The following is a 72,089-nucleotide window of genomic DNA, read 5'->3' as shown; positions in this document are numbered from 1 at the left end:
TCAAACAAGATTTTCATTTTGAGTGAAAACAAAACAATTATTAAACAACTCTTAATTTCATGCGTTTCAAAAATTGGACTTTCAATTTTCATATTTTAAAAACTAAAAATAGTTCAAATGTCCATGTCTTCAATTCTAAATGTATCCATATTATAATACGTAAAATCATGCGTCGTGGTTGACGCAACGAACTCACCAAATAAATTTGGAGGGCAGATTGTCTACCCTCTTGTTTGGGATGCCCTTCTCATCCCCTCCTATTTGTAGGGTCACGATTAAGTTACGTTAATATTTTATATTTTTATTGCTTTTTATCTTATTATCGCTATAAAAAACTAATATAAAATATAAACGTGACTTATTATACAAAATAAAAAGGGATGAAAAGGACATCCAAACAGAAAGAAAAACATCTGCCTCCAATAAATTCTCCAAAGTTCGGTCTAGGAAATTTCATGAAAGATAGACGAGACGCCATTTTGTCCTCAACTCGACACGTGTCTTTTCAGAGCACAATTTATTCAGATGTATACACGTAGATACATATAGTGATTGGAGTGCATCCGAGTACAAGAATCCTGAAGTTGGCCGGCTTTACAGCTTGGAACAAACGAAGCTCTGGACTCTGCGCCCCAACTGAAAGGCTCAAAAAGTCAAATCCGGTGCTAATACCTCTTATCCGCGTTGAGGAATATCGTTATTCTCGATGGGGAAAGGCGGGGGCTGCTTCCCAAGCAAGAAGAAAGTCCCCTCCGGCGCCAGAAATCCCGACGCCGCCAGCCATGCCTCCGCGGCGCCGATTTCCACTGATGGCAATCCGAATTCCGCTCCCAAGCCAAATGACGACGTTATCGTCGCCCAGTCGCAACGGAATCCCGACCGGGTTCCGAAATTGAGGATATTCATAGTGTTCTACTCGATGTACGGGCACGTGGAGGGGCTGGCGCGGCGGATGAAGAAGGGGGTTGACGGCGTGGAGGGGGCGGAGGGGGTTCTGTACCGGGTGCCCGAGACCCTGCCGGCTGAGGTTTTGGAGGCTATGAAGGCGCCGCCGAAGGACCCTGAAATTCCAGAGATTTCTGCGGCGGAGTTGGTGGCTGCGGACGGGGTTTTGTTTGGGTTTCCGACGAGGTTTGGGAGCATGGCGGCGCAGATGAAGGCGTTTTTCGACTCGACGGGGCAGCTGTGGAAGGAGCAGAGCCTGGCTGGGAAGCCTGGTGGGTTTTTTGTCAGTACCGGGACTCAAGGCGGCGGCCAAGAAACCACTCTGTAAGCTTTTGCAGCATTTCTCAATTCTAACTTGGTTCTTTTTAATTCAAGAAGTTATGAATTTGAATTGGGAACTGAATTGTTTGGTTGGTTTTCTTATATGGTTTGCAAAATTGGGTTTTTATGCTTCTTAATTGATAATTTGTGAAGATCAATGGAGATTATTGTTGGCCAAATGAAGGTTCATCGGGTTTTTGCTGCGAAATTGACATGAAATTTTCAAGTATTATGGATGGTAGTTTTTGAGTTTGTGAGATTATTGTTTAATTCGAAATCGGATTAGTAAAGCTTTGGTTTTTAAGGTAGCAATCTTTCCAATATGCATTTGAAGAAATGGCATGTCCTTGTATTTCAGGATTAACGTGCGTAAATTTATCAGGTTGAACTGGCAAATATGTTTTAGAGGAAATTGACACACTCTAGGTTTGCACAAAGATTGTGTATGATTATCTTCGTTTCGGGTATTCTGTCTCAAACAATCTGAAGCAGAAGCACCTTGTAACTTCTTACCCTTGGTATATTAGTATCGCATCCATCATTCGGATAAAGTTACTGCTATGGTTTTGGATGAAAGCCTCGAAAGGTTGATGTAAATTGTTGAGAAAATTTAGAGAGACTTGTGTTCTTTTATTTATTGCAGATGGACGGCAATCACCCAGTTAGCACACCATGGAATGCTGTTTGTTCCTGTTGGGTATACTTTTGGAGCTGGCATGTTTAAGATGGACTCTGTACGAGGGGGTTCTCCATATGGTGCCGGTGTCTTTGCTGGTGACGGCACAAGAGGGCCAAGTGAAACTGAGTTGGCCCTTGCGGAGCATCAGGGGAAGTATATGGCATCAGTAGTCAAGAAGCTTGCATAAACGATTTCCAGACCTAGTATCTTTCTCAGCCGTCATTTTCGTTTCTGTTTGTCCATCTGAATGTATTCCTTCTGCGATTGTTCTTTATTTTCTCTCATTTCTGAGTTCTTTTCTGTTCAGAAAACACTGTAAAGGTTTTAGATTTGTTCTGCCTGATTCTGTCAAATAATTTGTGAATGTGTTGGGTGTGTCATTTTTTATACTTTCATTTCGAAAACATGTAATTCAGTTAGAACTTGATATATCAATAAAGTTCGTTTTCTTTACTATCCGTGATGATGAATCGTTGAATACTGTTCGACTAGAAGTAATATTGCAGTGAAAAAGCAGTCAACTTTTCTTGCGTAACGTCTGCAATCTGCAACCTATAGCAATCATCAATGTGGGATGTTCTTGGTGTTAGAGAAAATCTAACGATGACTGCGTCGGATAAGTGCAAGTCGTTATTCGATTTTCGGACAAAGATGGCATAGACATCTGCAGTTGATGACAGCAGATGCAGATATGATACTCTATCAACTGCCAGCGCATTTCCATGTCCCATGTCTCGGGCAATCGACCAACAAAAGTCTATGTAGGCCACTCCTGATCGAGCAAAGCACACCGTGTCATCTCTTTGATAAAGAGCGAACGTCCTCTCAAGAAAGTATAATATAAAAAATAGTACAATGCGACTTCTATCTTGGTATTCGGTAGGGCACCAAACACAATACAAGCTCGACCTTTGGCACAATACCAAAACCTTAGCAACGATATAATCTAACCTAGTTCAATACACTACTACAATATATGCTATCACCGGCGGAGGACAAACCGACGAGAAATCAAATTTCTGTCAAAAATTTGGCACAAATCCGACATTACATAATGTAATGTCGCTTTTCAATAGCGACACTATTGCTAGGGTCGCAAAAGGGCTTCAGCGTCGCTTTTTGAGCTTAATCCGCCACTACACAGTGTCGCTTTAAAGCGACACTAACCTTAACGTCGGTTTAAAGCGACGCATACTTACACGTGCATCAACTATTTAATAATAAAGTATGCAGTATACTGTCGCTTTAAAGCGACATTATATTAAAATGAAATAAATAAAATATTCCTTAAACCGACGTTAGATAACAATTAAATAAATAAAATATAAAATCTAGTAACGGTCTTAACCGACACAATATTTGTTAATAATAATAAAAGTAGATGGACAACTGCATGCAATTTCAATTAATTCCAACCAAAATAAATTATATAATCAAAATTATAAATTTTAAGATCAAAATAAACATTAATGAAAATAAATAACAAAAACAATAGTGCCAAACTGTACATCTAACATTTCACATAAAATCCAAAAAGTCGTCCGTCGTAACAAACATTAAATCCGACATTACAAACATAACATAAAAAAACAAAAAGATAGACCAATTATACTGTCGTATTTAACCGACAAGAAAAAGAACCAATTAAACTACCCAACCGAATCTGCGCCTGAACGTCGTCCAGATCCTTCTGCTTGAGAATCTTCTCCTTGAGATCCTCCTCCTTGAGATCCTCCTTCTTGAGATCCTCCATCTGATCCAAAAATCCTCGACAAGTCCACATCAAATCCAACACCTGCAAGCATTCCAGAAAACCCCCCAACTGGAACTTCAGGAAAAGATCCACTAGGAGCAGCCATCTCAGGTCGATATACTGGCACTTGATAAGGTGGCTGCTGCATGTATGGCATGGGCGGCTGCTGCATGTATGGCATGGGCTGTGCAGGCATCGGATACACAGGATATAGAGGTTGCTGATTATGGCCAGCATACGGATATGCAGGGGAAGGCTGACTTTGGCCCGACTGTTGAGGAGGTTGACTGTGGCCTGATTGTTGGGTTCCCGGGCTATATAGTGGTTGTGGCTGAAATCTTTGAAAAAACCATGCAAACAACTGATTTTGCTTGTTCTCTAGGTCCGAAATCCGTTTATTATTATTTTCGTCTCTCATTTTCAACTCATTATTTTGAGTCATTAGCAACGCCATTGAACTCTTAGATGATCTCCTAGAGGAAATTGATGTAGAAGATGAAGAAGATGCATAAGACACCATATCAGGAGTCACACCATGACCGTATCCTCTGACTCTATTATACCTCTCAGGACCCATAGTATCAACATAAACTTGGGTCCTAAGATCTTCATTATCGTCTTGGCCCGACTCAATCAATGATTGCAGGTTGCTCTCCATTGTTGACTTGCATTACAATTTTTAAAAACAAAAATTCAATCGTAAAACAGAAAAATAAGCTATAGATAATAAATACTAATAAAATCAAATACTAACACGAAAAAATCAATTACCCCTGTACGCTCCGATGTTTCATCAATCCATGTTTTATCTTTTCGTGTATGACATTCACGAAAAAAGGTTACAGGATCTGCTTCTTTCCCATACTTCTTCCGCTTTATCAAAAATAAAATTTCATACAAACAAATTAAGCAAACCTCATACTAAAAATGAATATAATTATTTAAAATTAATCATCTCTTGAAAATGTACAATCCATACATATTCTTCCCGCACTCTTGCAAAGGATTTTGTACCAGTAGTATGGTTCATTGATTTCAATCCCCGATTAATCTTATTTTTTTCAGCAACCTCCTGAAAAAAAACGAACGAAAAAAGAAAAGATTATATTAGGCAACTTTAAAGTTATAACGAAATAAATCATGTAAGGTTTACCTTTGTTTTGTCTCTATTCCAATATGCCAACAAATCATTCCACTGGGTAGGAATCACATTAGGAGGAGGCTCGCTGCGCACCTGTTCTGCTCTTTTAGTATAATACTTTTTTTTTAACTTATTTCTAAACTCTTTGTGCGCATGCTCCGCAATCTTAAGCGTCATATGACGGATCAAAGACATTTTTACTATATCTGCATCTTCAAAAAAGATACTTCCCTACATACATAAAAACAAAAAACAAAAAAAATCACGCTAGTCAAATATTATTACAATCATTGACCTATTCTTCTATTTTCAACTAAAAATAAAAACATCTATATATACCTTTATTCTATTCCAGAAAGCTTCCTTATCTTCTTCCGTAACCTTACGCCAATCTTTCTCCAACGGCAGATTTCTATAGTCCCTAACCTCCGCTGCTACATGTTTTGAAAAAGCACTAGCATTATCACTAATGCATTTTCCGGACGAATCAAACGAACAAAGCTGTTTCGTCCATTTAGGAATTGAGGGTCCACGCCTCCGTTGAGATGTACCTTGTTAATACAAACACACAATTAAAAACTAGGAAACAAAGCTGTTTCGTTAGGCATTCCCGCTAAACACTTGATCTGATACAATCTTACAACTGCTTCCAATTTCTTAAACTCCTTACAACCTGGGCACAAATCTTGATCTGCCTCTTCAAGCAACTTAAAAAAAGTCTGCACCTCTTCTGGACGTCCTTCCCCAATAGGGGGTTCAGTAGATGGCCCAACACCTTCTTCTGTTAATGGTTGGACAAATACATCATTAAGAAAATCATGCATGCCAATCACCTCATCTCCTGTTTCTTCTTCTCCAATTCCCACATTTTGCTCTCCAATGTTTTGCTCGCCATGATGTCGCCAACAAGCGTTTTTATAATCTTTATCCATATCATACAATATGAGATGTTCAACAATGGTGTTCCTAACAAAAGAATATCGATTACAACATCTTTTGCAAGGACATCTAAACTTATCAGGACCAACACCATTTGCAACTGCTTGATCCAAAAACAAATTAATTTCAGTTGTATACGCTTCAAAATTTCGGGGTATTGTCAACCAACTCTTGTCCATATTTTACCACTTTACGAAGGTAAAATATTACGTTGACACTAAGATGCCTACAATCTTTCAATCCCTATCATGTAGGCATAACTATCAAAATTTTCAATTTCTATCTTTCACCCCTCGAACTCTATCACGATTGCAATCTTTTAATTTTCAACACCTATTATAGTAAAAACAAATTAAAATAACAACAAAAAGTTGTCAAAATTATGCTCATCTAATCCATTCTAATAAATAACAACCAAAAGTTATCAAACTTATCAAAATAACAACAAATTCAAATAACAATTAGAGTGCAAAAAAAATTAATTAATATATTCTTATATTCCTAAATATTATAAGTTTAGGTTATATTCTTATATGAAAGGTTATATTCTTATATGAAAGGATATTCTTATATTATAAGTTTAGGTTATATTCTTATGAAAGGTTATATTCTTATATTCTTATATTCCTAAATATTATAAGTTTAGGTTATATTCTTATTAGAGTGCAAAAAAAAAAAAAAAACATAATATATTATAATATTACTCAATATTATAAGTTTATGTTATATTTAATATTGTTAATTTAACATAAATGCTTATAAATATTATTCATTCCAGCTTCTCATAACAATTCAAATTATGTTCATCTAATCCATTCTAGTAAATAACAACAAAAAATTATCAAAATAACAACAAAATAAAATAACAATTAGAGTGCAAAAAAAAAAAAAAAATTAACATAATATATTCTTATATTACTCAATATTATAAGTTTATGTTATATTTAATATTGTTAATTTAACATAAATGCTTATAAATATTATTCATTCCATCTTCTCATAACAATTCAAATTATGTTCATCTAATCCATTCTAGTAAATAACAACAAAAAATTATCAAAATAACAACAAATTAAAATAACAATTAGAGTGCAAAAAAAAAAAAAAAACATAATATATTCTTATATTACTCAATATTATAAGTTTATGTTATATTTAATATTGTTAATTTAACATAAATGCTTATAAATATTATTCATTCCATTTTCTCATAACAATTCAAATTATGTTCATCTAATCCATTCTAGTAAATAACAACAAAATATTATCAAAATAACAACAAATTAAAATAACACTTAGAGTGCAAAAAAAAAAAACATAATATATTCTTATATTACTCAATATTATAAGTTTATGTTATATTTAATATTGTTAATTTAACATAAATGCTTATAAATATTATTCATTCCATTTTCTCATAACAATTCAAATTATGTTCATCTAATTCATTCTAGTAAATAACAACAAAAAATTATCTAAATAACAACAAATTAAAATAACAATTAGAGTGACAAAATTAATTAATTCGACTAAATTTTTATTAATTTAACAAAAATAGTAGAATTTTATCTAAGTGCTTAAATTATAATTTTTAAATAAATAAACTTGTGTATTATACAATTTAAAAATTAAAGAAGTTAGGGATACAAACCTGATTTGTTGAAGAATTTCGACGTCAACAATTCTTTATGTACTCAACCAACTCCAATAACTTTCCTACAAAAATAAATTGTAACTAAAAATTAAACATAAGAGGAGAAAATAAAAATATTATAAGCAAGAAAAACTTACTGTTGTGAAGAGGAACAAATGAATTTTGAAAACCAAAGGAGAAAGCTGAAAGAGAGAATAGAGGAACAAATGAAGTTTGAAAACCAAAGGAGAAAGCTGAAAGAGGAACACGGGAGACTTTGTAAAAATTGGAAGAACGAATAAGAAAAGTGCAAGAGAAGAAAAAGAAAACACGGGGGAGAGGATATAAAGAGCAACAATGTGTCGCTTACAACCGACACTGGTTTTCAAAATATATGTCGCTCAAAACCGACGCAGGATTTAAAATATTAAAAACAAGAATTAGTGTCGCCTAGAAGCGACACCAATAGTTTATGTCGCTTAAAAGCGACACTATTTTATTTAAAGCGACGCCAGTGCTTAAAAATATTAAAATATATGTCGGTTATAAGCGACACTAAATTTTTACGTCGGTTTAAAAGCGACATAGAAATTTTATGACGCTTATAAGCGACACTAAATACGACGTCATCTTCAGTGAGTGTCGCAAATCTCTTTTTCGCCACTATATAATATTAAACCGACGCAAGAAGTGACACTATTAGGTCCTTTTGTAGTAGTGATAGTGTACTTTAAGATAGTTGATCAAAGTATGTTGATTCTAACTTTATTGATAATCTAGTAGTAATGAAGTTGGCTTAAACAATACAATTTCTTACATGTAAAGTTCGATACTCTTTCTCTGTAATTTCGATTAGATTAAATATTCTCCGATAAAAAAATAGAAATAGTAATTTTGTGGAAATTTCTTGTATCTTTCCAACCAGGATTCCAATTCCTGCGTCAAACTCAAGCGAATAATGTTGTTTTACGCAAGCTTTTTCCACGTAATGACATGTTTAACCCCACCCCTAGCGACAAAACAATGTATAATTATTAATTTTCAACGACCAATGGGGAAGCGACAAGGACATTTCCGGAAACTCAGAACACACACTCCAACGAATTACATCGTTTTAAAGTCGGAAGCTTTTGCTCTACATATATTCACATTCACTCTCGCATTCAATTCACTCTCGCTTTCACTCTCTCCTCGTTTCTTCGACGATTCCAAATTCGTCGCCGAAAAGCAGATATGGCGGACACTCTCAGTGCTCTGAGGTCTCTAATGGCGTCCCACTCTCCACCTCTCGACGCCTTGGTCGTTCCTTCCGAAGATTATCACCAGGTCTGTCTCAATCTGTCAATTTCAATTGTGCCCCTGTCACTCGATATTAACGTTGTTTCCATTAAATCTTGTATCCGCAAATTTTCGATTTTACTCATGTTTTCTGTTCCTGGATCAAGATTGGAACTTTTCGATTGTAATTTGTAAATTCTGTGTTTTTTATTATTATTATTATTATTATTATTTCTTTTTAAGGATGTTGGGAGTGATTTTTGTGTTGGGATTTTATGTTGTAATTGCAGAGTGAGTATGTTTCGGAACGAGACAAACGGCGTGAGTTCGTTTCCGGCTTCACCGGGAGTGCTGGTTAGTATTGTCATGTTGTTTGAGGATGTTGCTGTTTAAATTTTGATTGCTTTCAGTTGAATTTTGAAGCTTTTAATGTTGTCGTGCTGAACTTCTGTGTTGAATTTTGTTCAGGTCTGGCATTAATAACAAAGAACGAAGCACGGCTATGGACGGATGGTCGGTACTTTTTGCAGGCAACGCAACAACTCAGTGACCAGTGGCAGCTTATGCGAATGGGAGAAGACCCGACCGTCGATGTCTGGATGGCAGATGTGAGTCACTGCTTCTTTGAGTAAATCCTATGATTATTTTCAATGTTGTATATTCCGTAGCTTTTAACCTTTTTGCATCGGCATTGACATTAAATTACGAGTTTTAGCAACTTTATGCATTCATATTGGACTCTGTATTAAGTGAACTTTGTGATTTGTTTTCGTTAGAATCTACCTCAAGATTCAGCCATTGGTATTGATCCTTGGTGCGTGTCAATAAACACCGCGCAACTATGGGAGCGTGCCTTTGCGAAGAAACGACAGAAGTTGGTTCAGACTTCCACAAATTTGGTAGACGAAGTTTGGAAAAATCAGCCTCCCACAGAAATTAATCCCGTCATTGTACATCCTTTGGAATATGCTGGTCGTTCTGTTGCGGATAAGTTGAAGTATTTAAGAGAAAAAATCGTACGAGAGAATGCTCGTGGTATAATCATCTCAGCGCTTGATGAGGTTAGTTGGTTCGGTGTGTTGCTTCAAGTGGCCTCGTACTTTTACTCTATTTTGAATTTGTCATTCGGTATCACGATTTAATTGCTATTCTGCAGGTTGCTTGGTTGTATAATATTCGGGGCACTGATGTTGCCTACAATCCAGTTGTTCATGCATTTGCTATCATGACATCCAACTCGGCTTTCCTTTATGTGGACAAAAGGAAGGTTTCCTCTGAGGTTAGTTAAATCATTGTATCATACACAGTTAACATTATTATCATACATAATACACACATCACCATCTTAATCTTAATCTTAATCTTATTAAGCAACCTTCTTAAGACAGTGAGTATTGCTTGAAGTCGTCAAGCCACCAGTAATAATAGATGCATTTACTATTAGCCTTCACCAGTTTGTGTGTCTGATTACTGATAACAGTGATTATACCCTTTGGACTAAATTACGATGTCCTCCATTTCTTTTTTCATATGTCCTTTTTTCCATGTTATAATGCAAGAGTGAGCATGAGCAGATAATCGGTTTAGTAGACACATCTGACAAATTCACTCGATATGCAGGTAAACTCTTACTTGGAAGAAAATGGGATCGAAGTTCGGGACTATAAAGCAGTGAGCTCAGATGTTGCCTTGCTTGCATCTAATCAGCTCAAACCTTCATGTACAGTTAAGGAACCGAAGCTGAAAAGCCTAATGGTGGAAACAAAGCAGAAGAAACAGATAATGACCTCATATGGGCTGACCCTGGTTCATGCTGTTATGCTTTGTATTCAAGACTAAACCCCGAAAAAGTTATCTTGCAGCCGTCGCCTTTGGCCCTAGCAAAAGCTCTAAAGGTAGCATGCTACACTTCCTATCTTATGGAGATAGCATATTGTTTCTGATGGTTGTGCCAGTGATTTTATTCAATTCATTTTTTCTTATCAACTGATTGCTCTAAAATCTTAGAACCCGGTCGAGTTGGAAGGGTTAAGGAAAGCTCATATCCGAGATGGAGTAGCTGTTGTGCAATATCTTGTATGGTTGGATAAGCAGGTAAATTGTGACACCTATGGTATCTTAATATCTTTAAATGTTCTAAACAACATTATTTTCTGATTTCCTATATGTTTTCCATGCGTTTAGTTCCCTAGATTTGCAACAATATGAAAGGCCTGAACTAATGCTTGATCTTGTATGAAAAAAATGCAGGCGCAGGAGATATATGGGGCTTCCGGCTTCTTTTTGGAGGGGGAGGCAACAGATAAGAAAAACCAAACGTAAGTTTGAGTTTCCTTGTTGAATTTCATACCTCTCACCATGTGGATGAGATGCATCATGATCTTGATATAGAAACGTTTTATGTGTAAGTAAGATGTGAAAATCACACAAAGAACTGTTTTTGTCCAATTGCAGTTAGTGATCATCCATTCTTTGAACTTTCGTAAAGTTGATGCCTTATACTGTTCTATGCTTAATTTAATGTTTTGATTGCTGAATATATGCTGAGTGGCACCATTTTTTTTATTCTATTATATGTTCATGTGTTGATTGAATTGAATGACCTATGACAGGAAAACTGCAAAGCTAACCGAGGTGACTGTAAGTGATAAGCTGGAGGGCTTTCGAGCATCAAAAGAGGTAGTGTGAACTTTTAATACGAAAATCCAACATGATAGTAGCGAAATTCCTTTGATGCAAATGTGCTGACCCCTCATATATATTTCTTGATCCTGTGTTCTTTCTATTTGGTATATTTGCAGTCATGGTTCTGACTGTAAAACTTTTTCTCTTCCACACCTCAGAATATTTGCAACAAGCGGTTACAGAAAAATGAAATATGCAGTTCAATTTATTATCAGATGTTTACTTGTATGCTTATCTACCTCCATGCATGTTTAGTTTGCTTTACATGATAGGAATTTCTTTTTCTGTTATATTTGCAGAAATTTAGAGGTTTGAGTTTTCCGACCATTTCGTCTGTTGGCCCAAATGCGGCAATCATTCATTATTCACCGGAAGCAGAAACTTGTGCTGAGTTTGATCCAGACAGCATCTATCTTTTTGACTCTGGGGCACAGGTTTGTCAACTTTCATTGGCTGATAAAAAATTGCCAACCAATTTCATGCATTTATGTTCTAGCATACTCACTTACTCATGATGCTTCTGTTCTTTCAATTGGTAATGTTGATGACATGGTTGCAGTATCTTGATGGAACAACTGACATAACACGGACGGTTCATTTTGGAAAACCTTCAGCTCATGAGAAGGCATGCTATACGGCAGTAAGTTCTTTTTGTTTTGTTATTTGGTTGTTGAACTCATCCTAATTTAAACACTGTTGTTCTAACTCTGTTTTGTTATGCTTTGAATTGCCAAAATCTTGTACCTATTCATCCGTGTATTCTGTTACTCATGATCCATTGTCACCACACCTACAGTTTATAACCACCGTAGCCCTTGTATCCACTCCCACTGACCTTCATCACCGTTCAACGTATACTACTGCTACGAACTTTTTGTAGTTTTTGACTCATTATTTACACCGCCTTCCTCAAGCTTATTACTACTATTGAAAAGATTTCAGTTTACCATGCATAAAATAACCACAAATGAAGCAGTAGTATCTACATTAGCCCTTTACACTAGAAACTCAATTCCAAATCCCCATGTTATATCCATCCATCAAAATGGACCCTTAGATTTAACTGATAATGAACGAGTTAAATGAATTTAGATTCACAATGGGATTTCATTATTTTCATGTTCTTAATTTTTACCCTGCATTACATAATTTAGATCCACAACAGTTGAGTCCCTTATGTCCTACATACGTACACTGTTATCCCAAAATTCCTTCAAGCCAATCCTCATTTTAGGGTTATATGAAGTTGCGTGATGTGCTGCATATTGTGCAGGTCCTCAAGGGTCATATAGGTCTCGGGAATGCTCGATTTCCTAATGGAACCAATGGTATTTCATGCTTGTCTTTTTTTCTTTTTTAATCAGATTTTTAAAGTGTAAGCATGTCTTAGTTGAATACATTTTCATCGTTAACTTTTTACAGGAAATACGCTTGACATTCTTGCTCGAGTTCCTTTGTGGAAGAGTGGTCTTGATTATCGACATGGTACTGGTCATGGGGTTGGGTCGTATCTAAATGTTCATGAAGGTAAATATTAATGGGAACTGCTCATTCTTTACTCTCCAATGTAGTGTTTAATTTGAGCTTATTAATGAATTTTCGATTCTTCCTTCCATTTGCACTGGTTGAGCAGGTCCGCATTTAATTAGTTTCAGACCACATGCTCGAAATGTCCCACTGCAAGTTTCTATGACTGTAACAGATGGTTAGTATCAGTGTATACAATTACTCGTTATTATTTATTTTGTTTTACACTTGTATAAAACCTTTCTCAAACTCAACAAAGAATTCAATCCCGCATACTGGAGGATAGCCACGCATCAGGAATCATGATTGATATTGTATCTTATGTTGACTATCTCTTATCTTATGTTGTTCATGCATTGCTCATGCTGACAACTTATTAGTCATACTTGGTTAGGGCATGCATCTATGAATTGTTTTGAGTGTCGACGAATGGGAGTTGTTAGTAGCTTCTTGAATGGGACTATGTGACTTGTAAGTATCCTTTAGACTGACTGTAGAACTGCACTTTTCAGAACCTGGATACTACGAGGACGGGAAATTTGGTATAAGATTGGAGAATGTGCTTGTAATCAACGAAGCTGATACAAAGTTCAACTTTGGTGACAAGGGTTACTTGCAATTTGAGCATATAACATGGGTAAGTGCCCAATTTGCTACTTTCCTTACTATTAAATAGTTCGATTTCCATGCTATGCGTGACTTTTCGTTTTCTTTTCGATTGGATCAAATGACTTGCACATAAAACATTGGACATGAACTTAATTTGTACACGAGTTAACTTAGTCGCACAGCGGCCTGGCATTTATGTTACTACAACACTTTCTCCCTCAATTTATCGATTATAGAGCAAGATATCGTGTAATTGTCCAGAGACGACAGAGACTTATACTGAGTTGATCAATTTCCAAATCGATATTGTGGAATTTTCCAGAAAGAACACAGTGGTGGAGCTGATCTAAAATTTTCTCGGTTTTATTCTCTTTCCAGGCACCATACCAGAGAAAGTTGATCGACTTGAGTCTTTTAGTACCTGAAGAATTGGAATGGCTCAACACCTACCATTCCAAATGTAGGGACATTCTGGCTCCATACTTGGATGAATCTGAGAAGGCATGGCTGAAAAAAGCCACTGAACCCATAAGCGTGTGAGCTGCATCCCTCCTTCGTTTCTCTCCGAGAGAAAAGCGAGCTTTCTGAATGTGCATATTGACTCAGTAATGAATAAAAATGTATTGTATCTCGAGATCAGTAGTATCTCGTATGCCATCTGTTTTTATGATCGTTTATTTGGAAACTTGCTACCTTTTTTTCGAAGTCTTCGTTGTTTAAACATCGATAATGCATTCCTACTATGCAATGTTACCGAGAAATCGGACCTATGACACCGATGATTCGATTCTCTGGACTGTTAGCCTTTACGATTCGTTATTTGTGCATGCCTCAAGCCCTATCTGCACGCAGTCTCAACCTTCCGGCGTAGGGCGTTGGTCTTTCGTAGCCTTGCCAATTTGGACAGTGAACGAAGACCCTCCTCACTCATAGCCGCTTCCCCAATCCGAGTAATTAAACCAAAGGCGTATTAGTCGAAATGCCCTCTGAAACTATCATTGAGTCTCAGTTTACTCGTTAAAACTAGTTTTGTCTCACTTTGCCTCCTGAAACTGACATTTTCAACTTTTTTGACTCATTTTATCCACTTCTGTTAATGGACTGTTAAATTTAAAGGTATTTTAGACATTTCAGTTTTTGCACATTGTTTACCTCTAGCCCCCACACTAAACAAGTCTCAATTTTATTTTTGACAACTGTAATTCAAACGCATAAATTTTGGGCAGTTTTAAAAATAAATTATTCAATCAATAGAAAAATTCCGAGCAACAAAATTATTGTATCAACCAAAATATGGGTTACATTTGTTCGTAGAGTCATTTCACTTGCAAGACATTCATGTATTGGCTTGAAACTTTGCAATTGAAAAATATTCATTACAACAAAACTAGTGTACCATTAAGCTATCCTATTCCTATCCAAAATACTTCCCAAACCAAAAAAAAATCATTTAAAGCAAATGTGCACAGTTTGAAACAAACAATTTCACATTGTTGAGCACTGATTCCACTAGGCATGAGCTTGTTTAAACTATGCACATTTGCTTTAAATGATTTTTTTTTGGTTTGGGAAGTATTTTGGATAGGATAGCTTAATGGTATGATGATTCTGTAGTAATGAATATTTTTCAATTGCAAAGTTTCGAGCCAATACATGGATGTCTTGCAAGTGAAATGACTTTACGAACAAATGTAACCCCTATTTTGGTTGATACAATGATTTTGTTGCTCAAAATTTTCTGTTGATTGAATAATTTACTTTTTAAAATGCCCAAAATTTATATGTTTGAATCAGAGTTGTCAAAAATAAAATTGAGACTTGTTTAGTGTGGGTAAATAAATGTGTAAAAATTGAAATGTCTAAAATACCCTTAAATTTAACAGTCCACTAACGGAAGTGGGTAAAGTGAGACAAAATAGTTGAAAATATCAGTTTCAGAGGGCAAAGTGCAACAAAACCAATTTCAAGGGGTAAACTAAGATTCAACGGTAGTTTCAGGGAGGCATTTCGACTAATAAACCTTAAACCAAATCATTCTGCATTCTTAGAATTAACAGTGATTACGTGTTCTGATTTTAGGACATGAAAGCACATGATTAACTTGAAATACCATTAATCTTGCGTTGTTATGTTTTTCTCCTGTCATGAACACGTTGTTCCTCCTGCTTGGTAGCTCACCATTAAGGCTTGACTCTCTTCTCACTGCACGTTGAAGCCCATCACTTAGATGATTGGATCTAGATCTTCTCCTTGCTGCCCATATGTTCGCAATAGAATTAAAAAACATTAAGCTTACCAATTTAAAAGCCAACAAGAAAAGTACCTTAAAACGTAAAGGGAGAATTGTCTTGGTGTTAGGGTTTCATTTTTAATTTTGTGTTTGGTTTCAAACTTTTTCTTTGTCCTTGGCATGAATTAATGTAGAATTTCATTTGCAGTAAAAAAAAAAAAAAAGAAAAAAAAAAGCAAAACAAAACAAAAACATCTCGAAACAAACATATTCTTATTTCACTGATTGAAGTTGGCTGTATGAATCTTAGAACGCCATTGCAGTCGATTTTGTGTTAATTCTTCCGTTAGATTCAAGTACTTTATAAACATCTTGAAATATGTTACATTAATTATTATCGTTCATTGAACTTAAACTTACATTCTGTTTTCAAATTCATAATAAAATGAAGATTGATAGAATAGCACTAACCAAAATTTGTCGCTATTCGTTAAAACTGAAAGATTCAGCCAACATTTTTATACTATTTAAGTTATTTGTACACGTACTCCTTTTTTTTTTTTTTTTGGTAAACAATTTGTTTACTCCAAAGTTGGCGTTGCTTGTTGATCCCTCACTTGCTTAGCCAATTCAGAGAGTTTGTTGACATCTTGTGATTGTCTCTATATTTTAAAAGGTGTCCAAGTGCCAACTGATCAATTGCACTTCATGAAACTATGAAAGCAACCGACTTTTGCTTAAGAGCCGTTAATTTTATCATATTTAACTAATATTCACACTATAATCAAAAAAGTAATTGTTATTAACACTTTTAGATAACGAATGACAATAATAGTTTTATAAAACATTGTGTTGCATTGAGTTGTCATAGTTGTCATAGCTTGCACACAACTTATCTTGTTGGCACCAACACAATTATTAACCAGACCTTATGCAAAAACGCATTTTTTGTATATAACGGATTTTTTTTTCTTGTGATTTGGAATTGGTCATTGTTTGCCAAAAGTTTTCCCTCAAGAGTGGTCCTTATTCTTTAACAAGAAATGCCATTTTAATAGTAAGGTTGTTCAATTAAATTTTATACCTTAATTAAACTTCTTATTTATCATAACGCTAAAAGCAACCCTAAATACAACAAGAACACAAGACAAGATGAAATAATGCTTGGAAGCATTATTGAGATAAGTAGTAAAACACGGAGACAAAACTGTCTACTAGTATGTACGTCTAGTTAATGAGTTTTGCAAGTCTTATTGTACTTATTTATCTTAGTGTTTGTTTTGGCATGAGAGTTCAAAGATTTTTCCAATAGTGGGGGTTGCCTCGTTAAATCCTACATATTATGTGCACACTTTATTTAAACTTAAGCCTAGAAAAGAATGGAGCAACGATGAGCGTAGCTGTAGCATTGTGCACATTTTATTTTGGTGTTGCTTTTTGTTTTGACAGAAGAAAACAAATTCACGGTGGTTTTGCCTCAACAAGTCAATCACATAATTTTTTTTATGCTTTAAATTAAGAAGGAATGAATAATGTTTTTTCGAGTGACAATACAGCCCTAAAAAACATTGTGTTGCATTGAGTTGTCATAGTCGTCACAACTTGCACACACCTTATCTTGTTGGCACCAATCCGGCAATCAACTAGACCGTATGTAAAAATGCATTTGTCACATAAAACGGAATTTTTCTTATGGTTTGGGATCGGTCATTGTTTGCCAAGAGAGCATCAAGTTCCCCCTCAAGAGTGGTCCTTATTCTTTAACAAGAAAAGCCATTTAATTAGTAAGGTTGTTCATTAAAATTCTTTATTTATCGTAACGCTAAAAGCAACTCCAAATACAACAAGAACACAAAACAAGATGAATTCACGCTCGGAAGCATTATTGAGATGATTAAGTAACAAGAGAATGCCGCCAAATCAGTTTCGGACATTAACATTGGCAAGCTTCATGTGCATCGACTCGCCATGCTTTGCAAATTGAGAAAGAGCATTACGAGATGAACCCCCTTCTTCCAAAGCCTTTGCGGCACTTTCTTTTAGCTTCTTCATTCTTTCCCTCAAAACAAAGCCTTTTTGGTCCTCCATAATCATCCTCACCATTTCCTCTATCTCTTTTCCATCCACCATTTTCTTCCACGGCGGTATCTTCGACCGCACTGCCACTTTGAACTCTTCTGTCAACAGTGTGGCGTTCGGCCTCTGCTCCGCATGAAGCGGCCAAACAATCATAGGCACTCCATTGGTTAGGCTCTCTAGAGTTGAGCTCCACCCACAATGCGACAAAAATCCTCCGACTGATGGATGGGCCAAAATCTCAACTTGTGGGGCCCACAAAGGAATAACAAGCCCAAGGTCCTTGGTTCGATCAACAAACCCTTCAGGCAAGTACTTCAACAGGTCTTCATTATCACAGTCAGCTGTAAAATAGGCCGCATCCGCAGTTGTTGTGGTGGGAGCGCGTATCACCCAAATGAATCGTTGTTGGCTGAGCTCCAAACCCCAAGCAATCTCAGTCATTTGCTCGTGCGACAAAGCCCCACCACTACCAAACGACACAAAAATTACAGACTCACTAGGTTGCTTGTCTAGCCAATCAAACACCTTTCCCTTTGAACATGACAAATCATTAGGCCTTATTATGGGCCCAATTGGATAAACCGGCACTGTCAAGTGCTGGCCCAACAAGTTCTCATCTCTAAGCGCCGCAAGAGTAGTGGGCTCTAACTCCTCCCAGATGTTTAGCAAGATCCCATCACTACACTTACGGATCCGGCTTGCTATCCCAACAAAATCATGGTATTGCTGGTCGGTCCGGTACAACATAACATCAAAGACATCGAGCTGCGGACGGAACTCCCTACAACCTGGGATCTTCAACGGCTCTTTGTGGTCAACGAAGTTTCCTTCGACTTCCTTGTCGAATGTCAGAGAGCAAATCAAGAACGAGAAAAACCATGCATTGGAAGCAAAGAACAAGTACTTTGGAATCCCTAGCTCCTCGGCAATGGGAAATGATTCGGTGCCGAACAGGTCCACGATAAGCATGGTCGGGGTGAACTTCATGGCACGTACGGCTGACCGGAACACATGTCGTAGCTCTCGCATCATTACGACCAGGTTTGTAGTGACTGAGGTGTCGGGGCCCACGAGGCCAGAAATGTCCGGGCGTGGGAGTTGGACGATGTCCAATATTTTTGTGGACGTGGCTGCCTTGAGTTCCGCCTCGGAAGACGGGGAGATGAAGATTGTGACAGCAAAGTTTAGGTGCGTGACGAGCCGTTTTCCTAGCTCGAGGACGGGAATAAGGTGCCCCATTCCCGGGCCGCAGAGAATGGCTGCATGTTGCTTGGAGCTCATGATCTCCGCTGGACCTAGACTTAGAGAGGAGGTTGAGAGATAGAGACTCAAATTCTCAAAGAAAGAGCAATAAGTGCAACAAGTAAGCCAACTTTGTAAGGAATTAAGTGGTAGAGACAATATTGAACTAGGTGTGACGGCAGACGCACTAATTTAATTCGACGGTGCATGATAATTTGATCTCACACTAAAACCCTCAATTTCTAATTTAATTTTTCCATATTGAATCTTACATATGATACCAAAAACCTTCAAATTAAAGAATATTACTGCCTCTTTCATACAATAGAAAGAGAGAAATCGAACAGTTAAGAAAAAGTGAATACCTTGTAAGGTGCTTGTGCGTGTGCGAGGGGGTGTCTGTTGGCAGAGTGGCTGCGGAGAGGTCGACGAGGAAGAGTAGAAGATGAAGGCCAAAGTCTTCTTTTAACTCTCTGGGCGTAGAAGAGTCTTAAATTTTATTTGGTTAGTCAAAAGTTTGAACTAGTTTCATTTAATATTGTAAGAAAAACTTGTCATCTCCATTCCTGCCTACGTTTTTTGAAGGGCCTGATAAGATAAAATCAAACGAACCATACGTAATACTCTATGCCATATTTTTCAAGTATAATATACGTTTTTTAACTAATACAAACATGTTGTTAGGAGAGAGATTTTTTTTTTCTTTTCATTTAATCGGAAAAATGAATGAGTGTCAACTAAAAATTTAGGAGCCGCTAGGCAATTTGATAACAATTTCGTTTTCAACTTTTGTTTTTCATTTTTTTTTTAAATTGAAATCTTGTTTAGTAACTACTTTCAAATTTTAGTTTCCAAAGAAACAAAAACTGAAAACTGCTTTCTTAGGTTTCAAAATTTGGCCTTGAGATTCAATTTTTTGGTTTTCAGTTTTCATATATTTTAAACTAAAAACTAAAAGTAGCTACCAAACAAGATTTTAGTTTTTAGTTTTCAAAAAAGTAAAAACAAAAAATAAACACGAAATGGTTATCAAACGGCTCACACCCCAACCAGGATACCCACGTGAATACTAAAGTTAAGGTATGATGGCTGACACTACGAAGGGTGGCGAAGCCAAAAGTGAAGGTGATCTGTAAGTACGAACAAATTAAAGTGTAAAATTAAAACAAGAGTGCCTAGTGTGCGGGATGAACCCAATAAGTGATTATTTTTGTCTACATTTGTCTCTCATGCTATCAATCACAAAAATAACTAGCATTTTAAAGACATCCACTCAAATAAGTTGGTCATACATATACATCCATGTAAGTAGGTCTTGGTATCTAACTTGATTTGATTTTTGAACTAACGTTTGAGTGGTTGAAATATTTTTGGAGCAGCCAAATAATCTTTTAGTTGCCTGTTCTATGGAAAGTCAGTCGCAGCTAATTTGATAATGTTGACAATAATAATTTGTTTTGAATTCGTTTTTGGTGATAATCAAATTTAAAATTGCTCACTTTACAAATGAATGAGACTCTCTTAAAGTGAGACTATTCATGAACTCTCTGATATCTCATTTTCTTGCACAATACTTTATAACATTAACACGACAATTATGTCAAAATTATAATGCGACGAAAATTCATGAATAGCCTTCCTTTTAAAAAGTTCTCTTTAGCATTTCTCTTTTTTAAGTTATACATATTATTGCCTTCACCATCAAAGAGAGAAATCATTACTCTGGGACTGCCCTTGAGTTTTCGTGAAAGTGAAAAGGCTGTTGCATTTTTTTAGTTCTTTCAAAAGAATAATGTTAGGAGATCAAATTTTGCAAATCAAATGCCATAGTTGGTGATAATTAGATTATTACTTAACTATTGATTAACATGCTTATTTTCTAGTGGTGACACATCATTTGATTTACAAATTTAGTATCCCTAATGTGGATGCAAATTTTCGCCTTCTCCTTCTTTGACAAAATTGCACCTACAAAACAATCAACACCTTTGGTCAAGGCCAAGAGCCTCACGCGCCCACGATGAATGGGGGGGCTTTGGCAGAAGAACCTCCGATGCCAAAGTTAGAATTTAGAGAGAAAAATGTTTGGAGAGTTTTTGGGAGTTTTGCAAGAGTGTGTAACCTAGCTTTTTAGAGAAAATGGGGTCCAATTTATAGAGCATGGCCGGCCCTTTGGGTGTTTTTTGGGGTGTAATGGGTGAGTTATTTGGCAATTAATGGATTAATTAGGTAATAAATCCATTAATTGGCCAATTAACTCAATTTATACAGAATGTTTTGAAGGTTATGGAGTAAATACCTTGTAGAGAATATAAGATGAGGATGGATTTTGAATTTGTTACCTATTTTGGGCACTTTTGGCTTGATTGAGGGAACCTGGTGTGCCTCGAGGGTAATTTTGTTCTTTTCACCCAAAAATCCACGTGTAGCCTCTTGATTATTTTTGGCTCCACACCTAACATTATCACTTCTAAAATCTTTGAAAACCTTTTGGCGGCGGCATTTATTCATTTTGAATTCATTGGTTTTTTAAATAAGAGAAAAATGTGTTATTGCCTTTTATTTTGGGTAAGAAAGTAAGACCAATTTTTTAAACCAAACTTGCGAATAAATTGATATGTCACCAATAAGAAATAAACACATTAATCGACATTTAATTAATAATCCAATCATCCACAATTATATCATTTGATTTGTAAATTTAAATTTTAAAAATTTGATTTCTCTAACATTACCTTTCGATTTTTTAAAGAAGAGACAAAGAGAGCTGCTGCTTTTTGGCTTGACAGAAGAAAACGAATTTGGTGCTGATGCTGCCGTATCACACTCACACATATTACTCAGTGCAGCATGTATGTTTAAGAGAAAATAATATTTTTCATGTTGTTTTTTACCGGCTTTTAATAAGAAATCAATTATAAAGATGTACTTTTCAATTTTCATTATTGATTGATTTTTAGAAATCATTTCATTCAAACATTCTGCATGATTGTGTAATGTAAAAATATTATTTTCTCTCTAAAATCATTTCATTCAAACATTCTGCATGAAAGTGTATAGAGTTGTGATACGCGTAAAGCTCCATTCAGAAGAGGTTATGTGAAATGCCTGTGGAGCCAAAAATAATCACAAGGCGACAAGTGGATTTTTGGATAGAAGAGGACAAAAATACCCTTGAGGCATACTGGGATTCCTATGCGCGAGCGGCAGACAATCATCCCTCAACCAAGTCAAAAGTGCCTAAAGAAGGTAACAAATTCAAAATTATTTCATCCTTCCTCATTCCATATTCTCTACAAAGCAATCATTCCATAACCTTCAAAACATTCCCAAAAAAATAGGTTAATTGGTTAATTAATGGATTTATTTCCTAGTTAATCCATTAATCACCAATTAAATCACCCACTACACAAATTATCACCCATTACACACCAAAAATACCCCAAAGGGTCGGCGACCTTTCCTCCAAAGGGGACCGGCCATGCTCTATATATTGAACCCCATTTTTATCTAAAAAGCCAAGTCCACGCTCTTGCAAAATTCCAAAAACTCTCTAAACACTTTTCTCTCTAAATTTTAACTTTGGCCGAAGAAGGCCAAAGACCCCCCCAACATTATCGTGGGCATGTGAGGCTCTTGGCCTTGACCCTAAGGTGTTAATTGTTTTGTAGGTGCAATTTTGTCCAAGAAGAAGGAGGCAGAAATTTGCATCCACAAATTGGTGCTTTCATTGAGAGTTGAGTCCTACACTCGTAGAAGACTCTCGCATAAAAGGTTTTTCTCTATTTTTTCTTGTCTATTTGTATATTTTTCGTACGTTCTTATTATTAGAATTTTTTATTTGCTAAGATTCTTTGATAAAACGTAAAACAGAAATACAATGGCTAGAAATTTAGAAAATTTCACAAGTGAAAATTCCAATATTTAAGAAATGGGACTGCAGTAATCCACGAGGTTAAATGTGATCATAAGTGGAGCGGCACCACCGCTACGGGGCTCCACTATGGCAACCATCGTGGTGGCCACCACCCGCAGCGAGGTCCATGGCACCACCACCACGGCCCGAGCTGTGCCATCCAAGGCCCACGTCCCAAGCAATGTCACTCCAAGCCCAACACGAGCCTAACGCGTTACCAAGCCGAGCCCTAGCTTTGCACCCATATGTGCCACATACCGAGCAGGCCATTCTTAAGTCGATAAGCTTCACCTCTGCCAAGCGCGGAACAACCTATACCAAATTCTAAAGTGTTGTGATACTTGCTACGCAACATACGAAATTGGAAAAATTCAAGGTTAATAGCCTAGTGGTTAGGCGGACTTATCTGCTTCTGTAAGTAAGACATCTGACTGCCAACCCTATGGATAACAACTTTGCAAAGTTCTACACCAACACTTACGGCTGCATAGGCTACGCGGGCCTGTCGCTTGCCACTGGTCTGTAAAGTCTAAAGGTTAGGGCATGAACAAAAGAAGTGAAGATGAAGAAAAGTGAAAGAACCATATTTATAAACAACTAGCATAGGCCGAAGGAGTTCAAGCAAAACAAGATCTACAAGGAAAAACAAAGAAAATCCTAAAGGTTACCTAGAATACTACACTTCAGCAGCTTGGACATCTCACGACTACTCGATCATCACACATTCAGCAACCGCGATGCTTTTAGTAGTGGCATCATCCACCGCTTCACCCCGGCTGATCCAGCCTAGGCACCAACATCTCCAGCTACTTCACCAATGAAGGTCTTAAACGTAAAGGCAAGCAAATCTTCTAGAGAAATAGAGAAGATCTCAAAACCTCGAGCCCATCATTCTCACCCTTCAGCTGCTCATTCTCTTTGAGCAGACTAACACAGACACGCTGCAACTCATCCACTTCTTTCTTCAAACTTTCATTGATCTTTAGTACACTTTGGAGTTCCAACACTTGGGGTTCAAGCCTATCAACAACCTTCTTGAAGTGGATTACTTGGTTATATCCAGCAATCAACACTTCATCATTTGCATAAGTAGAGGAATGAAACTCATAAATGACACAATCAAAATCTTGAATATGAGAAGAATAAGCTTCGGCTGCCACAACCTTTGCCTTCTCATTGGTAGCCTTGGTATCCTTTTGATCAAGGAGCATAAACTCAGCTGGCAGAATAGCCGTCTTCTACATCATTGCAAATAGAGCAGTCTTCCTATACTCGACCGTATGCTTTGCAAAGGAACTTGGGCAAACAACATTTCTAACGTCATCAACAAACTTGGCACAAGCTTTTATGTCTTCAAGCAGATCTAGTTTCAAAAGCACATAGATTTCAGCAGCCTCCCCAGAAACAGGCTTAGTGAATTTCTCATAGTTGCCTACTCGAGCAATCTTTTCCTTCCCAGCAGCCGAATCAGTCTCAGCAGCAAAAGGAGTGGGCCTTGGCGTCATTTTAGCAATAGAGTCCACCTTATCACTCCTCATAATAGCAAGCCTCCAAAGATGAACCAGACTTAACTCCCAACAAATATCTTGGTATAGACTTCGGCACTGGGGAATGATAGGACCTCTACGCTAAGCAACCGTATCAGCAATCGAACTAGCCATCTTTGGCATGACAGGTGTCACTGGCTCAAATCTAGCAACCCTATCTTGCGTCCCATTGGAAAAAGTCAAGTCAATCATAAGCCTGGGGCAGCCAGCAAACCCTAGCGAGCAGCGGAAAAAGTTTTTGATTTTTTCTCAACCGGCATCTCTTGAGCAGGCGAGGAATATCCATTTTCCCACATTCACTTGCAACAGGATCCACAACAGCAATTGGACGAGCTAAGACATCTGCCTTGATCATATTCATCTCCTTTCTCGGAAGCAGCCTACATTTTTCGCGGCGAAGAGGATTAAGCAGCTAACGTCATTCATTGTATTCAGCAGGGGAGCTCAACCCATATTGGCTTTACTTTCATTTTTTCTCTCAGACTAGCAGGTAGGAAGCCTGTATGCCTAACATTCCAGTAGCCCATGAGGCCCGCGACCTCCTCATTTCTCCTAATCGCCGGCCTGGCTCGTGTCAGGTCTAAGAGCCTAAAGGACATAAGCCATACGACTCGCCTAACATTGCGCCCCAATGCCACAATCTGCGACCCTAGCCGCACAAGTTGCCATTGGCTTTAGCCAAGCCGAGTAGCCTAAAGCAGTGATCTCTGCCACAACACCTCATCGGCCCATGCCGAGCCAACTCTTGGCCTCTGCCAGCCGACGTGCCATACCACCCCGACGATTGCCCCATGACAGCACTACCCAAGAAGAAGACAAGCAAAATTAAATTTTTCTTACATCAGTGCAGCACGGAGAAGACGAAGAAAGCAACAAAAAATGGTCCTTTGCACGGGCAAGATGTAGAAAATTGCTAGAGAAGGGGGAACAAATATCCTTTAAGCTCGCTCTCTCTTGTAGGGTAGAATAAATTTCTCTTCAAAATTGATTTAATAACCCACTTAAGGTGGACTTAAATAGGCTTTGAGAGAAATTTATTTCCCTTTCCAAGAAGGATATAATTTCCTATTAAAGAAGGAATCAACATCAAAATAGAAAGCAGTCTTAAGTTTCCTAAACCAAGAAGATCTCTACACATGCTGCCCTTTCCTGCGAACATCCCAACAGGTATGGGGGCATTTCTGAAGCCAAAAATAATCATAAGACGACAAGTAGATTTTTGGATAAAAGAGGACAAAAATACCCTTGAGGCATACTGGGATTCTTATATGCCAGCAGCAGGCAATCATCTCTCAACCAAGTCAAAAGTGCCGAAAGAAGGTAACAAATTCAAAATTATTTCATCCTTCCTCATTCCATATTCTCTACAAAGCAATCATTCCATAACCTTCAAAACATTCCATAAAAATTAGGTTAATTGGTGAATTAATGGATTTATTTCCTAATTAATCCATTAATCACCAATTAAATCATCCATTACACAAATTATCACCTATTACACACCAAAAATACCCCAAAAGGCCGGCCTCCTTTTCTCCAAAGGGGACCGGCCATGCTCTATATATTGAACCCCATTTTTCTCTAAAACACTAAGTCCACACTCTTGCAAAATTCCAATAACTCTCTAAACATTTTTCTCTCTAAATTCTAACTTTGGCATCAGAGGTTCTTCAGCCAAAGCCCCCTATTCATCGTGGGCGCGTGAGACACTTGGCCTTGACCTTAATGTGTTAATTGTTTTGTAGGTGCAATTTTGTCCAAGAAGAAGGAGAAGGAAATTTGCATCCACAGTGTCGTGCAACATTAGAGTCTTATCTTGCATGTAGAACCACGTGGAACAATACCACAAGGATGCAATTAATATTGGATGATCAGCATGTGGATATGCTTTTTGGATTAGTCAAAATGAGGTAATGTGATGGGATCAGGGTGGTTTTGCAGATAATCCAAAACTATTAACCATGGTATTTTAATTATCATGCATGCATGGTTGCACTTGGACCAATATAGTGGAGAAAGAGAAGTTTCGGTTGGAATATGATGCATCCATTTGGTCAGGCCACGTATGTGGGAAGATATATTTAATCTTTTCGAGGAAAATTAAGAGATAGCCTTTATCATATCTTAGAGATATTGGACAGCTAAAGTGATGGGACACAAGTCTGAGTCAAGTGATGTTCTACAAAGTTAGAGCGGCAATTGGACTCTACAAAGCTATCAACTTGTGCCAAGCAAAAGACAGCTACTATAAATATAGAGTCGCAGACAACATTTGAATGTCTCTCCAATTCAAAACACAAATTACCATGCGCAAACCTCTCAAACATCTTAAGATTTTTTTTATTTTCTTTTTCCACCAACACGCCTTCAGTTTAGATAAACAGCACTATGAAGGCAACTGGTGACATCTTCAGTTTGGATAAATAGCACTGCATCGATGCCGACTGGCTATCTATTAGTAGCGCACTCAAATCAACATCAACAGATTTTACTCATCGATCGAGCTCAGCCGACGAGTTGGCATGCCTCACATCAACTGAATGACGTAGTTAGCTCATTAGTTACTCGGCCTGCGCGCCACATAAGCTTTGTAGTTTTTAGGTTCAACATTTTGGCACGACCAGTGGGACCCAGTGCTAAAACCTTTGGAGTACATGACCATTGAGACACGGTCAGTAAAAAAGAAAACAGTCATGGGAAAGTCAACGACCGACCTGCCAGTTCAGAGCCTCGGACAAGATTTGTCACAGACACAAAATCCCCTCATTACTGTGACACCTGAGGTTGCAAGTGTGACATACTGAGAAAATGAAATTTGTCTCGGTGGCTGATATGAGCATATTTATACGACTTAGTTAGCTTGTTTTTTTGCATTTAATTAGCTAAACTATGTTAATTATAGTGTTTAAAGTTATTTTCGTGCAATTTCAGGTTTTAGTGTCAAAGTATGCAAAAAGAAGCAATTTGGAGCATTCTAGAGCATTTTTGGGCCAAGATTGGATAGTGCAAGCATGGAGGCATGAGGATGGACGAATTTGAAGGCCTGAATTCAGTTAGGGAGCTGCAAGGGGGCCTAAAAACCTTATTTCTAGAAGGCTTTATCTATTCACACATGGTGCCTAATTTCTACCTTGTCTCCTAGCCGTCCTACCTTGTCTCCTAGCCGCCCTACCTTGTCTCCTAGCCGTCCTACCTTCTCCTAGCCGTCCTACCTTGTCTCCTAGCCGTCCTACCTTCTCCTAGCCGTCCTACCTTGTCTCCTAGCCACCCTACCTTGTCTCCTAGCCGCCCTACCTTGTCTCCTAGCCGTCCTACCTTGTCCTAGCTGTCCTACTTTGTCTCCTACCTTTCCTAGCCCTATAAATAAGGCTTTGCAGCAAGGCACTAAGGGGGATCACTCATTCACCCAATTTTCGTCCATTCATCTAGCCACACCATTCTACACATCCTAAAATCCCAGAAACACAATTCCAGCCACTTTTACCACCTTTGCCGCAACCTTCCATCCAAGCAACCATTCATCCACCATAGCCACACCTTCCCACCACCATAACCACCTTGTGCCGCCACCATTGAAGGAGAGGAGGAGTAGTGTCGTGCAGTCCAAAGGAAGGAAGAAACCTTGCACATGCAATCTGCAACTATTGGAGTGTTTGGAGTTCTTTCTTCTATTGTTTCTGTTTTCATGTTTAATTTAACTTGTTATTCAATTATGTTAAACATGTGGAACTAATTTCTTTTTAGTTAGAGGCGAATTTGAAGCCATGGACATATGTTGGTTATGATTTGATTTACTCCAGTTATGAATTCATGAACTTTAGATATGGTTTACTTTTCTGTTTTGATTAAGAACTTGTTTATGTATGTGGGTTGAGGGTCGACACTTAATTTGCATGCCTAAACTTGATGCTAGGATATAAGGGAATTTCACCTAATCGTTATGAACTTATATTCATGAGTAGTAAAAATCGCTAGTCACGATTGTGTTTAGTAAACCCTAGGCTGGATTAACATGCGTATTCCATAGTTATGAATGCCTAGTCGATGTTTATGATTTCCGTTGAACTTAATGATCTTTGTTGAATGTCTCTATCATGCGTATTCCATAGTTAGGGACTTTGATTAGGAATAATTTGGTTGTAATGCGTATTCCATTCAATCCAATGAATCTAGGGAAATCTGAAAGTTAATTTAAGCGGACCTAATTAACTTGGAGCATTGTCATTCATCGTTTGTTGAAGTCATAACTGGGAATCAAATTATATGCATATGGTCATGTGTGGATAAGGAACCCTCTAACTAGTTTCTCATCCTTCTATTTCATCAAAATCGGTTTTAGAATCTGTTTTGTTTCCAAGTTTCTATTTTAATTTTAAATTCGTCAAAACCAATCCCCCATTTATTTTAAAGTGTTAGATTAGTTAGAAATACATTTAGTTTGTGTTTTTAAGAGTCTTGAGTCAAGTTACAACTTAATTTCGTCCAAATTTGTGTTTGTACTCAAAACTGCCCAGAAAGTGGTTTTTAGGCAGATTTGAGTGTGTTTGTGCTGTTTTGAGTTTTTTAGTTTGTTTGAGTGTTTTAAATTTTAGGTTTGCATTCATTAAGTCTAGTTTAGTGCTTTAAACTTTGTTTTTATGTTTCTAAGTCATTTTAGAGGTTTTAGCAAGCCCTCCTAATCCCCGGTCTAGAACGATCCCTACTTGCATCCTTACTACAATTTGACAACAAGAGGGTTTAATTTGTGTGTCAAGTAATTCTCACATCAAATTTTGGCGCCGTTGCCGGGGATTAGCAACTTTGCTAATCCCTTGTTATTTCTTTTTAGTTATTTTCGTGTGTTATTTGTTTGTTATTAGTTTTAGTTTCTGACTTGTTTGTTTCCTTGTTTTAGGTACTAGTGCATGACGCGGAGTTCTCAAACTGTGCGTGCACATATCTTGGACTTTAACGACTTTTTTGAACGTGATTTGAGAAGAAAGAGGAGGCATCCCGAACCTAGTGAACCTAGTTCAAGTTCAGAGGCTGAATCTGAGTTTGAAGAAGTGGAAGAAGAAGTTATGGCAGCGGACAATCGGACCATTAAAGAGCTTTCGGCCTCGGGGTTGGCCAATGCCACACCATTATGCATTCAATACCCCGCGGCTGCCCAAGGCAAGACCGATGAATTTGAATTGAAGTCAAGCTTGTTGCACCACATTCCTAAGTACCATGGACTGTCCATGGAAGATCCAAACAAGCATCTTAAAGAGTTTGAAGTAGTATGCTCAAGCATGACACCCATCAACGTAAATGAGAGTATTTTGAAGATGAAAGCTTTTCCATTCTCTCTTTTGGAAAAGGCTAAAGATTGGCTTTATGAATTAGCACCTGGAACGGTCACTTCGTGGGAAAGTATGAAGAGAGCATTTTTAGAGAAGTTCTTCCCCACTTCGAGAGTTATTCTTTTAAGGAAGAAAATTAGTGGAATTGAACAAGGCCAAGGCAAATCATTCCCAGCATACTATGAACGTTTCAAGGCTCTAGTTGCATCATGCCCACAACATCAAATGAAGGAAGAGCTTTTGATTCAATATTTCTATGAAGGACTACTTCCACTTGAGAGACAAATGCTAGATGCTTCGGCGGGAGGTGCTTTGGTAGACAAAACCCCGGTGGCTGCAAAGACTCTAATTGCCAACCGAGCGCTAAATGCACAACAATATGAAGGACTTGGCCAAAGAGACATGCCACGGCAGCAACAAGTGAATGAGGTAAGTGCTATTTCCGAACTTCAAAATCAAATGGCTAATCTTACTTCTCTTCTTTCGCAGGTGGTTGAAATACCAAAGGTACAAAGTGTGGCTGTTTGTGGCGTGTGCTCCATGAATGGACATCTCACCGACAAGTGCCCTCAATTGATTGAGAATGGAGGGTGGGAATCTGCCAATGCCGTGGGTTATGGGAACCAAAACCAACAAAGGAGTGACCCTTTCTCTAACACATACAATCCCGGTTGGAGAGATCATCCAAATTTCAAATGGAGGGAGCCACAACAACCCCAACAATCTGCACCACAAAGGGGATTTCAACAAAACCCCCCTGGGTTCCCACGGCCATACCAATCCAACCCACCACCATTGTCCCAAAACAACTCAGGTTCGTCTTTTGATAATTCTCAAGTTATTCAATTACTAACTCAATTGGCGCAGGGGCAAGAAAAACAAGCAAAGGACATGCACAATTACGCCAATGAAGTGCAAAATCAAGCTCGAGAGGTGACTGAATTGAAGAGACAAGTGGGACAAATGGCTGAGTTCATGGGCCAATTTAGAGAGCAAGGCAAGTTGCCTAGTTCAACCGTTGTCAACCCAAAGGGAGGATTCGAATCTGCCAAAGCAATCATGTTGCGAAGTGGGAAACAAGTTGGAACGACCTCACAACTCTCTAAATTTGCCCCAACGGAAGATGAAAAGTTGCAATTTGAGGAGGGGGAGCAAGAACAAGCCACGGAAAGGGCAGGAGACACCATGTCGCAGCCACCTCAACTACACCATTCGGCTTCCAAGGGTAAGGATGTTCCAAGTTCGATTATTTCTAATGCTATTCCTCCAAATGTCCCCTTTCCTAGCAGGTTTATGCAATCTAAGACAGAGGAGGATGAAAAAGACATCCTGGAGACGTTTAGGAAGGTGCATGTCAATATCCCGCTCCTTGATGCAATAAAGCAAATTCCGAAGTACGCTAAGTTTTTAAGGAAGATTTGTACAACAAGGAAACGGATTCAGGAGAAAGAGGTGGTACATGTAAGTGAGAATGTCTCTGCAATGTTGCAAAGAAAGCTGCCACCTAAATGCAAAGATCCAGGTAGTTTCACTATCCCTTGCGTAATTGGTAATACAAGGTTTGAACATGCCATGCTAGATTTAGGTGCTTCAATTAATGTCATGCCATATTCTGTTTATGCATCGATGAATCTAGGAGAGCTTAAAAATGATGGTGTTATTATCCAATTAGCCGATCGATCTAATGCATATCCGAAAGGAGTTTTGGAGGATGTTTTGGTGCAGGTAGACCAGTTGATTTTTCCTGCAGATTTCTATGTGCTTGACATGGAAGATTCGGCACACTCTCCATCATCACCACTCTTACTTGGACGACCTTTCATGAAAACAGCTCAAACCAAGATTGATGTGGCCAAGGGAGCAGTCACTATGGCCTTTGGTGGTGATATGATTAACTTTAAGATTCCTGAAGCGATTGAGAATACTAATGATGTTCGTTCTTGTTGTGCCATTAATGTAATTGAACACATAGGGACGGAGTATTCAACAAAGATCAAGAATGATGTTTCTCGAACTACCACCGAGAAGGAACTTAGAGTAGAGCACAAGGAGTGCACGGCTCCAACCTTGAAAGCACCACAATTGGCCATGAGCAACCCTTGTGCATCCGTCCATTGTGCTACCACTTCTTTGCCGTACAAAGGTAAGCCACCTATTCCAAATTCGATTCCCATTTCAACTAATAGGTTGTTACCTCGTGTGGTGCAGGTACCTAATCGAATTCAACGTCGTGGGAGAATTCGTGTTGATGTAGAAAAGCACAACACGACAATAAGAAAGGATCATTATCCCACTCCATTCAATGACCCAAAGCATGAAGTGGTGCGTCAGACAGATTGTAGTTGCACCCCTCCATGCCATGGGGTTCCATAAACCTTCAAGGGAGCATCGTCCGGCTGTACGACGTTAAAGCAAGCGCTTCTTGGGAGGCAACCCATGCATTCGACAAGGAGAAGATGAAACTTTCACTCCAAACCCAGATTTGCATTTCTAAACCCTTCTCCGTGCTGTTTATTTTATCATGCTTAGTTGCTTGTTATTTGTTTGCTTTTATGTGAGTCTTTGTGTGAAACATTGAGGACAATGTTTGATTTAAGTGTGGGGGGGGGGTAAACAAGTGTTTTTATGCAAAATTCGTGGGATTCTATCACCTATCACTTCTAATGTTGTTTCTCACTGTTTTTAAGTGTTTGTAATGCATTTTGAGCTGTTTTGGTGTGTGTTGAAGTAAAAATCCGAAAATTTGAAAAAAATCGAAAAAAGTGTTTTGAAAAAGCCAAAAAGAGTTGTTTTTGTGTGTTTGTTTGTGTCTTAGGGTACCTTCCAACACAATGATGAGGATTTGGTTTTTAATGCATGACTGTTAAAGAGAGTTACAAACAATGATGGAAGTTTGATTTGCTCCTTGGTTTATACTTGGTTGTAATTATAGTTCATGAATTCACTTGTAATCAAAAGAAAAATTAGTTTTTGTAACATGCTTGAAGGAAGAAACTCAAACTAACGCTACAACCCTGAGAGACTTGAGCTTTTAACGTTCTTTGGAGAGTTAATAATCTGTGCATTTGTTGTCTTCTAAAGTCGTTGCATGATCTCATTATTCTTTGCTTGGTTACTACTTAGAAGGTGTTTCATCATTTAGTTCCAAATACTAGAACTCATGCCCGTTTCATTCAAAGCATAAAATTGATTAGCATAACACATAACAAGATGAAGTTGTTAGTGAACCCAAGAGCCAAATAGCCGTACCCCACGTTCATTTGTTTTGTAAGTTTAAGCCCCGTTGAGCCTTGTTTAGCCTATGTTCTTTGTTAACCCACGTTATCCTTACCTAGCCTAGAATAGGACCATCCATGCCTTTGTCCTTAAAGCATAGTGAACATGACTTAGAATGAATTCCTTTTGATTATTCTTGTGCAGAAAAACAAGTGTGGGGGAAGGGATTTATGTGTGGGAATTTGTGCCAAAAACAAGAATTGGGCACGAGAAAAGAGAAAAGAATGAAAAAGAGGTCAAAATAAGTGAGAAAGAACTCACAAGTGTTGGTTGTTGAAGAAAGGGTCCAAAAAGTTAAACTAGACCCTAAGTATTGTGTATTTCATCCCCTTGTTTGTCTAAGTGATTTTCTGCACTCAAAAGTGAATTCTAAGTGTCAAGTTCATTACTTGTTTGCTATCGCTTTAAGAACTTTTGTTTATCCTTAACCTTTCTTTGTTAGCCAATACCCCTTAGCCCCGTTACAATCCTTAACTTCTATCTTGAGTGTTATGTATTTCAATATGTGGAGTTTGGGATTTGTTTGAGCATATAGTGTCCCTGGTTCTCGCATCTAAGTAGTAGCGTTCCATTCATGAGATCATATCTATAAATGCTTAATCATTCCAGAAAAGTGTTTCTTTTGTTATAACATGTGTGAGTGTTCGTTTTCATGTTTACATCAATCTTCTCACATATACTTAGTATAGGGAGTGTAGTTAGAAAATCTGTGTGAAAATAAGAGTGTATCCAGTAAGGAATTGAGTGGATTCTCTAAGGCATGTTACTACGTCCATAATGTTATTTTAAACGATTAAATGTGAGCTAGTGAATGGTAACTATGATTAAGTATATGCTCAAGAGTAGGGATAACTAAAATCTGTGGGAATAATGATCTTTGGCATGTTATGTATCATTGGAAATCCCTGAGGCAAACGTTGGAAGGTTTAGTTTGTTTGTTTTGTTTCTTTTGTTTGTTTGTTTTGCTCGAGGACTAGCAAAAGCTAAGTGTGGGGGAAATTGATAGGAGCATATTTATACGACTTAGTTAGCTTGTTTTCTTGCATTTAATTAGCTAAAATATGTTAATTATAGTGTTTAAAGTTATTTTCGTGCAATTTCAGGTTTTAGTGTCAAAGTATGCAAAAAGAAGCAATTTGGAGCATTCTAGAGCATTTTTGGGTCAAGATTGGATAGTGCAAGCATGGAGGCATGAGGATGGACGAATTTGAAGGCTTGAATTCAGTTAGGGAGCTGCAAAGGGGCCTAAAAACCTTATTTCTAGAAGGCTTTATCTATTCACACATGGTGCCTAATTTCTACCTTGTCTCCTAGCCGTCCTACCTTGTCTCCTAGCCGCCCTACCTTGTCTCCTAGCCGTCCTACCTTGTCTTAGCTGTCCTACTTTGTCTCCTACCTTTCCTAGCCCTATAAATAAGGCTTTGCAGCAAGGCACTAAGGGGGATCACTCATTCACCCAATTTTCGTCCATTCATCTAGCCACACCATTCTACACATCCTAAAATCCCAGAAACACAATTCCAGCCACTTTTACCACCTTTGCCGCAACCTTCCATCCAAGCAACCATTCATCCACCATAGCCACACCTTCCCACCACCATAACCACCTTGTGCCGCCACCATTGAAGGAGAGGAGGAGTAGTGCCGTGCAGTCCAAAGGAAGGAAGAAACCTTGCACATGCAATCTGCAACTATTGGAGTGTTTGGAGTTCTTTCTTCTATTGTTTCTGTTTTCATGTTTAATTTAACTTGTTATTCAATTATGTTAAACATGTGGAACTAATTTCTTTTTAGTTAGGGGCGAATTTGAAGCCATGGACATATGTTGGTTATGATTTGATTTACTCCAGTTATGAATTCATGAACTTTAGATGTGGTTTACTTTTCTGTTTTGATTAAGAACTTGTTTATGTATGTGGGTTGAGGATCGACAATTAATTTGCATGCCTAAACTTGATGCTAGGATATAAGGGAATTTCACCTAATCGTTATGAACTTATATTCATGAGTAGTAAAAATCGCTAGTCACGATTGTGTTTAGTAAACCCTAGGCTGGATTAACATGCGTATTCCATAGTTATGAATGCCTAGTCGATGTTTATGATTTCCGTTGAACTTAATGATCTTTGTTGAATGTCTCTATCATGCGTATTCCATAGTTAGGGACTTTGATTAAGAATAATTTGGTTGTAATGCGTATTCCATTCAATCCAATGAATCTAGGGAAATCTGAAAGTTAATTTAAGCGGACCTAATTAACTTGGAGCATTGTCATTCATCGTTTGTTGAAGTCATAACTGGGAATCAAATTATATGCATATGGTCATGTGTGGATAAGGAACCCTCTAACTAGTTTCTCATCCTTCTATTTCATCAAAATCGGTTTTAGAATCTGTTTTGTTTCCAAGTTTCTATTTTAATTTTAAATTCGTCAAAACCAATCCCCCATTTATTTTAAAGTGTTAGATTAGTTAGAAATACATTTAGTTTGTGTTTTTAAGAGTCTTGAGTCAAGTTACAACTTAATTTCGTCCAAATTTGTGTTTGTACTCAAAACTGCCCAGAAAGTGGTTTTTAGGCAGATTTGAGTGTGTTTGTGCTGTTTTGAGTCTTTTAGTTTGTTTGAATGTTTTAAATTTTAGGTTTGCATTCATTAAGTCTAGTTTAGTGTTTTAAACTTTGTTTTTATGTTTCTAAGTCATTTTAGAGGTTTTAGCAAGCCCTCCTAATCCCCGGTCTAGAACGATCCCTACTTGCATCCTTACTACAATTTGACAACAAGAGGGTTTAATTTGTGTGTCAAGTAATTCTCACATCAGTGGCCAGCCTCGCAACACAAAAATTCCCAACAAAACCGCATGCATTTTAATCAAAGGGATAGTGGAAGACTACGACGAAGATGGTGGAGAAGGTTTTGATCCCCCGACTAGGTCATTTCTTCAAAGACGACTTGATGAGTAATCCTGACAGGTCCAACAGTCGGTCGGTCAAAACATGAACAATTTGCGCGAAGTAATACGAAATAATGGTGATACACACACTAAATTGCTTGAACTATTAGTCAGTAAAGCCTTCGAAGATGGACACTTCGGTCAGCCTCGACAACTTCCATTTAAGAGTAATCCACTGTAAGCCGAGACAGGATCCGCTCGGCTCCAACCGATTAACTTGGACAAAAGAGGATGATCGAGCAATAGATCAGACGGATCCGACCAGGGAGTGGAAACAGCATCCGTCAATATGATCGAGGTCTAAAAGATGATCGATTCAGCCCTAAAAAAAGGGCTAAAGTTCCCAAATTTCATCCATCTATACCTAGCTTATATAGAGAGGTTTGAATATCTTAAAGGCTTCAAGATCCCAGATTTCAGCCTTTTTGCTGAAGAATCGTCATTGTCTTCGTTAAAACATATAGCTCGGTTCACTGCGCAATACGGAGATATTAATAGTGACTTCCATAAACTGCAACTATTCAACTTCTCGCTAATAGGTTCAGCTTTTGTTTGGTACATTAACCTCTCACCTAATTCCATCCAGAGTTGAGAGGAACAAGTCAAAATGTCAGATTCATCACTAGCTAGGATGGCTCAAACATCAGACGAGTCGCCCATGGAATACTTAACAAGGTTCAAGTCGGCCAGAAATTGGTACTGAGTACTTCTTCCTGAAGTTGAATTCGTTATAATTACTCTAAACGGCCTAGATGTGGAATATAAAAAGAAATTCTTGGGGGCAAAATTTTGAGATATGTATGAACTGGCCCAACACGTCAAGGTGTGTACACACACACACACACACACACACACATAAAAGTAGGCCGAGCTGCCAAGAAAGATTTTTCTCGACCTCGCCCGCCTTTCACGGAGGATCTACCGCAGCTCAACGTGACCCACACACACACACACACATAAAAGTAGGCCGAGCTGCCAAGAAAGATTTTTCTCGACCTCGCCCGCCTTTCACGGAGGATCTACGTCAGCTCAACGTGACCAATTTTTACTACACACTGGAAGACATATTGTTCAAGGAGGTCGAGAAAACATCGGGCCTAATTTTTTATCACTTCTCTTCAATCATGGGTTGTTCTTTGGTCAAAAGAAGCCATGACCATGTTCTCCCGAAAAGTTACTAAGAATCAAGTGCACAGCAATAGGTTCCTCCCGGCTTGATAAGTAGACGGCCGAAGTACTTCTGATTAGCTAGACGGTTGAAGTACTCCTGATTGGTTGGAAAGACTTAATTTCCTTAACCATTCGGCTTGTGAGCCGAAGTTCAAGGAAACTGAGGGGCAACGTTTGAACCCAAAATTACACCATCAGCTCAAATAATCGAGGCCGTTAGATGATTAGAGATTTTTCTTAACATTACATTTTTTTTATCATAGTAATTATCTTGAAAATATCCTTAAAGTGTACAGAGTTGTGATATGCGTAAAGATCCATGCAAAAGAGGTTATGTGAAATGCGTGCAACATTAGAATCTTATCTTGCATGCAGAACCACATAGAACAATACTACAAGGATGCAATTAATATTGGGTGATCAGCATATGGATATGCCTTTTGGATTAGTCAAAATGAGGTAAAGTGATGGGATCAGGGTGGTTTTGCGGATAATGCAAAACTATCAACCATGGTATTTTAATTATCATGCATGCATAGTTACACTTGGACCAATAGAGTGGAGAAAGAGAAGTTTCGGTTGGAATAGGATGCGTTCATTTGGTCAAGCCACATATATGGGAAAATATATTTAATCTTTTCAAGGAAAATTAAGAGATAGCCTTTATCATATCTTGAAGATATTGGACGGCTAAGGTGATGGGACACAAGTTTGAGTCAAGTGATGTTCTACAAAGTTAGAGCGACAATTAGACTCTACAAAGCTATCAAGCTGTGCCAAGCAAAAGACAGCTACTATAAATACAAAGTCGCAAACAACATTTGAGGGCCTGTCCAATTCAACACACAAATTGCCCTACACAAACCTTTCAAACATTTTGAGATTTTTTTATTTTCTTTTTCCACCAACACACCTTCAGTTTGGATAAACATTAATGTGAAGGTAGCCGGTGACATCTTCAGTTTGGATAAACAGCACTGTTGCCGTAGAATCAGCTGTTCCTGGAGCACCTTCAGTTTGGATAAACAGCATTGCGTCAAGGCCGACTGGTTATCTATCCAAGTCTCGGTCGAGAAGGATTTTCGAATCCTTATTGGCAGAGGTCATCTCATTAGCCATCTCGGCAAAGTGAGGTGTTACATGTTACTACACTCAGCACATTAAAAGCCGAATTCGATATTGAACTTCGTAGAACTAGCAGCCTTGTCTTCAAGCTCAAGAACCCAAAGGCCAAGACGTGTTCCTTCCTCGGTCGCAATTGAAAGATCAAGAAGTCAGTAGCGCACTCAAAGCAACATCAATAAATTTTACTCTTCGGCCGAGCTCGACCGACGAGTTGGCACCCCCTGCATCAATCGAAAGACATAGTTAGCTCATTAGTTACTCGGTTTGCACACCACGTAGGCTTTGTAATTTTTAAGGTCAACAATTGTGTTGAGTTATCACATTCGTCATGGCTTGCACACACCTTATCTTGTTGTCACCAATCCAGTGATTAACTAGACCTTATGCAAAAAGTTCCCTCTCAAGGGTGGTCCTTATTCTTTAACAAGAAAAGCCATTTTACTAGTAAGTTAGTTCAATCAAATTTGATACCTTAATTAAAGTTATTTATTTATCGTAACGCTAAAAGCAACCTCAAATACAACAACACAAAACAAGATGAATTAATGCTCAGAAGTATTATTGAGATAATTAAATTACAAAACAATGCCTCCAATTCAGTTTCGAACATTGACATTGGCAAGTTGCATGTACATTGATTCACCATGCTTTGCAAATTGAGAAAGAGCATTATAAGATGAACCCCCTTCTTCCAATACCTTTGAGGCACTTTCTTTTAGCTTCTTCATTCTTTCCCTCAAAACAAAGCCTTTGTGGTCCTCCATAATCATTCTCACCATTTCCTCGATCTCCTTCCTCTCCACAACTTTTTTCCACGGTGGTACTTTCGACCGCACCGCCACCCTAAGCTCTTCTGTCAGCAACGTGGCGTTCGTCCTTTGCTCTGCAAAAAGAGGCCAAACAATCATTGGCACTCCGTTGGTTAGGCTCTCCAAGGTTGAGCTCCACCCACAATGTGACAAAAACCCTCCAACTGATGGATGGGCCAAAATCTCCACTTGTGGGGCCCACAATGGAATAACATGCCCGAGGTCCTTGGTCCGATCAATGAACCCTTCAGGCAAGTACTTCAACGGGCCTTCAACATCACTGTCAGTCGTAAAATAAGCCGCATGCGCAGTTGTTACGGTGGCAGATCGTATCACCCAAATGAATCGTTGTTGGCTAAACTCTAAACCCCAAGCAATCTCAATCATTTGCTCGTGCGACAAAGCCCCACCGCTACCAAATGACACAAAAATTACGGACTCATTTGGTTGCTTGTCTAGCCAATCAAACACCTTACCCTCCGAACGGTTGGACTCATTGGGCCTTATTATGGGCCCAATTGGATAAACGGGCACTGTCGAGTACCTGCCCAACAAGTTCTCATCTCTAAGCGCCGCAAGAGTAATGGGCTCTAACTCCTTCCACGTGTTTAGCAATATCCCATCACTACACTTGAGGATCCGGCTTGCAATCCCAACAAAATCATGGTAACGCTGGTCGGTTCGGTCCAACATAATATCAATGACATCGAGCCGAGGACGTAACTCCCTACAACCTGGGATCTTCAACGGTTCTTTGTGGTCAACGAAGTTTCCTTCGACTTCCTTGTCGAATGTCGGACAGCAAATCACGAACGACAAAAACCATGCATTGGAAGCAAAGAACAAGTACTTTGGAATCCCTAGCTCCTCAGCAATGGGAAATGATTCGGTGCCCAACAGGTCCACAATAAGCATGGTCGGGGTGAACTTCATGGCACGTACGGCTGACTGGAACACATGTCGCAGCTCTCGCATCATTACGAACGCGTTTGTAGGCTTTGAAGTGTCCGGGGGTGGGAGTTGGACGATGTCACATATTTTTGTGGACGCGGCTGCCTTGAGTTCCGCCTCGGAAGACGGGAAGATGAAAATTGTGACGGCGAAGTTTTGGTGTGTGACGAGTCGTTTTCCGAGCTCGAGTACAGGGATGAGATGCCCCATCCCCGGGCTGCAGAGAATGGCTGCATGTTGCTTGGAGCTCATGATCTCCGTTGGACCTACGGTTACAGAGGAGGTTGAGAGTTAGAGACTCAAATTCTCAAAGAAAATACAGGTGCATACAACGAGTAAGTCAAGTATACAAGGAATTAATTGGCAGAGACATTATTGATTAGAAAAATCAGAAGGGAATGATTAAATTTTAGTTGAAGTGGTTGTGACGGTAGAAAGCGCAGACCATATAAACGGGAATTGATTAATGATTTATTTAGTTGACTGATGCGCACAAAGATGTTCATAGAAACTGTGTGATCAATCAGGAAAGATAACCGCTGGAGTTTTTCGGTTCACCTAATTGAGGTCAGGATTTGAAACTCGGCTTGGCTGGATTTCAAGCGAATAAAATTTAACAAAAAACTCGACGGTACATGAGATTTGATTTCACACTAAAACCCCAAATTGAATCATACGATACCAAAACCCTTCAGATTAAAGAGTATTAGAGCCTAATACAACAAAAAGAGAGAAATTAAAGAATTAAGAGAAAGTGAATACCTTGCAAAGTGCTTGTGCGTGAGCGAGGGTGAGTCTGTCGGCTGTCGACTGTCGGCAGACTGGCTGAGAAGTGAGAAGTGGTGGAAGAGGAGGACTATAACAAGAGTAAATGATCAAGGCCAAGTCTTGTCTAAATTTCAACCTGTCTTTCTACTCACCCAATGTTGTAAGAAAAACTTGGGTCCCTTCCAGCGTACGGTTGTGGAAGAATCTGGATTGAAAAAAAAAAAAAAAAAAGTTTTTAAAATCAAACGAACTATACGTTATACGTGCAGTTTATGCCCATATTTTTCAAGTGTAATACACGTTTTTTACTAATACAAACCTGTTGTTCAAAGAAAGATTTTTATTTTTATTTTTTCATTTTGATGGAAAAATGAATTTAATGTAAACTGAAAATTTAGGAACTACTTGCCCGTTTGATAATCATTTCGTTTTCAATTTTTATTTTTATTTTTTTCAAAACTGAAATCTTGTTTGATAAATATTTTTAGTTTTCAAAAATAAAAAAAATTAAAAAAATAAAAAACTGTAAACCACAAAGTAAAAACTCAAAGCCAAATTTTGAAAACTTAATAAAGCAATTTAGACTTGTTGATCAGTAGTTTGGACTAGAAGAAACTTGGCTTTGAGTTTCAAAAATTGGCTTTGAGTTTTCACTTTATGATTTTTAGTTTTCATTTTTTTGAAAATTAAAAGTAGTTACCAAACAAAATTCAGTTTTTTTTTTTTTTTAAAGTAAAGACAAAAAACTGAAAATGAAATGGTTATTAAACGGCTCACACCCGACCCTAACATCCAAGTGGATATAGATATCAAGGCATGCTAACCAACACCCTGAAAGATGACGAGGTCATAAAGTGAAAGTGATGTGTAAAAGTACAAACTAATTAAAACTTAAAAGTAAAACAAAAATGCCCAGTGTACGAGATGGACCCAATAAGCATGTATTTGGGTTAACTCTAAGGGTGTGTTTGTTTGAGCTCACTGGCTTAGACTGGATTATGTAGTAGTCTAGTCCCGTTTTGTTAACAGTCCAGGACCAAGTTTAATGAGATTAGAAGAGACTCGCGGGGACTAACTCCCTTGCTAGCAGACCCATAGAGAACCATGGGATTAGCGGGGACTAACTCCCTCGCGTCTTCCTCTGCTCCTATGTTTTCACAAATGTCGAGAGCCACCATCATTCCCCATCGCCAATTCCCTTCCTTCCTCCTCTCTCCTCGCTTTCTTCTCTTTCTGCTCCACCGAGATCCGAGCACGGCTTGAACTCAGCAGCGACGGCGACAGTTGCTCCATCCTGCTGGTACTGTAGTTCTGCTGTTGCAGCGGCGACTTAGTAGCAGTCGACTTCTCCTGCGCGTAAGATATTCTAAACATGCTCGGGAACTGTTGGTCAAAGAGCCTCCTGAGCCATGATTTGAAGATGGGTTGCGCCGAGTCGACCCGGCTTGGCTCAATCAAATTCTCGAAATTGATATAAATCGGTTGGATCTCATCGGAAATGGCATGGGTTTTACAAACTACAAATTACTTTAGAAAAACTGGAGGTGAAATTCGAATCAGTTTGGTATGCAGAGGTTGTGGGTGATGTTTTTTGTAGAGAGGGAGAAGGTAAGGGTAATACGGCAAAGTTTTGTAGGATACAAGCAAATTACAAAGTCTAGTTCCATTGCAAAATGGAAAAAATAAAATATTGGGACTAAAATATTTTAGTCCGAGATTTAGTCCAGTACTGCATCAAATACTTCACTATTTTTATCCTGCTTAGTCTAAGCCAATCCAATCCAGCTTAGTCCCTGCAGCTAGTCCAGTCTGAGACAGTCCAGTGCAACAAACGCATCCTAAGTGTATTGAGGAGCCCCGAATAGTTAATTAGTCTAATTAAAAAGAAAGAAGGCACAAATATTGGAGCACTCCTGTTGTACAATTCTCAACACACGCACTTGTAGTTCCTGTGAAGCTATTGAAATTGTTAGTGCAAAATTGATAATTTTTAACAATATGCTGAGTTGTACTGTCTTTGATTAGTGTGTGTTTCAATTGTGATTATTTTAGTCTAAATTTGTCTCTCGTGATCTCAATCACCCAAAAAAAAAAAGAAAAAGAAAAAAAAAGCATTTCAAAGACATCCACTCAAGTAAGGTCGTCATGTATATGCATTCATATAGGTAGGTCTTGATATTTTTTTTTGGTTGTAAAACAGGGCTAGAAGCTAGCCCAAACAAACCTACTCAATAATAAATCTAGACCTGGACATCCCAAGTCAATCATCACGAATAAAATTAATTGAACAAGGAGTATCATCAAAATAAAAATAACCTAAACCTAAATCAAGACTATAAGTTGTTAATTCTCCGCCACAATTTTTTTTTTTCCTGTAGACATGTCCAAGTTCATATTACCAAAATCTTCAAAGTAAATCTCGACAAGCCAACATAAGAGAACCTAAAAAATGATTATTGCCAGCAGCTTGACTAGGTCTTACTTGATATTTAACTTGATTTGATCTTAGCTAACGTTTTGAGTGGTTAAAATATTTTTGGAGCAGCCCAATAATGTTTTGGCTGCCATGATTCGAAATGTTAGTTGCAGCCAATTTGATATTTTTGTATATTTATCAAGTTGATAATATCAAATGATTTTCAATTTCATCTTATTGGGTGTACATTTATTCTCGAGTAATGTTTTTAAATTAAATTATGTAAATTAAATGATATAGTTATTAATAATTAAATTATTAATTAAGTATTAATTAAGATATTTATTTTTTATTAATAAAATATCATTTAATTTATTAATTAAAATTAAAATTTTAATCTTCTAATATTATCTTAGCCTTTGTCCTCACACCCGCACAAAAGTACAGAAGAAAAATGTGCCTGCAGCTTTTGATTTTTCTTCCTAACACTCACACTAACACAAAAGGACAGAAGAAACATGTGCTGTAGCTTTTGATTTTTCTTCCTCGCACTCGCACAAAAGGACACAAGAAACATGTACTGTAGCTTTTGATTTTTCTTCCTCGCACTCGCACAAAAGGACACAAGAAACATGTACTGTAGCTTTTGATTTTTGAAGGAAGAGAAAAAGTCGGCTGCCGCTTTTTGGTTTGACAGAAGAAGACAAACATTGTGCTGCTGATTACCCAAAAAAAATAAAAAAATTGGTGCTGCTGTTGCCGTATCACACTCACACACATACGTAATGAGTGCAGCATGTATTCTGAAGAGAAAATAGGGTTATTATACCAAATAATCTTTGAGATTTGCATGATCAAAAGAAATAGTCATTCAAATTAAAAATCAATAGAAATGATCTTTGAGATTGCCTACCATCCATGATTTTGGTCCTTCCGTTAAAAACGATTTTGAGCAATTTTCAAAACTTTGTAACTCAATCGTTTCTTAACCAAATTCGACATATAATATATCAAAATGAAGGTAGGAAAATGTAGAATAATATTATACTATTTGAAAGCCCAATGGTTGCCAGAGATGGTCAGAAAATAGCCTGAAAGGTAACTAGTCCGCAAGGTGCAACTTGAAAAATAGATGGTTCGGATCATTAAAGTTGGTGTTGTTGACCCTAAAAATTACAAAGCCTATGTGGCGCACAAACCAAGTAACTAATGAGCTAACTATGTCCTTCGATTGATGTAGGGCGTGCCAACTCGTCGGCCGAGCTTGGCCGAGGGGTAAAATTTGTTGATGTTGCGTTGAGTGCGTTGCTGACTTCTTGATCTTGCGACTGCAGGCCGAGGAAGGAACACGTCTCGACCTTCGGATTCTCGAGCCTGAAGACAAGGCTGCTAGTTCTGCGAAGTTCAATATCAAATTCGTCTTTCAATGTGCCGAATGTAGTAACTTGTAACACCTCACTTCGCCAAGAAAGCTAATGAGATGACCTCTGCCAATAAATATTCGAAAATCCTTCTCAACCGAGACTTGAATAGATAACCAATTGGTCTCGACGCAGTGCTGTTTATCCAAACTGAAGGTGCTCCGTTGTTGAATAGTTCTACGACAATAGTGTTGTTTATCCAAACTGAAGATGTTCGTCGGTTGCCTTCACTGTGCTGTTTATCCAAACTGAAGATGTATTGGCGGAAAAAGAAAATAAAAAAAAATCTCAAAGTGTTTAAGAGGTTTGCGCAGAGTAGTTATGTGTTGAATTGGAGGTCCCTTGAATGGTGTTCGTAGCCTTGCATTTATAGAAGCAGATATGTGGTGCGGCTTCACTAGTAGAATTTGATTTCAATTCAAACTAGATAAGCGAGAGCCTACCTTTAGCAAATGACAGAAAGCCATCATCACCTGACTTTGCTTCGGTATTATCATCGTTATTCAAAAAGCCCATGTTTATCCCTTCTTATCTTCCGGATGCATTCCACGTGGCCATTTCCTTATCTCATGATAGGCCAAAGCCTATCACCACCTATTTGCCCGTGTGCAACCATGCATGCCACATGCTTTTTTGCCAACCACACGCACACATGCAAAACACCTTATCTGAAAATGCATAACCGTATGACACTTAAGCCACGTGCACAAAATCAACCCCAAAAACATGCATTAGAATAGAATCCCAATATTGCAAAATAACAGCATGATTTGGGTTTCTTAATGCGATTGAAGAACTTGAAAAACTATCCAGACCAAGTGCACGCAATTTGATATCAAAAACTTATCTTCGATCTTCTAATCCGATAGCATTCAATCTTTTGGACTCCTTAATTATCTCCACATTTTTAGAAATAATTTTCCTAATAATTCCCCAGATAACATCGTGATTATTAAAATCATAATATTATCTAGACAAATTATTAATCAATTATCTCAACCTTCTTCCAATCCAATGGCTCAGAATTTTACTCATTCTACGGTCTCGATTGCTCAGGCCAATAGTGTAAATTTGGGTTCAAACAGGTGTGTACTCCACAACTAATCCCCATTTTTATTAAAAAAAAAAAAAATTGGGGATTCATTCCCTTAAAGGTTTCCTATATACATATATTTATGTGACCAGGCCAATTGGTGTGATTGAGAACAAAAGGAGAACAAAATTTATTCTGCACATGTAATTTGCCCAATAGTAAGAGAATACACACCATTCTGCCATATATCTTATTGATGCTTATACTTCATCATACAATATTCAAAAGGATTTTTAACTAAAATGGCTGCTGAGATTGACCTAACTCCTTAGTTTAATCACTAATAAAGTTTGTCGATTTTTATTGTTAAGGACTAAACTGAGAAGTTAAGACAATTCTCAAGATTATTTAGGTTAAAATGCCTATTGAAAACAGTAAGCATATTTAAGAGCTTTCATGTTCTCCAACTCTCCTAGCATTTTCTTTGATTGCCACTTGATATTTGAGAAATTGCATTATATGATGAACCACCTACGCTCCATGCTTTGGCAGCACTTAATTTAAGCTCCTTAACCCTACCTCTTATTGCTTGACCATCTTTGTCCACCATGATCTTTCTCACCATTTCCTTTATCTCTTCTCTGTCAACCACTTTCTTCGATGGAAGCACTTTCGATCTGACGGCAACACCAAGTTCCTCAGTCAACATTGTAGCATTCATCCTCTGCTCCGCATGGAGTGGCCAAACGATCATCGGTACTTCATTGGTGATGCTCTCGAGGCTTGAGTTCCATCCAGAGTGTGACCAAAATCCTCCTATTGATGGATGACTTAAAATGTCCACTTGAGGCGCCCAAAGATGCACAACTAACCCAACGTCATGGGTCCGGGTCAAGAATCCCTTGGGCAAATATGTTGATGGGTCATCGTCTTGGTTTCCTTAAATAAAGATATTAAATGTAAGTGAAAGTATCGATTGTAACACAATATCAATAATTTATCAAATACTATAAATTAGTACATTTGCACAAATAAAAGTTTCTACGAAGATAACAAATAAAATTTGATGATATATATTTGGTAAGTTTGAAAATTACCTGAAGTGAAATAAGCAGCATCTGCGGATTTAGCCGGTGGTCGTACAACCCAAATGAATCTTTGTTTACTCAACTCCAAACCCCAAGCCATTTCTGTCATCTGCTCAAAGGACACAGTCCCTCCACTCCCTAATGACACAAATATCACAGATTCACAAGGTTGCTTGTCTAGCCAATTAAACAAGCCCTCCTCCCTTAGACCGGTTGAGGTTGAACCAGCTGATTGGACCGGCCTCGTCAATGGTCCAATGGGATAAATTGGCACCTTAGCCACTCTACCCAAGAGTCCCTCATCCCGTAACGCATCTATTGTTTTGTGCTCCAAGTCCTCCCATGTGTTCATCAAAATCCCATCACTCTTTGGGAAATTAGTACCTATCCTTACATATTCCAAATATTGTTGGTCAGTCCGGTCCAGCATCGGGTCAACCACGTCATCGGGCTGAACGGGCTTGCAACCCGGAATTCTCAACGGTTCAGTTTGGTCCACGTACTCTCCTTCCACTTCTCTATCAAAAACTGGCACGTAGACGGTCAAAGCTACGAGCCATGCAGTGCTAGCAACGTAAACGTACTTAGGAATCCCCAGCTCGTCGCCGATGGACAGAGATTCGGTGCTGAAGAGGTCCACGATAAGCACTGTAGGACGAAGAGAATACTCCATTCCAAGTATGGCTGACCGAAACGCAGGTCGTACTTCACGCATCATGACTGCAAGGAGGGTAGCGACAGCAACATTGGGGCCAACACAGCCGGAAATGTCGGGCGGTGGGAGTTCAATAATGTCAAAAAATTTGGGGGTGGCAGCAGCCTTGAGGAGCTCAGACTCAGTCTTGGAAGTAGGAGATGGGATGGCGAATATCGTCACTGTGAAATTCCGGTGGGTGACAAGTCGTTTTGCGAGTTCGAGGGAGGGGATGAGGTGGCCGAGGCCTGGGCTACAAAGTATGGCAGCATGTGGCTTTGAGCTCATGGTAGATGGAGAGCAATGGCTTTAGCCTTTAGTGCACCACTTGGGCTTTTTTTTTATTTGAACACAAGTGCACTAGTTGAGCTTTAAATAGGGAAAACAAGCAAATCAAAATAATCGATTGAGCTTTAAATATTAAGGAATAAAAAAAGTGGTGGCGCCCACACGAAACAAGGAATTCAATTCCTGAAATTGGAGGAACGGGATTCTTAGTTTTGTGAGGTATTTGAATTCCCTAAGGGCAAGGGAATCGGAAATGCATCTTTTATTCCTATTATACCCTCACTTATTTCTTATTATCCCAACATTGCCCTTCATTTTGACACTCATTATGTCATTTTTAATAAATAAATAAAACCTATTTATATATTTTTATATAGATAATTTTATTTTATAAATTTAATTAAGAATTTAATTTAATTAATTAGTATGAAAATAGTTTATTTATGTAAGGGCAATTTAGTCATCAACTTAGTTTTCATTCATATTGAAGTGAATTAGTAAACAATTTATATGGACTCAACATCATTCTTGTCATCATTTAATAAATAAATAAAACCTATTTATATATGCTTATATAGATGAATTTTATTATATAAATTTAATTAAGAATTTAATTTAATTAATTAGTATGAAAATAATTTATTTATGTAAGGGCAATATAGTAATCAACCTAGTTTTCCTTCCGATTAAAGTGTATTAGTAAACAACTTATATGGACTCAACATCATTCCTACTTCGATTCCAAACAGTTTTAGTAAACAACTTCAACGGGAATCTGATTCTGATTCCACCTCTTTTCAATTCCTTCTCAATCCAATTCCCCCTCAATCTAATTCTTCTCAATTTGATTACAGATTAATAAACGCGTCATTAATGTTTCATAAAGTTTTTTTACGACTAAAAGGACAACCGCCCCTCTTGCTATTATGTGGCCACCGTTCAAAGATGACAGATATAAACCGGAAAGGAAAGCCAAGTCTCCTGGCAATTTTTATCTTTATTTGATGAGCTGACAAATACTTTTCTGTAGGGGAGTTTTCTGGGTGTCATTGATTGCGAATTATTTCAAGAGGCATATTCATCTGAAATGCTACAGAAGGACCGGCATCAGTGAAAGGTACAGTCATATTTATCTCTTTCATTCCTCTGAAAATATCTTTCTACGATATGATACTGAGAAACAAAACAATGACAATCAAATCAATAATTGTCTTCTAGTTAATTTAATTTCATATTTTCTTTTAATTTCTTACGTATGAGTAAATATGAGAAATATTGGAATGAAATTGAATCCATAATCTTCTTCTTTTAATTAATTCTCTTTCCTGCCCAAGTCGGCTGTCACCACCCCCTCCCAGACAAGAGACTCCACACCAACCTTTAATTTTGATAGAACTTATTCACGAATGAACTTGAGGTTTAATTATAAAATCAAAGGAATATTTTAGTCCGAGATTTAGTCCAGTACTGCATCAAATACTTCACTATTTTTATCCTGCTTAGTCTAAGCCAATCCAATCCAGCTTAGTCCTTGCAGCTAGTCTAGTCTAAGACAGTCCAGTGCACCAAACGCACCCTAAGTGTATTGAGGAGCCCCGAATAGCTAATTAGTCTAATTAAAAAGAAAAAGAAAGAAGGCACAAATATTGGAGCACTCCTGTTGTACAATTCTCAACACACGCACTTGTAGTTCCTGTGAAGCTATTGAAATTGTTAGTGCAAAATTGATAATTTTTAACAATACGCTGAGTTGTACTGTCTGTGATTAGTGTGTGTTTCAATTGTGATTATTTTAGTCTAAATTTGTCTCTCGTGATCTCAATCACCAAAAAAAAAAAAAAAAAAAAAAAAAAAAAGGAAAAGCATTTCAAAGACATCCACTCAAGTAAGGTCGTCATGTATATGCATTCATATAGGTAGGTCTTGATATTTTATTTTTTTTGGTTGTAAAACAGGGCTAGAAGCTAGCCCAAACAAACCTACTCAATAATAAATCTAGACCTGGACATCTCAAGTCGATCATCACGAATAAAACTAATTGAACAAGAAGGAGTATCATCAAAATAAAAATAACCTAAACCTAAATCAAGACTATAAGTTGTTAAATTCTCCGCCACAAATATTTTTTTTTTTTTTTCTGTAGACATGTCCAAGTTCATATTACCAAAATCTTCAAAGTAAATCTCGACAAGCCAACACAAGAGAACCTAAAAAATGATTATTGCCAGCAGCTTGACTAAGTCTTACTTGACATTGAACTTCATTTGATTTTGGCTAACGTTTTGAGTGGTTAAAATATTTTTGGAGCAGCCCAATAATGTTTTGGCTGCCATTATTCGAAAAGTTAGTTGCAGCCAATTTGATATTTTTGTATATTTATCAAGTTGATAATATCAAATGATTTTCAATTTCATCTTATTGGGTGCATATTTATTCTCGAGTAATGTTTCAAATTAAATTATGTAAATTAAATGATATAGTTATTAATAATTAAATTATTAATTAAATATCGATTAAGATATTTATTTTTTATTAATAAAATATCATTTAATTTATTAATTAAAATTAAAATTTTAATCTTCTAATATTATCTTAGCCTTTGTCCTCACACCCGCACAAAAGGACAGAAGAAAAATGTGCTGTAGCTTTTGATTTTTCTTCCCCACACTCACACTCACACGAAAGGACAGAAGAAACATGTGCTGTAGCTTTTGATTTTTCTTCCTCGCACTCGCATAAAAGGACAGAAGAAACATGTGCTGTAGCTTTTGATTTTTGAAGGAAGAGAAAAAGTCGGCTGCCGCTTTTTGGTTTGACAAAAGAGGACAAACATTGTGCTGCTGATTACCCAAAAAAAATAAAAAAATTGGTGCTGCTGTTGCCGTATCACACTCACACACATACGTAAAGAGTGCAGCATGTACTCTGAAGAGAAAATAGGGTTATTATACCAAATAGTCTTTGAGATTTGCATGATTAATAGAAATGATCCTTCAGATTAAAAATCAATAGAAATGATCTCTGAGATTGTCTACTATCCATGATTTGGTCATTCCGTTAAAAACGATTTTGAGCAATTTTAAAAACTTTGTAACTCAATCGTTTCTTAACCAAATTCGATCTATAATATATCAAAATAAAAGTAGGAAAGTGTAGAATAATATTATACTATTTGAAAGCCCAATGGTTGCCAGAGATGGTCAGAAAATAGCCTGAAAAGTGACTAGTCCGTATGAAAACTGGAAAACTGGAAAACTAATCGGAAACTGGGTAAACTTTAAACGTTCATAACTTCTTCAATACTCAACGAAATTGAGTGGTTTAAAAATGAAAATCATACTTCTCAACGAGACGAAGAGAATGGTATCTTTTTTTTTTTTTACTACTAACTCGCCGTGATTTGGCCGGAAAACGGCTCGAAAATGGTTAGCCACTTTCGAGCCGTTGTCCAACCAAACCACAGCGAGTTAGCCTTAAAAAAAAGTACCATTCTCTTTCTCTCGTCAAGAAGTATTATTTTCATTTTTGAATCACTAGATTTGGTTGAGTATTGAAGAAGTTATGAACGTTTAAAGTTTACTCAGTTTTCGGCGAGTTTTCCAGTTTTCCCACGGACCAGTCACCTTTCAGGCTATTTTCCGGCCATCTCCTGTAACCACTGGGCTTCCAAATAGTATAATCTTATTCTACACTTTCCTACCTTCATTTTGATATATTATGGGTCGAATTTGGTCAAGAAACGATTGAATTACAAAGCTTTGAAAATTGCCCAAAATCGTTTTTAACATAATGACCAAAATCATGAATGGTGGACAATCTCAGGAACCATTTCTATTGATCATACAAATCTCAGGGACCATTTTGTATAATAACCCGAGAAAATAATATTTCTCATATTGTTTTTCTTCATGTTTTATAAGAAATTAATTAGAAAAATATGTCTTGTGATTTTTGTAATTGATTAATTTTTAAAAACTATTTTAATTCATACATTTTGCATAATCACGTTGGTATCTTGCAAAGTTCAAGAATAAAGTGTTTGACGACCGCATTTTCACAAGAAGACTGAAGAGAGATCAAGTAACAAAACGCAGCAACAAAACAGCCCTACTTGTCTATGTGTTTAGTTGATGAGTTTTGTAAGTATTATATAATCATTTTTCTTAGTTTTTGTCCTGATTTGGGAGCCCTAGGATTTCTCAAACCCTCGTTAAATCCTACATCATGTGTGCACATTTTATTTATCTTTTTAATTGCAAATGGGTAGGATAGTTTGATATGAGATGTGGATGTGAAAACTAAATTCAAAATTAAATTTGAATTAGATTTTTAAGTTAGAACCTACTCACCTCCTGAAAGTTAAATTAGTACTCATTATAAAACTTTCAGGAACTCAAATAATGAGAGCGTATTTTCAGCCATGAGACCTTACATATCTTATAGTGCATGTTAGGAATCATCCTTGACTTTCTTCCACTTCTCGTGCCCACGTCACATGTGAATGCAAAATAAAGGGAAAATATAGAGATGCTATAATATTTTTGAAGACACTTGTTAACTTTAGTAGTTAAGAGCAAAAATTTACTTATGCATTTGGTTTTGGATTTCATGATTTTTGGTATAAATGATTTTTAAGAGAATGACTAAAAAATAGACAATTAATTCGTTGAAATACATTACAATGCTAGCCGTATAAAGTTTTAAGTTAGATTTATCCTTCCAAATGTTGTTGTGTGTGTGTGTGTGTGTGTGTGTAAAATATATGGTATATAACCCTAAAACATACGAGTCACAATGCTTATATACATGCAGCATATGATTTGCTCAAACTTGGAGAGCTGACAATTCTTGTCCAAGTTGTTCTAAAGTCTGTAAGTCAGGTCACATTAAATCGGCTCATCTATCGTTCAGTGTGCCCGACAAGTGAGATAATAGTCCTAACCTTCTGGTTAGCTAGGTTCTTGGAAGATTGGTTGGCTTAAATCGCGTTGTTAATTTGTTGGAGGCCTTGGATTCTGGTTTTCCGGTTGGTGATTACTCTGTTGGTTTGCTTTGTTTTGTCTTGCTTTTTGTTCTTGTTTACTAGCTGAAATTGTGTTCCCTGTTGGCTGGCTTGTTGTACTCGTTCGTCTCGTATCGTTTGGTCATTGTTAAAAACGTAATAAGTATTTATTGAACAAGTAATGTTGTAAAATTATATCTTTATGGTCTTTTATTTAAAATGGTCCCTAAGATTTACATAACTCATTATTTTCGTCCTTGAGATTTGAAATCAATAGAATTGGTCTCTAAGTTTGTCCACGATCAATCGTTTTAGTCATTTCGTAAACATCTCCATTAAATAAGGATAAAATGACATAAATACTCATAATTTTTGTCAAATCATTTTGGTCTATTGTTTATTAAATTAATGGTGGTTTTGTTGTTTTAATCGTTATTTAACATAAATATTCACGGAATGACCAAAATAATTGATAATAGACAATCTCAAAGACGATTTGTATTGATTTCAAATTTCAGAGACCAAAGTAAAGAATTATACAAACTCCAATGATTATTTTAGTTAAAAAGCCTATCCTTATTACACGATAGAATGTTTGCTTTGACTGGCAGAGGCATTGTACGTGTGTCTAACTTGCGATGCTTTATGTTATCCATTATTCTAAGCTATCAAGTTGTTTGGTGGCCTCAATCCTTAAACCAATGACATGTTGTCACTTGTCATGAAAGCCCATTATTCCAAAAGTCTTCTAAATGGGATATATTATGAGGTTTTAGTTTTTTTATTATAGTTGCCAACCTTAATAATTATTAATTTATTAATTTTAGGTCATTAGTGTGATGATTTATCTATTGCTAATTATTAATTTTAGGTCAATGGAGAACTTTAATAAATATTATTGTAACTACATTTTTGTATTAGTTCGCATTATTTGACAAATAATGTTTTTATTGGTAACTAGTTATAACTTATTATAATTAATGTAGTAAGTGAACTCAAACTTCTAATATAATGTGATTTGAAGAATATCCATCTATTCATCATTACTCTTAACGAATACGTGATATGTAGTTCAAGTAATTGAATATATTAATTCTGCATCGAGTCTGTGTTCGATTTTCATTCTCCTAATATCAAATTGTTTATTAAAAATATAACGTCACTCTAATTAGATCAGAAGGAAAATTATATAACATGACATTTTCAAGAGTACATCTCTAAAATGATTTAAATGATTCATACTACAAGCACCGAGTCCAAAAAACTTTGAATTCATAAGACAACAGGAGTAATGTGCGTATGCAAGTAAAGGAGAAATAATATTTTATACGTAATTTACACAATCATTATTATAGTCACGTATATTACACAAATTATCATACTGAAACAAGGCAAACATGATTTAACGCAACTAATTTGCAGCACACTTCCTGATTTTCATGCATCATAATGCTAAAAGCAACCTCAAACACACATATTAGAACACAACAAACTATCACAAAAACATCTTCTGTCTCCTGGAAGGAACCATATGATGATCACTCTCCGCCATTGACAAAGTTCATGCACATTAGCTCACTGTGCTTTGCAAATTGAGAAAGGGCATTGTGAGAGGAACCTCCCTTTTCCAAGGCTTTTGCACCACTTTCTTTTATCTTCTTGACTCTATCTCTCAACGCAAAACCTTCTTTGTCCTCCATGATCTTTCTCACCATTTCCTCTATCTCCTCCCTCTCCACCACTTTCTTCCACGGTGGTATCTTAGACCGAACTGCCACACCAAGCTCCTCTATTAACAATGTGGCGTTCATCCTCTGCTCTGCGTAGAGTGGCCAAGCGATCATGGGTACTCCGTTGGTGATGCTCTCTAAGATTGAGTTCCAACCACAATGCGACAAAAACCCTCCAATTGCTGGATGGACCAAAATGTCCACTTGTGGGGCCCACAAAGGGATGATGAACCCAGTGTCCTTGGTCCGGTCCAAGAACCCTTTGGGCAAGTACTTTATTGGGTTATTGTCATCACTACCGCTTCCACCGGTGAAAAAGGCACCATCTGCGGTTAAGGTAGGTGGGCGTATCACCCCAATGAACCTTTGTTGACTCAGCTCTAAACCCCAAGCGAGTTCGGTCATTTGCTCGAACGACAAAGTCCCTCCGCTTCCGAACGACACATAAATCACGGACTCATTTAGTTGCATGTCAAGCCAATCAAACACCTTTCCCATCAAACCGGTTGGCTTATTGGGCCTCATGAGCGGCCCAATTGGAAACACGGGCATATTTGTGTACCGGCCCAATAATTTCTCATCTCTAAGTGCTGCAAGAGTGTTGGGCTCTAGATCCTCCCAAATGTTCACCAGAACACCATCACCCTTCGAAGTCTGACTACAAATCTCAACAAAGTCAAAGTATTGCTGATGGGTCCGGTTCTGAAAAGAGTCAACGACATCTACTTGTGGAAGTATGGACCTACAGCCCGGGATTTTGATTGGCTCTTTTTGTTTGGTGAACTCCCCTTTGACTTCCAAATCTAGGGTTGGACCATAAATCATGAAGGAGAGAAACCATGCACTACAAGGGATATAAACATATTTTGGAATCCCAAACTCATCGGCGATGGAAAATGATTCGGTGCCAAATAGGTCTACGATTAGCACGGTGGGACAAAACTCCATGGCACGTAAGGCTGACCGGAACGCATGTCGTACTTCTCGCATCGTGACCGCAAGGATTGTCACGACAGCGGCATCTGGGGCAACAAGGCCGGAAATGTCTGGCAGTGGTAGTTCGACGACTCGGCAGAGTTTTGGGTTTGCTGCTGTGTTAATGAGTTGAGACTCGGCATCAGAGGTGTGAGATGAGATGACAAAGATTGTGACAGTGAAGTTTTGATGCGTGACAAGTCGTTTTCCGAGCTCGAGGACTGGGATGAGGTGGCCCATGCCTGGGCTGCACAGTAGTGCTGCATGTTGCTTTGAGCTGGTGATCATCTCCATGGACGTATAGTGATAGAGAGGCTGCCGTTTACAGAGAGAAGAAGAACCAAAGGGACAATATATTAGGAGTTTATAGGGAAGAGATAGTAATCACATATGTTTTAGAACACCATGCATACATGTGAGGATATGAACATTGAGACCTAGTACCACACACACGCACACACACACACACACATATATATATATATATATATACATACATACTATAAACACATATGCCTGAGCTGCTCAAGGCATCAAATTCTATAATTTAAGACTTAAACGGGTTTAACAGTAAATTAATATGAACCGAACATGGGATTTGGATTTTTAATTATTATCGGTATTTGTTGACAAATGCACAGAGATTGATGTGTCATGTGTGTAACTTTGTATACTACAGGAAGACAAGCCCTACGCAATTATAGAATATCAAAGATAGACGAACTTTTGCACTTCGAATATGAAACAACAAATTAATTTGGTAGCCACTTAACACTATTGATTAATAGTATTCTTCATCACTTGTAAGTTTAATAACTAAATATGATGATGTGGCTATTGTGCAGCTAAATTCATATTATCTTCATGTAAATATATCATTGTATAAACAACAAAAAGAATTTATTTGACAAATCAAACACTTGAGTTTCAAAATCTATTTTCATCCACGCAAATTTGCCTATCTAATTCAATTTGAATGGATTCAAACTTTCATGGAGATTAAAGGTTTTTCTATTCCCACCCCACATTTTGTTGATTATACTCTACATACTTAAACACGTCACATCTATTTTTAAATTAAAATTTATTTAATACACCCCCACATACGTCAACTAGTACTACGATTTAGTGGTATTCATCTTTAATTGTAAGTGAGAGATCTTAGGTTCGATTATCACCAAAAACGAATTTAAACCACATTATTGTTAGCCTATTGTGAGACTTAACCTATCTCCTCCCCTTAGTATAAATAATATATTTTTGTTCAAAAAAATTACACTGCAACATATTTTTAATACTACTCTCACACCCTACATGCTATGCATACACCCAACTCTCATGTTACACCCGACATCAAAATAATAAAAAAATAACTCACGCGTGTGTTCGTGCCACAAGCTCCTCTTCTTCACCACGAATAGAATGCGCGGAAGAAGCAGAGGAAGTTGAATCACGTTCGAAAGAAAAAATTTCTTATTTCTCTATTCAATTTTCATATCTCAGTAGATTAAATGTTTTGTTTTCAATTTTAGGGTTTCTGTAAATTAGGGTTTTTAGGGTTTCTCGTATTCTCAGTTCAATTTATCGGGTTTTTGAATGTTTATTTAGCAATTCGGAGTTTGGGTTTCATGCATGATGTTTGTTCTGTGATCTTTTATTTTTATATTTTATATTTATATTGATCTTATTTAGAGATTTCACATGGCAGGGTTTTCGCCTTGTCGGAGGGTGGGGATCATTTTTGAGAGCTTGAAGAACCTTTTGAAAATTATATAGAAATGATTTGAGGTGTATTAGGATTAATTTTCCTTAAAAAAAAAATTATGTGGCCTAAATAGTCATTTCATATTTATGTATAAAAGCTATTTACTACTTAATTTTAAGTGAGGTGTATTTAATAATAGGTGGGATGCTAATACTATTTTAGCAAGTGACCCTTTACCACAGTGATGGAAAGGAATTGAGTCATTGCATGACGGCGTGAGTTCGAACTAACTAATTTAACATCTAATCTTACAAATTGTTTGACAAAAAAAAAAAAAAAAACTAAATCTAATTCAAACTTATGACATATTTACTTACGAACAATACTTAGCTACTCAAAAATGAGTAGAAACTCTTACTTAAAATTTCTCAAAATTGCTCGTTGTCAATTTATAGAACTTCGTGTTTATAATCAGAACCGTTCATATTATAAATCACCCTATAAAGATTGCATCTGCAAAAAATCAATTAAAACTAAGGTCGTTTAGCCATCAAACTATTTAAAAAAAAATGAACGGTATTGGTAAAAGCATTATGGACCGTTTATGTATTTGCTACAATAGATTGGCTAAACGACCTTAGTTTTAATTTATTTTTTGCAGAGATGATCTTTACAGTGTGATTCATAATATGAACGATTCTGATCATAAACACAAAGTTCTGTGATTGAAACACTAAGAGTTTCGAGCAGGAGTTCTTACTCATCTTTGAGTAGCCAAGTATTTTTCTTTACTTACAGGAAATAAGAATTGGAATCATTTTGATTCTTGAGTTTCCTGCATTTACTAAAATATGAGTAAGGTAATCATTTCACTCCTTAACTATCCTGTGTAAATTACCAGTTTACCCTCATCAACTATTAAGTTGTTGTTGATTTGACCCTTGAACTATTTTTTCACCCAATGTAACCCTTAAAGAGGCGAAACTACATAAAACTGGCCAATTTGCACCTTAGCGTTAAATTTAGAAATGTTAATACAGTTTTTCGTTGAATATACGTGCCAATTAAGCATATGGTCACCTATTAATGGTAATTTTAATATATTTGATTAAAAAATTGAAAATTAATATTTAGATGCTTAAATAGCTACGCCAACAGCAGTCATACTTTCTCTGTGACTGCTGCATCTTTCTTCTTGTAGTGATGAGTGGTCCTATTTAAACCTTATTTACCGACCACCGGACCGAACTTAGGTCTACTTGTATTAATAGAAGGAATGATTAGCAAAATTGTCTGAAATAGAGTCCAAATAGCATTATTGGATAACCACGTATATATAACATAAGTGAGACTTATTCAATAAATATTTCTATATATATAATCCTATTATATACGTATGCAACAAATTCAACCTTGAATGTATGGGGAAAGATAATATAGGCCATTATGATTGATGTTTACACATTAAATTACATAAAAGTGCCGTTCCAAGTAAGCAACTAATTAAGGGGTGTACTCAATTAAAAATTTAAAAGTTTTTTAAAAGAATTTATAAATTATGGAAATTCTAATCAAAATTTTAAATGAGTTTTAAAAAATTCACAAGTATTCAATACACAAAGATTTGAAAAAAATTAAAATTTTAAAGAAGAAACACAAACATGCATAAATTTTAACAGCTAGCAATTCAAAGGAGGAAAAACCAAAAGTAGATCATGAGCCAGCAGCCTGCACTTTAAAAAAAAAAAAAAAAAGTTCATGTTTTAAAAATTTCTGCTTAGGCACTATTGCCTCAATTAATCTTAGGCATTTAGAAATGAATAAGTGGTGTCTAGACCTATCTCAATGCACGTCTAACTTGCCTAGGCGCTTGCTTAGATTCACCTAGATACTTGCTTAGTCATGACTCTCACTTAGACAAAAAATAGATAACTTTCATTTGCATTTTATTTTTCAATAAGTTGTAAGAGACTTATTGAATATTTAGATGAGCACTCATTAATTATATGTTTGTATCTCATATTTTTAATATGTCATTTTATTTCATAATTTATGTATTCTAATACATTATGTATTTTTAAATATACTAGACATTCATTTATATGTTATATAACAAATTTAATTAAAATAAAAAAATAAAAAATAAAAAAAAAAAACCGTCTTGACCCCATCCAAACTTCGCCCAAACATCCTAGTGCTAAACTCTTATTCGTTGCCTGACTAGCACTTAGCGCCTTTTTAAAACTTTTATAAACAAAGGAAATATCTTCACATGCACCATGAGCCAGCTTGCACTTAAAAAACAGGAAAGGGATCATCTCCTAATCTTTTCTTCCTAATCCACTAAGTTCAGGGATTCGGATCGTTGAAATTTGATCTCATGGCTAAATTATTATAACTTTTAAAATGGGCTGTTGTTTGTCGCAGTTGGATTAAATTTCAACTATCTATATCTCCGAACTTGATGGATTAAGAGAAATGTATTCTCTTTTGATCTCTTTCCTTAAAAAGCACAAGAAATTGCTTTACATGCATGATAATGCGTGCAAATCTGTTGATTGGCGACAGTTGGCCCCAAACCAGACCAATCAACACTTGAAATCAAATATTTTCACCAAGCAGTTCATCCCGCCGGGCACGTTCGACTTCGATTACAGCAGCCTCCAAATCCAGACAGAGATGATTGACAGTGACCCTCATAGGTTAGCATAACTAATTATATTTTAATCATTTGTCAGTAGCCCGCTGTTTGTTAGCACCGCGTATAAATATTTAACTCACGACAAATTTTTTAAGAAGTTTTTTTTAAAAATAAAACTCTCTTTATAAATTTTTTGTCAATTTTTTTTTTTTGAAGTATAAGATTGTTAGTTTAGTCATTGAATTATTACTTGAGTGAAAATTAGGTCTTTAAATTATTTTTTTTAGAATACTCAGTTATTGAATTATAAAAATTAGTCAATTACATCCTTAATACTAGATTTGAAACTTTGGTAGATAAATTAGACGTCAAATTTATTACTCGATTGGTCAAACTTGAGACCTGCCACCGTTGAGAACTTCCTTCACTATTTGTAATTTCATCTTCAAGAATGCAAGCAAACTTAAAATAAAACAAAAGAAGAAGTAAGAAAGAAAGAATACTAAGCAAATAAATACAGAAGTTCAAACTTAATTTGTCTGATCGAATTCTTATACAATTCTCCATTATGCAACTTTTCACGATGGTTTGAAAACGATTGATGTTAATAATAAGCTTACTATGAACAACATCGACTATATATCTCTTCTTCTCAACTTTTAATTAGTAGAAAAAACAACCACCAGAGATAATCTACATGCTAGTATGGCTGAAAATTGCTTAAATTTAATTACTTAATTAATATCTAGCCGACCAACAAAAAAATATTAAAGTCATTATCAAATGCTATTCCAAAACTTTATGCCAACAAATAAAAAATTGTGATCCAAATGGTAAAGTTAAAGCAAATTAATAACCAAAGGATGATAAGCGATCTACCACTTTCTAATACAATAAGCAATCCACCACTCTCATCATTTTGCACTATTAAAATTATTGTACTCAACGAAGAGCTGCTCGTCATTTCCTTTTTTAATTAAAATTGTTATTCATTGTCACGTATTGGTTTTTTTTTTTTTTTTTTTGTTATTTATAATTGGAAGGTGTTAGGTTCGATTTATTTAAATGATGAGTTAAAAATCTAATTATTATAGTTAATTCATTGTGTGACTTTGCATGAATGTGTTAGGTTCAATTTATTTAGATGGCAAGTTAAAATTTAATTATTATAGCTAACTCATTGTGTGACTTTGCATGAATTATCATGCTCATTAAAATAGAATATTGTTGTATCATATTTTTTTTTAAGTTTGTTTTATGTAAAAAAAGAAAAATTAATAAAATAAAACATGGTTTAATGTACAAATGAAGTGAAGTATGTATGTTGTAATGCACAATGTTAACATAGGCAAAAAAATTTGAAGAGTTCTTACATGACTGGCGTGGGTTCAAATCCCATTAGTGACTAATCTAACAAAATTTTATCGTTTGACAAAAAAAAAAAAAAAATAAATTGAAGAGTAAAATTTTTCTTAGTTTAGAGATACTTCTATAGACTCTAAAGCTTCGACAAAAACTGGAAATTAGAATTTGAGTCCTACACGAAGAAGTATACAATTGCGCACTTTACTTGAAGCAAGTTCGTATATAATTATCATATTCTTAAAAACTATAAGACAGAGACGTACAAACATTTTATGGTTTTACCGGCGGCTAGGATTTAATTAAATAAAAAAAAATATGGTGACGCTGGAGGTTTTTTTTTTTTTTTTTTTTTTTAAAAAATTTTATAATTAGATCTTGAAATCGTCATTATTTGGATAGTAATTAAAAGTAGTAATCACAAGGGGAATTGGATTCCATCCGGATTTACTTTGTGGGGATCCTACGGGTTTCCACATCTTAGTCATTCATCATGTATTGTACGGTTAAAAATTATTTGATTTTTTTATTTAAAATTAAACACAAATAATATCTGACGAAAACTGACTGCACGATGTATGATGAACGGTTAGGATGTGGAAATTCCTAGGATCTCCACAAAGTGAATCCGAAGAGAATCCTCTTCCACTAGAAGGGTCTTAGTTTAGGTTATCTAGCTAATCGTCATTATTTGAATTGTTTATATTAGATCTAGTCAATGGACAAATAAACCATCCCCAGTGAGCTTGCAGAAGACAAGATAACTACAGTTAATTGTTTGAATAATTAATAACCATATATCTTAATTAATCAGGAGTCATGTTGCACTAATTAATATGAAACTATTAGGTAGTTAACCAATATCACATGTTTGCAAATTTTTTTTCCAGAAAGAAAAAATAAAAAAGGAAGATGAAAGATGCTGCATGCATATAGATAGCAAAGTCATCTAGATTCTAGACCTTTAAGTACCATATGCATGAATTATCTAGAAGAACAATACTTTTGTTCCTTCAATAGAGAATACACATATGTGATCTTCTACAAATAACGTATCTTTATTGTAAAACTTAATAATTACAATCATTCAGTTTCTTAATCTTCACTAGCATATGGGCACACACAAAGTGTGAGAAAATTTTTTGTTTTTGAAATAGAATGAGAGAGGAAGAGAGTGATAGATTTTATTTTATTTTTTTAATAGGGATATGTTAGGATTACATGTGTGAAGCTTTGAAAAAAAAGAAGCAAAATTTGGTTGTGTGAAATTACATTTCTACCCCATATTTCTTATTCATGTTTTGTTTTAATTAGAGGGTTAAACTAGTAATTTCATAAGATTTTGGTTAACAGGTTATTTACTCATTCAAATGTATTCATGGATAATTCATCATGAATATGTTACTTAATGGATACTCACACTGCCAATTTGTTTCATACATCTTGATGATTAAACCATTTTGGTTCAAATAATTTTTTATAGAGATGATCAAATGAAATTTCAGAAGTTGACTCGTATCGATTATGAAATTTAAATAGTGAATTACCTTATTCTACGGGGGAACACAGGTATTATTCTATGTGGAATCAGTAAGTTTTAGTATTCTATTGAACCTCTCAATCCAACAGTAAAAAATATAACCTGATTTTTCCTCAGGTTTAAAAGAAAACGTTAGTCATTAATCATGTGTGCATTCAGATTAAGATTTTACACCAAAGATGTTGTGTGCATTCAGATTGATTAAGATTTTACACCAAAGATGTTATATATTCAGATTAAGATTTTACACCAGAGACGTAAACAATAATTTAAGATTTAAAATAACTGGTATGGTTTAGTGATATTTCTCTTTATTTGTAAGTGAGAGGTTTTAAGTTCGATTTTTGCCAAATGTGAATTAAAACCACATTATGCTAGCCCATTGTGAGGTTTTTATAATAATATTTTACACTTAAAATCCACCAAGATGATACCACCCAAAATATTAGGCTAAGTGATTAAATTAGAGACAACATCAATACATGACAGTCTTATCTTGACACAACTACTTTGTATGGTAAAGACCCTAGAATTCCTTTTCATTTGATCTGCTACATACAATTGCCTTTAATGAAGTTAATGGTTGGATAATGTTGGTTGATAAGCTTTTTATCAGTAAGATGAATATGGTTTTTCTCAATATACACAATCAAACTAAGCATCCATCGTACAAGCATAAACTTAATCAACCTTTTCCAACTGAAAAAATAAAATGCTAGAGACCACATTTTGATAAACCACTAAAAAACTTAAATTGAATAAGAAACATTTCATACATCTAAACCACAGTGTACCATAAAAACAATTGAATTGAATAAGAAACATTAACTGTATATTCATTTAGTGTCATTCATTTATGTACACATGGAGTCCTGCTCTCCTTTTTTTTCTTTAGAAATTAAACTTCATTAAAGATCATGGGAAATTACAATTTCTGATAGATGGACTAAGTCCAAACTAAACACAAAATCCTAATAAACAAAGAGATACTAGAGTAAAATGGCTCAAGCTAAGAAACAGCTACAACTCAAGATACAATGGGAGGTCCACACAAACTTAGGACCGTACGCAGCAAAAACCAACAACAACAGCAACAAAAATTCTAAACTCAAGCAGCAGAACTCAAATTGACGCCGTCACCTTCGATCCGAAAGTGTTCAACAAGATGAATCCATCAAAAACCACACCCGCAGCCACACCTACACATAAAGTGGGAGGGCAAATGAGGTGTGTAAAATACCCTTGTTTCGACGTGAATTGTTCCACAATTTGCTCAATTTTTCAGTGTGCCGGTTCGGCAGTGGGCTATTGGTGTAGGGTCTTGTGTTAAGATCAAGTCCAACACTCTGAGATCTAATTCATAATTATGGATTGGAAAAGAGGAGGGGAAGAAAAAGAAGGTGTGATGGAACTGGGAAATGGGGATGGCGATGAATTAGTTCAAAACTGAGATTAGGATTTTGAAATTGGGTGGAGGAGAAGATGATGGAAAGAAAGGAAAAGCACGGCTAAAGGAGAGGGATGAAGGAAAACTAAAAAAAAAAAAAAGTGAAAACTAACGAAAAACGCCGAAAAAGTGGCGATGAATGTCAAGAAAGGGATATGAAGCCCAAAATTTTTAGGCAAGCTTAGTGAAAATTGAAACTAAACTCAAGGAAAACTGAGATAAAAATCATAAGAGAACTGAAAAGAGAGAAAAAAAAAAGGAAGAAGAGCAGGAGGGAAGGAGCAGAAAAAAGGGAGGTTGCCATCGACACCCAACCTAAAGGCTAGAGCTAGCTGCTAGGGTTTTTCTAGTGATTGTGTTTTCAGGAGAGAGAAGGTGTTTTCAGCTCTCTAAGTCCTGTTTTCCTAAGGTCCTCATTTTAAGGACATGTGAGGATCAAATGGATATTAGCCACAAGATTTTATTAGTTTAGATTCAAAGGCTAAAAATATTTGACAACTTAATAAACCAAAACAAGAAAATGAGTTTTCTAATGATTCATGGACTTTAAGTTGATTTTTGGTTTATTAAGTTGTCAAATATTTTAAGCATTTGGATCTAACTAATATAATCATGTAGTTAATATACATTTAGTCCCACATATCCTCAAAATGAGGACCTTAGGAGAGCAGGAATATGTACACTAAAAGTGAGGAACGATATTATAGTCTTGTGGCTAATAAGCATTTGTTTCCTAAATAATGTGTTTGATTCAAGGTTATTCATCGTATTTTTCTAATATGATGATATTATTTATACTAAAAATGAGGAATTTTGGTCTAATAATTTAATATTGAACTCATTATCCACAATATTAGTTTTTTATCCCCATGTTACAAAAATTGTGAGACCCACGACGTCCTCCTAGATAGATAATAGAGAAACTAATAGAAATTGAGATAGCTGTACGAAATTGAAATGAAATAATAAGTAAAAGTATGAGGTTGAAATATTATAAAGGGAATAATGCTAGGAAGACTAAATTTGCAGACAAAATTTACAAATCAAATTATATGTCACCAATAAGAAATAACCACGTTAATCAACACTTAAGTAATAGTCCGATCATCAACAACCATATCATTTGATTTACAAAATTTGGTTTACAAATTTAGTCTATCTAGCATTACCTTTTTAAAAGTGTCGTATGAGATTGCAATTAATCACAAACTTAAAGATGCAAAATGTAATTTACCCTACCTTTTCATATCTAAGTTCTAACAAAGAAAGAAAAGAATTGGGTCGTAATCAAATCGTGGTTAACTGTCCTTCACGGTTTGGGCTTTTGATGTCTAAAGTTGTTCACGTGGTGCTTCAATGCCCAATTTCCAAGCCCTCAGACACCATTGGTCTGTTTTAATAGGGAAAGTATGAATAAAGGTCATAATTCAATTTCCTCTTTTAGTGAAGCCCAACAAAGCTCTACGTAAAACAAAGAAATTTTCAAGCTTACTTAATACCTATTTAACAATCCACAAAACCGGTTTTAATATGTTCTTTTGCATGAGTGTGTATATCAAATTCAAACCAATAAAGCCAAAACAAATTGATAGCCACCCTTAATTAAGATTTTGTTTGAAATTTTGTTGTAACATTACCTTAATATTACCCATTAGTTGTGCAACTATTAGCTGATTATGTCTTTCTAGCATGTTTGTTGATATGATATTTACGTAATTAGGCTTGGCTATGAAGCCATATATTAAAAGGAAAATTAATGAAAAGGACTTCAAAACTTTACATGTTAACCAAAAATCATCTAATAACTTTAATTAATAATAAGGACAAAAAGCAAAAACATAAAATATAAACATGTGTGCCCAACACACGTTAAGTTTCATAAACAGTGTAGTACCATTAAGTTTTATAAATAGTGTAGTACTATTAAATTTCATAAATAGTGTAGTAAGTTTCATAAACAGGGTAGTACCATTAACTTTCACAAACAATGTAGTACCGTTAAGTTTCATAAACAATGTAGTAAGTTTCATAAACAGTTTAGTACGGTTAAGTTTCATAAACAGTGTAATACCGTTAAGTTTCATAAACAATGTAGTAAGTTTCATAAACAATATGTGTGAAGACACGCGGGTCCCGTGCGTAGTTTTTTTTTAAGATTAAAATTATGTATTTTTCATTAAAATTTAAGTTCTTTTGTCATTTTTATTAAAGTTTAAGGGCTTTTCATTAAAATTTAAATCTTTTTCATTAAATAAAGTTATAGCACAATTTTTGGTTAAATTAAATTTAACCCAAATACTTTTTATGAAAGTTTGCTATATTAAATCCTATCATATAGGACTTAAACCTGTTTACTGGAGATGGTATTAGGTCTATCCGCCGAGCTACTTGCCTCTCATGCATTTAACATGACTGTTAAAAAAAAGGGAGTTTTAAAAAAAAAACCCATGATACTGTTCATTGTAACGAAAAATCACATTTTTATACTAAAAAGTCAATCATAGTACTATTAACTTTACCTTTTATTTTGTCCTTATCGTTAAAACTCAAAGTTTTCAAACCCTTTTCATTAGTTTTCCATAAAAAAAATTGACTGAACCAAGTTATGCAGGCTGTTATAAAAAAATTGACTGAATCAAGTTATGCAGTATGAATATTCATCTGTGTATGATAACAAAATAGATACTTCTCTTTACAGGGATATGGATATGTGTGTGTGTGTGTGTGTGTGTGTGTGTGTGTCATGCCCTTTATGCAATGAGATCTCCATTGTTTTTTTTTAAATGGGGATTAGGTGTGGGGCCCACTCAACATCAAACTTCAACGATCCGAACTGTCTATTTTGTAAGTCTCGTTTCATAGATCATCCTTACAAAAACTCAATTCAATCCAAAATCATTTGCCTATTTAATTATTAAGATAAATTTCATTGTTTCTTATATAACAAAGTATTAGTTAATTTATTTGAACTCAATTAAATGTCTTAACATTTCCGATTTGGCTAATACTTTCCAAGGATGATCTATGAGATGCAACTTGAAAAATAGACGATTCGGATCATTAAAGTTTGATGTGATGTGGACTCCACAACTAATCCCCATTTTTATAAATAAAAAAATAATAAAGAATCCCTCCCCTTAAAGGTTTCCTATATACATATATTTATGTGACCAGACCAATTGGTGTGATTGAGAACAAAAGGAGAACAAAATTTATTCTGCACATGTAATTTGCCCAATAGTAAGAGAATACACACCATTCCGCCATATATCTTATTGATGCTTATACTTCATCATACAATATTCAAAATGATTTTTAACTAAAATGGTTGCTGGGATTGACCTAACTCCTCAGTTTAATCACTAATAAAGTTTGTCAATTTTTATTTATAAGGACTAAACTAAGAAGCTAAGACAATTCTCAAGATTATTTAGGTTAATATGCCTATTGAAAACAGCAAGCATACTTGAGAGCCTTCATATTCTCAACTCTCCTAGCATTTTCTTTGATTGCCACTTGATATTTGAGAAATTGCATTATATGATGAACCACCTACGCTCCATGATTTGGCAGCACTTAATTTAAGCTCCTTAACCCTACCTCTTATTGCCTGACCATCTTTGTCCACCATGATCTTTCTCACCATTTCCTTTATCTCTTCTCTGTCAACCGCTTTCTTCGATGGTAGCACTTTCGATCTGACGGCAACACCAAGTTCCTCAGTCCACATTGTAGCGTTCATCCTCTGCTCTGCATGGAGTGGCCAAACGATCATCGGTACTCCATTGGTGATGCTCTCGAGGCTTGAATTCCATCCACAGTGTGACCAAAATCCTCCTATTGATGGATGACTTAAAATGTCCACTTGAGGCGCTCAAAGAGGCACAACCAACCCAACGTCACGGGTCCGGGTCAAGAATCCCTTGGGCAAATATGTCGATGGGTCATCCTCTCGGTTTCCTTAAATAAAGATATTAAATGTAAGTGAAAATATCGATTGTAACACAATATCAATAATTTATCAAATACTATAAATTAGTACATTTACACAAATAAAAGTTTCTACGAAGATAACAAATAAAATTTGATGATATATATTAGGTAAGTTTGAAAATTACATGAAGTGAAAAAAGCAGCATCTGCGGATTTAGCCGGTGGCCGTACAACCCAAATGAATCTTTGTTTACTCAACTCCAAACCCTAAGCCATTTCTGCCATCTGCTCAAAGGACACAGTCCCTCCACTCCCTAATGACACAAGTATCACAGATTCACAAGGTTGCTTGTCTAGCCAATTAAACAAGCCCTCATCCCTTAGACCGGTTGAGGTTGAACCGGCTGATTGGACCGGCCTCGTTAATGGTCCAATGGGATAAACTGGCACCTTAGCCACTCTACCCAAGAGTCCCTCATCCCGTAACGCATCTATTGTTTTGTGCTCCAAGTCCTCCCATGTGTTCATCAAAATCCCATCACTTTTCGGGAAATTAGTACCCATCCTTACATATTCCAAATATTGTTGGTCAGTCCGGTCCAGCATCGGGTCAACCACGTCTTCGGGCTGAACGGGCTTGCAACCCGGAATTCTCAGCAGTTCAGTCTGGTCCACGTACTCTCCTTCCACCTCTTTATCAAAAACTGGCCCGTAGACAGTCAAAGCTACGAACCATGCAGTGCTAGCAATGTAAACGTACTTGGGAATCCCCAGCTCGTCGCCGATGGACAGAGATTCGGTGCTGAAGAGGTCCACGATAAGCACTGTAGGACGAAGAGAAGACTTCATTCCAAGTATGGCTGACCGAAACGCAGGTCGTACTTCACGCATCATGACTGCAAGGAGGGTAACGACAGCAGCATCGGGGCCAACACAGCCGGAAATGTTGGGTGGTGGGAGTTCAATAATGTCAAAGACTTTAGGGGTGGCGGCTGCCTTGACGAGCTCAGACTCAGTCTTGGAAGTAGGAGATGGGATGGCGAAGATCGTCACGGTAAAATTTCGGTGGGTGACAAGTCGTTTTGCGAGTTCGAGGGAGGGGATGAGATGGCCGAGGCCTGGGCTGCAAAGTATGGCAGCATGTGGCTTTGAGCTCATGGTAGACGGAGAGCAATGGCTTTAGCCTTTAGTGCACCGCTTGGGCTTTTTCTTAATTTGAACACAAGTGCACCGGTTGAGCTTTAAATAGGGAAAACAAGCGAATCAAAATAATCTTTGCTCAAAAATCGTTGGACAAGATTACTTTTAGATTAATACCTTAACTAAGATTAAAAATTAAATTAAATTCCTTAACCTCATGTCCATATCAGCATGCATATTCCACCTCGTACTTTATTTTTATTTTTGTTTTAGGATTTTTAATTTTGTAAAACATTTTATAATTAACTCATTTTCCCATTACAAATCTCATAAACAATTTGAAACATAAAATCAAAAGTTTGTATTTCTTTAATAACCTATTTGCTTCACTTTGACTAGCATATGAGCACACACAAAGTGTGTGAGAAAATTTTTTATTTTTGTTTTTGAAATAGAGTGAGAGAGGGAGAGAGTGATAGAGAATGTGGGAGTGGAATTTTTTTTTTTTTTTAATTAGAGATATGCTAGGATTACATGTAGGTGAGGTCTTGAAAAAAAAAAACAGCAAAATTTGGTTGTGTAAAATTACATTTCTGCCCTATATTTCTTATTCATGTTCTGTTTTAATTAGAGGGTTAAACTGGTAATTTTTTAGAATTTTGGTTGACAATGAGTGTTTTATTAATTAGTAGAGATTATGTAGGTTGCGATCACCAATCATTTAAAAGAAAATAAAAATTTGGCCTCTCACATAAAGCTGAGTGCAATATAGCAACAGCAATAGTAATAGACTTGGATTTCATTTAAACATTTTGTCGAATACCTTCTGTGCTATTTTTAAGGGACAAATTATTATAGTGCGTTTACGTAAGGGTAATCGAAATAAGGAAAGGGAATTGAATTTCGATTATGGAGTATTCCGGTGGTTACTAAATATTAAGGAATAAAAAAAGTGGTGGAGCTCACACGAAACAAGAAATCCAAATCCTGAAATTGGAGGAACGGGATTCCCTAGTTTTGTGAGGTATTTGATTCCCTGAGCGTAAGGGAATCGGAAATGCATCTTTTATTCCTATTATGCCCTCACTTATTTCTTATTATCCCAACATTGCCCTTCATTTGACACTCATTATGTCATTTTTAATAAATAAATAAAACATATTTTTATATTTTTATATAGATAATTTTATTTTATAAATTTAATTAAGAATTTAATTTAATTAATTAGTATGAAAATAATTTATTTATGTAAGGGCAATTTAGTCATCAACTTAGTTTTCATTCATATTGAAGTGAATTAGTAAACAACTTATATGGACTCAACATCATTCTTGTCATCTTTTAATAAATAAATAAAACCTATTTATATATGCTTATATAGATGAATTTTATTAAGAATTTAATTTAATTAATTAGTATGGAAATAATTTATTTATGTAAGGGCAATAATCAATCTAGTTTTCCTTCCGATTGAAGTGAATTAGTAAACAACTTATATAGACTCAACATCATTCCTACTCCGATTCCAGACAGTTTTAGTAAACAACTTCAACAAAAATTTGATTCTGATTCCACCTCATTTCAATTCTTTCTCAATCCAATTCCCCCTCAATTTAATTCCTCTCAATTTGATTACGAATTAATAAACGCGTCATTAATGTTTCATAAAGTTTTTGTACGACTGAAAGGACAACCGCCCCTCTTGCTATTATGTGGCCACCGTTCAAAGATGACAGATATAAACCGGCAAGGAAAGCCAAGTCTCCTGGCAATTTTTATCTTTATTTGATGAGCTGACAAATACTTTTATGTAGGGGAGTTTTCTGGGTGTCGTTGATTGCGAATTATTTCAAGAGGCATATTCAAATGAAATGCTACAGAAGGACCGGCATCAGTGAAAGGTACAATCATATTTATCTCTTTCATTCCTCTGAAAATATCTTTCTATGATATGTTACCGAGAAATAAAACAATGACAATCAGATCAATAATTGTCTTCTAGTTAATTTAATTTCATATTTTCTTTTAATTTCTTACGTATGAGTAAATATGAGAAATATTGGAATGAAATTGAATCCATAATCTTCTTCTCTCAATTAATTCTCTGTCCTGCCCAAGTCGGCTGTCACCACCCCCTCCCAGACAAGAGACTCCACACCAACCTTTAATTTTGATAGAACTTATTGACGAAGAAACTTGAGATTTCATCATAAAATCAAAGGAAAATTAATGAAAATGGCTTGAAAACTTTGAGTTTTAACGATAAGGACAAAATAAAGGGTAAAGTGAATAGTACTAAGTTAGTGTAAAAATGTGGTTTTTCGTTAAAATGAATAATATCATGAGCTTTTCGTTAAAATTCCCTAAAATCAATTGACAATATGAAGAGTAGTTTAATCTCTTATAAGCCCTTACAAGGTTTTTCCTTTCATCAATGTGAGACTTTTTTATCTTCACATTCGCACATGACCCCCTCATTTGTGGCGAATTTTCAAGTCAAACACGTGGACAACACAAATTGGATGACGTGGAGCACGTGTAGCCGTTGGGCCAACCTGCCCTGTTACCATGAAAAAAACTGAAGTTCTAATATAAAACTAATTGGCAATATAGAGAGTATTCTAACCTCTTATAAGCCCTTATAAGATTTAGTGAGACTTTTTTACATTGACATTCCACAATTAATAATAATTCATAGGCAGAAACCAACTACGCAAACAAATATCATGGAACTAGCGTACGAAGCTTTTACGCCAATCAGTCAAAACATGTGTGC

At 36.4% G+C, this 72,089-nt stretch overlaps 6 protein-coding genes, 1 long non-coding RNA gene and 1 pseudogene across 9 annotated transcripts; 2 read left to right on the top strand and 6 right to left on the bottom strand.

The window, feature by feature from the left end:
* The first annotated feature begins 597 nt into the window (after positions 1-597).
* LOC103963180 (probable NAD(P)H dehydrogenase (quinone) FQR1-like 2) lies at positions 598-2,399 on the top strand. Its single transcript, XM_048575291.1, has 2 exons — positions 598-1,269; positions 1,910-2,399. The coding sequence occupies exons 1-2, from the start codon at positions 707-709 to the stop codon at positions 2,130-2,132; spliced, it is 786 nt and encodes a 261-aa protein (XP_048431248.1). The 5' UTR covers positions 598-706; the 3' UTR covers positions 2,133-2,399.
* A 3,189-nt stretch (positions 2,400-5,588) lies between these two features.
* Positions 5,589-7,890, bottom strand: LOC125473048. The gene is made up of 3 exons (XR_007254968.1): positions 7,570-7,890; positions 7,430-7,494; positions 5,589-6,111 (listed from the first exon to the last, which is right to left on the bottom strand). It is a non-coding gene; the product is annotated as an uncharacterized LOC125473048 (long non-coding RNA).
* Positions 7,891-8,542: 652 nt separating this feature from the next.
* Positions 8,543-14,289, top strand: LOC125473161 (aminopeptidase P1-like). The gene is given in 17 exon segments (XM_048575592.1): positions 8,543-8,737; positions 8,980-9,043; positions 9,158-9,297; positions 9,466-9,750; positions 9,846-9,968; positions 10,310-10,471; positions 10,474-10,584; positions 10,697-10,783; positions 10,940-11,007; positions 11,302-11,368; positions 11,674-11,808; positions 11,934-12,014; positions 12,648-12,702; positions 12,797-12,901; positions 13,008-13,079; positions 13,414-13,538; positions 13,889-14,289. Coding segments are annotated over 17 exon segments (1,935 nt in total). The 5' UTR covers positions 8,543-8,644; the 3' UTR covers positions 14,051-14,289.
* A 3,227-nt stretch (positions 14,290-17,516) lies between these two features.
* Positions 17,517-19,585, bottom strand: LOC125473214 (anthocyanidin 3-O-glucosyltransferase 5-like). Of its 3 annotated transcripts, none has more exons than XM_048575736.1 (2): positions 19,427-19,585; positions 17,517-19,114 (listed from the first exon to the last, which is right to left on the bottom strand). In XM_048575736.1, exon 2 carries the CDS (start codon positions 19,098-19,100, stop codon positions 17,661-17,663), a length of 1,440 nt encoding a protein of 479 aa, XP_048431693.1. In that variant the 5' UTR covers positions 19,101-19,114; positions 19,427-19,585; the 3' UTR covers positions 17,517-17,660. The 3 variants fall into 3 exon arrangements, with proteins under 3 accessions (XP_048431693.1, XP_048431694.1, XP_048431695.1); XM_048575737.1 differs by having other exon boundaries at positions 17,517-19,119; positions 19,427-19,578; XM_048575738.1 differs by having other exon boundaries at positions 17,517-19,154; positions 19,427-19,574.
* A 19,323-nt stretch (positions 19,586-38,908) lies between these two features.
* LOC125473073 (anthocyanidin 3-O-glucosyltransferase 5-like) lies at positions 38,909-41,048 on the bottom strand. Its single transcript, XM_048575351.1, has 2 exons — positions 40,893-41,048; positions 38,909-40,396 (listed from the first exon to the last, which is right to left on the bottom strand). Exon 2 carries the CDS (start codon positions 40,380-40,382, stop codon positions 38,967-38,969), a length of 1,416 nt encoding a protein of 471 aa, XP_048431308.1. The 5' UTR covers positions 40,383-40,396; positions 40,893-41,048; the 3' UTR covers positions 38,909-38,966.
* Positions 41,049-46,240: 5,192 nt separating this feature from the next.
* LOC103941282 (anthocyanidin 3-O-glucosyltransferase 5) lies at positions 46,241-47,905 on the bottom strand. The gene is made up of 2 exons (XM_048575820.1): positions 46,866-47,905; positions 46,241-46,707 (listed from the first exon to the last, which is right to left on the bottom strand). Exons 1-2 carry the CDS (start codon positions 47,836-47,838, stop codon positions 46,241-46,243), a joined length of 1,440 nt encoding a protein of 479 aa, XP_048431777.1. The 5' UTR covers positions 47,839-47,905.
* Positions 47,906-54,183: 6,278 nt separating this feature from the next.
* Positions 54,184-55,839, bottom strand: LOC103941286 (anthocyanidin 3-O-glucosyltransferase 5-like). Its single transcript, XM_009351480.3, has one exon. It carries the CDS (start codon positions 55,837-55,839, stop codon positions 54,379-54,381), a length of 1,461 nt encoding a protein of 486 aa, XP_009349755.2. The 3' UTR covers positions 54,184-54,378.
* Positions 55,840-67,401: 11,562 nt separating this feature from the next.
* On the bottom strand, positions 67,402-69,524 carry LOC103941281 (annotated as a pseudogene).
* Positions 69,525-72,089: the final 2,565 nt, after the last annotated feature.

This window comes from the organism of the source record quoted next, unplaced genomic scaffold (genome assembly GCF_019419815.1).
Source record: "Pyrus x bretschneideri cultivar Hongxiangsu unplaced genomic scaffold, Pyrus_bretschneideri_v1 Contig8, whole genome shotgun sequence".
NCBI classification, from domain to species: domain Eukaryota; kingdom Viridiplantae; phylum Streptophyta; class Magnoliopsida; order Rosales; family Rosaceae; genus Pyrus; species Pyrus x bretschneideri.
The sequence above is the reverse complement of the archived record's forward strand: the minus strand, read 5'-3'. Positions and strand labels throughout refer to the sequence as shown.

Excerpts from the sequence above, each read along its gene's own strand:
- LOC103963180 (XM_048575291.1), top strand. The coding sequence starts at position 707 with ATGGGGAAAGGCGGGGGCTGCTTCCCAAGCAAGAAGAAAGTCCCCTCC. Across the intron at positions 1,270-1,909 it reads GGCGGCCAAGAAACCACTCT|ATGGACGGCAATCACCCAGT; the intron begins GTAAGCTTTTGC and ends TATTTATTGCAG.
- LOC125473214 (XM_048575736.1), bottom strand. The coding sequence starts at position 19,100 with ATGAGCTCCAAGCAACATGCAGCCATTCTCTGCGGCCCGGGAATGGGG.
- LOC125473073 (XM_048575351.1), bottom strand. The coding sequence starts at position 40,382 with ATGAGCTCCAAGCAACATGCAGCCATTCTCTGCAGCCCGGGGATGGGG.
- LOC103941282 (XM_048575820.1), bottom strand. The coding sequence starts at position 47,838 with ATGAGCTCAAAGCCACATGCTGCCATACTTTGTAGCCCAGGCCTCGGC. Across the intron at positions 46,708-46,865 it reads TGCTGCTTATTTCACTTCAG|GAAACCAAGACGATGACCCA; the intron begins GTAATTTTCAAA and ends TCTTTATTTAAG.
- LOC103941286 (XM_009351480.3), bottom strand. The coding sequence starts at position 55,839 with ATGGAGATGATCACCAGCTCAAAGCAACATGCAGCACTACTGTGCAGC.